Source organism: Erpetoichthys calabaricus, chromosome 8 (assembly GCF_900747795.2).
Source record: "Erpetoichthys calabaricus chromosome 8, fErpCal1.3, whole genome shotgun sequence".
NCBI lineage: Eukaryota > Metazoa > Chordata > Cladistia > Polypteriformes > Polypteridae > Erpetoichthys > Erpetoichthys calabaricus.
In genome coordinates this window covers 113,699,335-113,771,423 of record NC_041401.2, presented here as the reverse complement: position 1 = coordinate 113,771,423, position 72,089 = coordinate 113,699,335, and the positions used below count along the sequence as shown (strand labels likewise).

Sequence of the window (72,089 nt, the reverse complement as noted above, 5' to 3'; positions counted from 1 at the left end):
TATTTGCGGCCTAACATGCCTTCCATCTATCCCCCGAAAAAAGCCTTTTACCTCTCAGGCCTTAAAATAAATAAGTTTATCAGGTTTTCCATTCAACACAATGGTCACAACAGGCATACTGTAAAAGAAAACTGCAATATACTGTGCGCTTTCTGGGACTTCCACCTCATGCTGAGATAGTGTCTGCCAACCATGGGATAAACCAGCCAGCAAAGCAAGCAATAATTTAGAAAGAAAAAAAATGGAACAGCAAGCAGAACATTGTCAGGCCTCAACTGCCATCAATTTCTGCTTCATTTCCTGAAGGTCTGATTATCAGTTGATTCGTGTGCCTGGGACTCCTCTGTATCACATTTCTCTGGATTTAGCAGCATATCTGATCAAATGGTCTGCTGCCATTTGTATAAACGCTATCTTACCAGATTTACTGTGAGGAATTTGAGGAATCTAGTTTTTCTATTAAGTTCATATAAATGATAACAGCAATAGTTTAGTATTAATTAGCATTTGCTTGTATTGACCTAATTCTATCAATTATAAAAATATTGGCAAATATGAAAGTGCTGTGAAATTATTGAAAATGTTATTTTTCTGAAGTGTTAAACAGCATGGAGTATTTTGTTGTCTCAGCTACAACTGCATTCCATATAACGTCCACTACCTCTGGGCGCCATGCAGCTCTGAGCACTGTGCCTAATAAATAAGCTGATGACCGATTTTGAAATGCACAGTTAATTTAAAGATAAGGTCCCATTCTATTATAGCTAAGATGAGACTCCTGCAACAGCCATTAAGACAGCCCCGCGTTAGCAGATTTGGCCGGAAAATGGATGTGTGGACGGATGGTTGGACTTGCCTGTCAGCTACCCATTGTCCTTTTTTTTGCAGTTTATGGTCATTGCTTTTTCACTTGTTCGCTCAAAAGTGCTGTACTGTCTTTTGAATAAAAAAATAAATAAAAGAGGTGGCATGATGGTGCAGTAGTTCAAGTCCTGGTATAAAATCACCATCCTGGGCACTCTCTGTGAGGCATGTTGGGAGTTAGAATGTTTTCTCGTTTCTCTGTGGGGTTTCTTCCCACACCCCAGAGATGCAGGATGATTTGACACTTTAAATGGTCCCTGGATTGTTGAGTGTAGATGTTTGCTCGAATAGGCCCTGGAATGGACTGACGCCCTCTCCAGGGTGGATTCCTAACTTGATCTGAGATAAGTATTGTCTTTCTTTGACTATAACATGAATAAGTGGATTTAGTGACGGTTGGATAATAATGATGAATTTAAAAAACTCTAGCAAAATAAGTGAAGCCTTATCTTGCACATGTAATTGGAGAGGAAAAATGAAACATATAAATGAGAGAACGAAAATCATAAGTCTGCTGCAATAGCTGCCACACCTTCCTCACCACATTTCTTCATGCGTGACAGCTCACTGAATGGCAGCTTGAAATTTGTCACAGCCTAGCGCTGTCACCTCTCTGGGATGCTCACATTTCTGCAGGATGCAGTGAAATCCCCACCTTTATAATACCATTACTGTATCATGATGTTTATAACAAATGGTGCTTTTCTTTTGTAGCAAGTAGCATAGATTCAAGTCTAATCTAGCAGGGGTTATAGATCAGCAACCAAACAAAATAGCAAAAATAAAGATAAAGTCACATGACAGACGAAACCTAAAACTAAATCTCTAGCCAATGAGTATATCCTTTGTTTTACAAAGTACATACCAGTGGTTCCCAACTTCTTCTTTGACATGCACCCTTAGAAAAATTTTTGCTTTATGATTTATACAAAATGTGCCAGCCAGAGATATGGGCAAAGTGCAAGCAGCAGGTGTTGCATCCAATTCAGTCCCCCTTGTCTCCCCACCCCAAGTCAAAAATGTCAACCAAGCCTCGATATCAATGATGTTTCACAGTCAGGGTGTGATCGAAATCAATACTACACCTTGTCCTAGACTACGGATTACTGCAATGACCAAATTCCATCCTCTTAAAAAAAGTTATTAGCCTTTATGAATGCTTTGCCTGCTGTGAGGAAACAGCAAGAGTGTGCATTTCTGCAGCTCATTCACATGTGACAATTGCACGTGTAATGCTTGATTCTTTTCATAACACGGAATAGGAATACAAAATAATAAATGACTTACAAATGACAGCACGCTGCAAGATACTGATTGCATCACGATAAACTCGGACAATGCACCTCACTCAAGTTTGCTGAATCACGACACAGCCTTCCTCTTTGTCTCAGCCATGCCATCTTACATCCCCTGTGGGGACGCAAGATGGGGAGCCCCTCATGCAAACAATGGCTCAGCATGCAGCTACTGTACATGGGTATACGAGTTGAGACCCAAAAAAAAACTTTGTTATACAACTAAGGAGATGCAGATTTCAGTACTCAAAACACCCGAATCAACAAATCTGGCTAACAACACCTGTCAATGCACAGACGAATCTGTACAACATCCACATTCTGACTATACATCGAAATGATTGACTTAAGTGAGTTAAGAGTGGACTGGAAATGTAAACGTGCCATGGCAGAATATAGCAGCAGCATTTTAATACATTGTACTGTATATCCATAAACCAGAATTCTTATCTAAACCCCTGTTTGCTGTTGTTATTCCATATAGTGATGCAATAGTCAAAATGACAGAAAGATATTGCAGGAAACTGAGACACTTCTTAAATGTATACAGTCCCGTAGCTTTGGTGATCTACGTGTGTGTCTCCACCACTGTCACAGTGTTTATTACAACATGTACATTAATCATTAAGCTTCAATCACCTTGTGCTACTGAGCTCCAGAAGAGACAAAAGCAATTTTCAACTTTTTATTTCCTTTCAGTGTCAAGCCTTTCATTCATTATTTAGTGCAAGGACTGAAGGACTGTGTAGCCTTTGCATGCTGGGTTTCACCGCTGTTCAATACAATTTCTTTAATGGGTTGTCCACAGACGTGAATTCTTGCTTGACAATCATATCTGGCCCTGTGAAACTAGGTAGCAGTCAGTGCAAGATAGGAAATAACTGTTGAAGCCAATGCTACCACAATAGATGCCAACCCACTGCAATCCTAAAACTGTTTTCAATGAATGAATGCATATATAATACATTGTGAAACAGGACATCTTTTTGTACCACATTTCTTTTCCAACTAAGTCAAAATGAGCTGTAAATATCAAACTAAATTGTAATATTAACAAACCAACAGAGTAATGAATTATAATATGGAAACTATATAAATAAATCCTTTAAAAACAGAAGGTTAAACATTTACTTGTTCTTGAATTAGTGAAAATACATAATCACAGCTCAAATTTTAATCTCACTCACCTACCAAATTGCCTTCCCAGCCATCAATCGCATCTGAAGAAAATTGTCCATTACAGCACTAGTCTATCCACTAGTATTTTCAAAGGAGTTTACCAATCATCATCTGGCTTTGCCTTAGTCTCCTGTCGGACCCTCCCTCTGTGATTTTGTCAGGCCAATGCACACTGACCTAGTCATTCTGTGTCTAGACCTCATCTTCTCCTGTGTACCCAATCCTGCCCTCTCATTGAGTGATCGAGGTTACAGGATTATGGGGGCTTTGTGTCATTACTAGGAGATGAGAGCAGCTAGTAGCCTTCTTTTTTATTTTGTTTTAGGAAAGCAGAACTTACAATGGCATAGTACTAAATCAAACAAATAATAATAACATAGCAGATACAACAATTATCTTCAAAATTAGTCCAGAAACAAAGACGATATAATAATAGAAACAGAAATGAAAAATAAGATTAAGAAAAAGAAAGCAATTAATAGCAAATGAGAGTCAATCACTGGCCTTACTTTCTTATTCTAAAATTATATCAATGAATTCCTATCATGTTTTAAAAATGTTTTGGATATCTCTTCTAAGGGAGAATTTGATTTTTTCCAATTTGAGATAATAAACCATTTATCACCCACTGAGTTTAGAGGGTGGATTAGCAGCTACTAGTCTTATTTGACTATGGAATTGAATTAGTAGTGACAGACTGCTTGTGAATCTGGAATCATGGCTGGTAAACGCACAGATTAATAAACCAATCAGGTGCAAACAATAACAAGTGAATGTCCCAAGAATGCAGCTAAGTGATAAATATGACACTTTAAAGTTCAATGGCTATGAAGAAGTAAAGCTATATCCTGTGCAAACGTACTGCCCTCTTTTCTGTCACTCCACTAATTTATAGCTTTTCTCTCACTGGTTGCCATAGATCTTCTGCATTATTTTTGTGTTCCTCATATGGTCTCAAAAGCTTATTTTCAATATACAAATAAAACAAAAAAATTACCAATGACTGCCAGTGAACATCTGCAAGTCCTGGAAGCAGGTACTCCTCTTAAATCACAAAAATGTGTGGGTCAGTGGATGAGTTTGACCTGAAATGAGTTTGATTTCTTTGAGTGTAACTGCATAATGAAGTAAGCGGGTTCAGAATGTAGACAGTGTGAATTACATTTGCACATTCTAGAATATTCTGTGCAGTATATAATCAGATCTATTGCTCAATAATGTGTGCCTGAAGTATGGACTAAAATGAGACAGTAACTTCAAGATCCAGTTCAGATTAGATGCACATACTGTAAATCAGTGAAGTTCTTACTGGTATATCTCCAACAGACTTGTATCAGTAAAGTAATAAAAAAATCAATTCTTACAACATCATATATTAAATACAGCATCAGACAATATACTGTATATAAGAACATTCATCAGGTACACTTGTGCAGGTGTCAGTTGAGTAGTTTCATGACCTGATGATAAAACTGTCTCTGAATTTAGTGCTGTGAATGCTAAATGTCTGGTACTAACTATCAGAATAGAGGGTTTAGAAAAGTGACTGTGTTAGATGGCTGAGGTCTTTTTAAGGCACTGTGTTACAGTATGTATCTCCTGGAAAGAGCAGAGCTGTATAACTGGAAAATTCTGTGACACTTTTATCACCTTCTCTAGTGATTTGTGGGTCCTAAACTGAACAGTTTCCATACCAGGATTCCATACTGCAAATGAATATGGGCTGCACTGTGCAACTAAAGAAACTGATGAGCATTGATGGAGACATTAGGGCTTTCTGTAAACATCTGAGGAAATAAAGCGGTTGGTGGGTCTTCTTTACCATAGCCAAGAGGTGTTATGTACACATCAAGTCATGACTGATGGTCATGCCAAGAAGTTTAAAGCTGCTGAACTTCTCCACAGCATTCACTTTGATGAGAGTGTGGCCTGCCTCCTGCCTTAGCACTCCAGGACCAGTTGGTCTTGCTGACATTACATGAGAGATGGCTGTCCAAGCACCACTGTCTAATAAGGCACATCATTTCTTTGTAAGCCATTTTATAATTGGTGGTGATCAGTCCAATCACGGTTGTGTTATCAGAAAATGTCATTTATGGAGCTGTGTTGGTTCACAAAGCCATAGGTGATCAAGGAGTATAGTGGGGGCTCAGAACACTACCCTGCAGGGTGCCTAACCTGAGGATTAGTATATAGAAAGTGTATTATTTAGGTGTTTGAGCATGGTATAAAGTGCAAGAGATATGGCATCCTCTGTGGATTTGTTGTGATGGTATACAAAGCCATCTGCAGTACTTTGTGTTCTATGTGTTAAAGTACCAAAGTTAAAGTATCTCTTCACAGTGAGAATGAGTGGCACAGGTCAATTATCATTGAGATGTTTCTGGATGAGTAAAGATTTGTTGTAAAATCTCTTTGCCCTGCATCTCTTTTAGGTTTCCACTCAATTTCCTGAGTAGTTGTGGTTTTCTACATCCTTATGGCAACTTCTTCCAAGAAATTACAAAAGTAATGTAAAGGACAGACGACCTCCAACAAATTATCACTCTAGTAATTTTAACAACTCCCCTATACTAAAAATATAGATTTTTCCAATTTATCAAATACAGAGGAATCAATATTTTCACATCCATGGCTTCCTAATCCATACAGAATGAGACATCCTCCCACATTCTTTCCAGTTACTTTCAAGTGACTTGTGGAGCTGTAAGTGTGCTTTTAATGGTCCTTAGGCTTGTCTTCCTGCAGCTGCATTTCTTCATGTGTAGGTATCTTCTGGTTACAGTGCTAAATATCCTAATGCTGTCTGGTGGAGCAGGCCATAAAGTACATTTGGGATAAAAAACAGAGCCCACAATAAAAGGCTGCCAAAAAGCAGGCAGAGACCTGCAGTCATTTGCAGGAGGAGAGATGTGGGACAGCAACTTCTGGAAGAAAGTGTTCAAGCTACCATCATTTTAAGGGAGAATCCCAATACTCTTGACATTTGCAGTTTCTAAATATAAGTCTATTCAAGCAATATCATTTGATCTTTGGCTAAAATGCAGAATATGTACAATTTAACTTCTATGACGATAACTGGAATCCCAGAGTTGACCAATCAATCCTCCAAATTTTTTAACCCAAGTTATTAATGACAAAATTAACAAGTTTAACTAATAAGCTGCACTCTATTATATAAGGTCAAGGGTTCAAACTACCTTATTAAATGATCCTGTTAGAGTCACTCATTTAAATTAAAATATAACTAAGTTTTGTACAATTTGCTAGATAAAATCCACCATATAAGATGCTATATGTTTAGTTTAGGAAGTAAACTTTGTCTCACCTCCTAATACTAATCTTAACACGTCCTTGCATTTGTTAAAATGTGATCTTTGTAAGAAGCCAAAGATGTTTAGAAAATAATAAATAAGACTTGTAGCTAAGGTAGCAAATAGTTGGAGTTGTTCAAAGCTGAGAAACAAAGTCACTAAATATTATCTGAGAAATTCTGCTTGGACTGCAGCTGATTTCCTCCTCTTAGGGAGTTGTATAATTCTTGAAGGTACAGGTGCACCCTCTGCTGGAGAGTTGATGGAACTGCTTCCTTATCGGTTCAGGTTTTAAAAGAAGAAGAAAACCCCATCAAATTCTTGATTTCTAGGTGTTTCAATTAATCATATTACTAAATAGCCATAATTAAAATGCATGAATTTCCACACTAAAAAAAGAGAAGTACTGCATTAATGCCAAGCAATATAATTTCCATAAAATGTGTCATCCTTATTGATTCTGATTCATGGGAAATGAGAATGTAGATGAGTTCACTTTTGTTAAATATATTCATTATTAATTTGCACACAGAAAGCACTTACCCTGGTGAATCTAGAATCTTTCAAGCTGTACATATTTAGGATAATTCAAGATACCAAAAGTAATCAAAAATGAAATTACAACCAGGCTGGGAAAAAGACTTCTTTGTAAGAATTACAGTGCTACGAAGGCTTTTGTCCATTGGACTCATGTTTGCTAAGAATTGAAAGACAGACGTGAAGGGGATTGTATTTTACAGGACTGTTGTAGAAGGGGCTTGTCATGGGAAGGGTAAGGTGAGGTATATGTTGGGAATGGCAAGAAAGAGGCACTTTTTACATTGTGTTACCATGTGCACTTCAGGCAGAAGACACTCCCTACTTCGCACATCACCACTTCTGGCTTCACACCCCACTCAAAAGGGCAGAAAGCAACCAAGCTGAAGAAGGACTTCCTCAGATCCAGCGACTTATTAGGATTATGACCATGAAGTTGACCCTTCTTCACAGTTGGCTGTTTCGATTTGAGACCCACTACAGATGAAGTTGAAGGAAGTCTTATTACGAAATCCTCTGATTCATGTAGTACCTTTGGCAGTGATGTAATTATTTTACAGTCTTCAAATTTATAGAGAATTCAATGTCTAAAGTATTTAGCGCCAATGATATTTTCATCAACAAAATAAAGTAGACATCTTCGCAGACAACATGCTTTTTTAAATGCAAAATTGCAACAAAGTTTAAACATTTTACAGTTATTCATTCAGGCAGAAAAACTGTATGACATGGCACATGTTGTCTTACAGTGTAGATTATATTACATTTAATAGATTAGAAAATTATTAATTGCATCTCAACGGAACAAAAAGCACAGTTTTAAGTTGAGCAACACTTTAATCTTTTTTGGGTGCAAAGTACTAATAGCTATTAATCCATATGCTATAATATTGTTAACTGCTAGGACTCTCATTATGTTTTCTCTTGAAAGATTCATTTTCAGGAATTATGTTCAGTGAGGCTCCTGACAATGAAGAACTTTCAGCATTTTTTCATCTCATCTTTTACTTGTCCGACAGCCACATGGATCCATAAGAATGCCAGGGAAAGGGAATACACTAGCAGCTCATACAGCAGCACCTTTGTCCTGTTGCTTTAGGTACGTTAACCATAAAAGAATAGAAAAAAGTCACCTCTCTGGACAAGAATGGAAGAGGAAAGCAATTATGTAAGCACGCATAAGACTGACTGAAGAAATATTATCTGTATATCATTACTGTAAAGAACCGACATTATCAACGTGCATGTAAAAGGTGTTTGAACTAATTCATTACATGGAAAGGTGCAGCTCCCCTAAGTGATATAAAAGCAGCTTGGGTTTAGAAAGGGAATTGCAGTTGATCTGCGGGCAGAAGAAGATCAGAGACACTAGATATGCAACAAGGACTGCGCTGTGGTGTTCAGTCTCTACAATGCATGAAGAGGCTGATTGTGCTGCGAATAGCAATGGCAGGGCAAGGAAAAGAGTTAGTTAGTGGTATACCATCCAACAGACTGAGCATGCGTTATGGCTTATCTGCACCCGAAAAGCCACTTTAGCTTCTGTGTATCTTCATAATGGAATGAAAATCTTGACGATGAATATTACCTTTGGTATTCCAGTTTTACAAAAAATTAGTTATTTTCCAAGCTATTTATATTATTTTAACGAATTAGCTAATATCAATAGCCAAATGGGGAACTTTTTTCTCCTTTCTAGGAACAATAGTGATAAAGTTTTTTTTACTAGCATTGCTCATTTTGTATTTATTTTTATTTTTCTTCTGGCAATTATTGGATACTACTATATTGGGTATGCCTTTAAAAATTTTATTTTTAAGAAAATTGTATAGAGTTAGTCACAGACCTTCCAGCACTAACACACATCAATCAATGACATTTTTACATCACTTGAATTGGACTCTGCTGTCTGTAAAGCTATTGAGCCACATCAGGTCTATTTAGGCTACATTTTTATTTACATGACACTGTACAGTACTTTTAAAAAAGCAGAAATCTACTAACATATGTAAATGCATTCAGTTATTGCTGTTATTTTTGAAAATGACTCATTGTTAGAAAAAATATTAATAAACAAAAATGTGATAACTGACTCTTGGATGTAGTAAAATCAAAAGCATTTAAAAGTAAAAATGTGAAATGCTCCAACTTTCACATCAGTTAACTAAGTCCGCAAACACATCTGAATTTATTGCCATGTGTACATTTTCTAACTTGATTATAGTGTAGGAGAGTTGAAATTCAATTTGTTTCTAAGAGATTAAAAACATGACCTTATTACTTTTAGCAATAGGTTTAGTGAAAAGTAAAGCAAAATGACAGCTTTTATTGCCTAACTAAAAAAGATTACAATATGCAAGCTTTTGAGACAACTCAGGCCCCTTCTTCGGGGAGAATGTAATACAGAAACTGGATTTCTCTGTGTTTATATAGACACTAGGACAGATACGGTATTGGAAAACCTTTAAGTGAGACATCTTAGATATAAAATATTAATAGACCTCTCCAGGCTAAGATTCATTTGGCAAGAGAGGAGAACAATGTATAGTCAAGATCTTTTAATAAGATAAAAGTCCAACAAAGTCTTTTGAAGTTTCTGGTGAATTTTTTAATACAATGTGGAGCTGTAAACAGGTTGTCTGTGTCAGTCCGAGAGATGCAAACAATCCTCATATCTGGCCATAAAACTCTAGTCTCTATTCAAACCATGTTGTAATGTATTCAATTTTACCATGAGTTTGATTTCCCATTTTTTTTTCTCTTGCTGTGTTTTGAAGTTGCTCATAAGCACTGTGATCCCTCTCACAGTGTCCATGGCTGTTGAAGTGGGCTGCTACAGGAACATCTGTGTTGCCATGTTTAATGTGGAACCTGTGTAAATTTATTCTTTGGCAGAGTATTTGTCCACTTTCTCCCACATAGAGTGCAGTGTCAGGACATTCCATGCAGAGAATTTGGTAGACCATATTAACTTAGAGTTGTAATTCTCAGTACGTCCATGAATTGTGTTGCATATTTATGTTCAGGGCTGTAGTCTGTCCTGACTCTCGATGATAAACGGGACTTTGTCTGCTAGTACAGCAGATGTGAGATGCACATGTGGGGTCCGCTTTCGGACTGGCTCTGCATTTCTCCTAGCTCTATCCAGTCTGCTATCCACATTGGGGCAATGCTGGGCAAAAATATGATCTTTTATTGTAGTTTGCGCTGTTAGCTAAAATGTAGAGTTTCATAAGAAGTTCAATAGCCGTCTGTCACAATCTGGTCTGGGAACATCTTTTCCGTCTTTTTCCTTTCATTCTGGGATGATGCATAGCATGGGCTTTGCCATTCTGTAGAGAGCACAACACGTTTTGGTTGAATTCTTAGTATGCTTTTTGTGTGTGTGCCTTTTGTTGGTATTGTATCATGGTTACTATTCTGATTAGACCTTCAAGTAGGAATTTCATTGTACTATTAACAAATGGCAGTAACCATGGACTTGAACTTTACATTATTTTTACAAAAACAAGCTGTATTACCTAAGACAGGTTGAAATATAAATAATCAACGAAGACCTTGGCTTTAATGTTTTCAGGGGAGCATTCAATGCATATTTCTCTGTTATATGCCATTTGGTATGGAATTTGTAAAAGCAGTGTTAATGTTTGTGAGCCACCATCTGTTGGAATGGTATTTGCAATGCATTTTATTGCTAAAAAACTTTGTACTGTGCCATTTGTTTGAATGACAGAGACATAACAACCAGACAGGCACTCAGGCAAACACACCGACTGTAAGAGCCATTTGGCAGTTACTTAAGTTATATAAATCCATCCATCCATCCATCCATTATCCAACCCACTATATACTAACTACAGGGTCACAGGGGTCTGCTTGAGCCAATCCCAGCCAACACAAGGCGCAAGGCAGGAAACAAACCCCAGGCACACACACACTTACACACCAAGCACACACGAGGGACAATTTAGAATCACCAATGCACCTAACCTGCATGTCTTTGGACTGTGGGAGGAAACCGGAGCGCCCGGAGGAAACCCACGCAGACACGAGGAGAACATGCAAACTCCACGCAGGGAGGACCCGGGAAGCAAACCCGGGTCTCCTAACTGCGAGGCAAGTTATATAAATGTTTTATTAAATATTACTGCATAATCTATGGGAGGTTCCTATAACCACCATAAGTTGAATTGAATTGGTATATTCTAGCTATTTCTAGCCTCTCTGACTAAACATTATTCTCAGTTAGTGATCAGCCTTGCCATGTGTAAGGCGTAGAGGGCACATGGTTTTAAACCGTGCTTTGCGTGCCTTACGTGCGAGTTTTGTGTGCCAAGTAACATGAAAGACAACGCACTTAATTGTATGTGCTGCGCTGTACGTTTAAAGCGTACAGAAGAAGAAGTAAAGAATCTTTAAGTAAAGAAATAAAAGTTTTACAAGAAAAGCAAAGTTTAGAGAAGATACATTTTTTCTAATTTTTTGCCTTTTATTCTATGTGTGTAACAACTTTTTCTTTATTCTTGTGTGGATTGTCTGCTTTGAATTTTCACTAAATATTTTAAAACAAACCTTTGGACCAAGAGATTTATTTCAGCACGCATTTTACCTGTGCTTGAACTCACCTTACACTCCTGCGGCTACACAGACACTTATCCATTTATTAAGGTGGATTGCTTTGTCAGCGCATTAAAGAAGCTCTATTTTTTTTGCTTCCACCTCATATTTTCACTCTCTTATCAGCATTGAAATGGGGTGCAGTCTGGTTAATAAAATTTTGTGGAATGCACCAGTGTATTACAGAAGAGTTTGTGTTCTGGCCCTAGAGTATGTCACAACCAGGCCTTTCTTGAAATTTGCACCAAATTTTGAATGCCCTTACAACACATGGCATTATATACTAATTTATGTTAAAGCAATCTGCATTCATGCTAATCAGCACACACATAAAGATCATTGTCCCAAGAGTGGATTAGCATGCATATGTGAATCTGAAGCTATATCTCAGTATCAACACACAGATGGTCATGGATGTAAACTGCACTGTGGGAACCATCATATTACCTTGAAGATACATGGGGTTAAAATGGTGATTGACAGCGAAATGTCACACATGTATGAGTGAGCTCGGCATTCACCAAGCCCCTGGAACTTTCCCATTACACTTTTCAAGGAGGCAGGCAGACACACCCAGGGCATTGTATAAGTAGAGTGTCATGGAAGATAGGGGGGGGGGGGATCAAAGAGATAGGCATGGCATGCAACTCTGGAAGACGATCTGGGAACTACTGGATCGTCACTAGTTTCATTAACTGTTACTTTACGAAGCGCTTCCTGTGGCATTCACAGTGGGAAAATAATTCTTCTGAAACTACGTCTGTGGGTCATTCATTGTAAATAAATGTGCCCAATATTGGGCTTTACTCTCATTCCACGGGTGTACCTCGATCTTTCTGTCTTGGTGTTTGTTATAGTATTGATCTTGATGTTGATTTGAAGTGGCAGCAATTATCTGCAGCTTCGCTCAATATCAATAGCTTTATCATGTTTCCCTTCCTCTTCTTCTTCTTCTGCTCCTACAACTATTAAAAGTTCAAGATTCAAATTCCTGTGCTCGCTGAGAGAAGAAAGTAGTGTCCACAGCACGGGTCCATACCTGAGTCAGTCACACTGCTGCATTCGCTTCCCTCATGTGGTGCCTGTGGAAGCTTACTAACATCTCCACCAAAACCAAGATTTGCATCTTCTGGACCCTAATCCTGCAAATCCTCCAATTTGGACGCTACTCAAATCAGTCCTGACCAAACAGGAGGTCTTACAAATGCGTTGCCTAAACCAGATTCTATGATTCTCACTTCACGACCACCTTCAAAATGAAGACATTTAATGCAGATGTCAACAGCAGCGAATGATCAAGGAGCAGATTCACAAATAATGATTGCGAAGGTTCCGCCACTTTTGTAGAATGAATAACAGCTGGCTACCACACAAATACCTCTGGCAAAAGCGACCCACACAGTGGAATGGCACAAAAGAAAATGTGGATCAAACATGGACCATGGACCACCAGGCAAGGAAACAGCTTGTAAATGAAATCCAGCAATCATTTGCACCCACAGCAGCGTGCAGGCTTAGAAAACGACCTAAACCTATCGCCAGCTAGGAATCAACGAGGAAGAAGAAAAAGACTACTACTTTTATAATTATTATTATAAACTTTGTTGTGAAGCCGGAGTGTTGGTATCAGAAAATTACTTTAAATTATGGTCTTTGCTTTCAAATACCCGCATTTATTGTGTATGGTTCTGTTTCTGCATCGCTCTGACAATGTACAGCACAATTAAACTTCTCTGTTATTCCATTATGACAAGTTCTTGAGCACTGAGCAATGTGTTACTTTAACACTGATTTCTATTCTATCTAATGTGGCAGGCGGCCAGATCTCTTGTCCTGCTGGGACACCTAGAGTGTGGAAGGACCTGGGGAGAGAGTATTTTTGGGACAGTTTCTCCCCCTGGGTCGAGAGAGGACAGCCCCCTTGGTTTCCAGCAGGGCCATGGGTCATGAGCATGGGAGCTCAAACCTGTTGGAATCCGTGGCCATTGCCAAGGGGCACATGGCCCTTTCCAGGGCCTTATTTTGGCCAAGCTCGTTGGGCACTTGGAGTTCTTCTGGATGCCCGATAAAAAGAGCCAGTTCCCACCATTCAGGGGCCAGAGTCGGGAGGAACAGGACAAAGCCTGAGAAGGAGTGGGGGCAGAAGGACTGTCAGCAAGGAAAGCCTGAACTGTCTATTGGGTGTCTGGTGATTGGTGCACTGTGATGTGGAGAGCAGGGTGAAATGCTCCCCAGTTGTAAATAAACAGGTGTTGTGTGGCAAAATCTGTCTCCTGCCTGTCTGTGTCCGGGTTAGGGAGGCTGTACGCACCCTGGTGGCTTAATAATCACATTATTTTGTATTCGCCTTTGAGTTTTTGCCATTTTTCATTGATTTTTAATATATTTCATTTCTCTCTGTTCAATTAGGTGGTAATTTGTTTGTCCTTTAAGTATCTGTGATGTTTTCCAGAATGCTGTAAAAGTTGCAAGCCTAGAATCATGTGATTAGCAGGTAATCCTTACTAGTGGGCTTAACTCCAAATGAGGTTTATTCCCCTTGGTGAAGCTTCCAGGTGTCTGGATGAACCAACTTGTAAAGGTACAACACATACAGTAATAACACAATACAACTGATTAATTTATAGCATATGGTTATAACAAAAAGACTTGTAATTTTATAAACAACAATTTACATGACAATTAAATATTTTTTGGTAAATTCAATGTTTTCATTACTGTTGTGGAGTGAGCAATCATAATTTTGGGATTTCAGGGAGGCTGCAATCTGTAGTGACCTGTAAACCTTGTTTGAATTCAATTTATTTTATTAATTTATCTTTTTTATATTATCTAAGTGTATAACTCATATTATTAGGGTAGAATGACCAGACTATCTATATTGTCAAGGCAACTGGAGATGCTACCTTTGACAAGATAAAGTGTTTTGCACATACTTTTGTGAGTAAAGCTTTTAGCCAACCAATTATATACTGTGTGGACTGCTTATTTTTAGACTGCAATGAAAGTTGTTTAGGGATGTCTGGAAGCCACCCCTTAGTGTAGGGCCTATGTTATGGTTTAGGCAAGGTCTGTTCTCTTACATTATGTTTATTTTCCTTTTTGTTGTTCATTATTGTCACTTTTGAAGTTTCATTTTCATGTGCTTGTTGAGTTAATATAATGTTTGTAAATATTGTTCAAAGTAAATATATTTTAAATCAAGTGTATTGAATGTTGCTGCATTGATTGAGTTTTGTGGGTGGAATCCCAAGAGAGCCCACCTTGATGTCACTGCTGAGTAATTGGTCTTCACCTTTATATTCAGGTATAGGAGTTGGTTCCAGAAGAGCATCAATGAGATTTGTTGGAGTATTAATCTTGCAAGTATTTGTTTTTCAAATACACCACTCATTCTTGATGGACAGTATTTTGTATTTGGGTCATTTTAAGGTATTTTTGTACTTTTAAAGTCAATGACTCATTTTGGGCTTGTGCAGGCCTGAAGCCTGGCCTCTTTAGTTTAGCATCTGGCTACCTGAAGTGAGACCAATTTTGGGATAGACTGGTGAGGTTCTGGTTTCAACTTGTTGTGTATTTTGTGGAGTGCCCTCCGTTTTTGCCATTTTATGCTGCAATTCTATTAAACAACCTTTGTTATTATTTACTACTCGTATTTCATTTGTATTTTACTGCTGCTACTATTCTATTCTTAAAAAATACTACTTTGCTTTTAAATTGTTTATATTTTGTCTGTACATCTTGAGTGACTAGTGTAATAATGTAATTGCATGGCACCCAGTATGGGGAGGTGACGCTATCTTTCTAACAGGGTTAGTGGGCTGAGGGGAGTTGCTCCCAGTAGAAGACAGCACTGTGGGAATAATGCAGCTTTGTTTGGTAGGTGGCATTTCCTAAGGCTTATCAGCCTTCATGTGTCTGGGTTATTCTTGAGGACCAAGGTGTTTCAGCATTTAGGTCTACACATCTGAATCTTTGTAAAAGAGTGTATTAAAGACGTCATTGGATGGCAGTTCAGTCTGCAGGATAGAGGTAGAAGGGTTTAGTCAGCATCAAATTTGGCAGCTTGCTTCTTAATTTAAATTCTGAGTGAGCTCAGCCATAGATTCAATACACAGTTGGCTAGTATTTGTTAATAAAAGATAATCTCACAAGACAAGAAAGGACAGTTGGATTATACTCTCCATAATCTGCTACCAGACAATGTAAACTTTTAGAAGATTATATTTGGAGGGAAAAATTATTAGAAATGTCAAGAAAACGTTTAACTGAAAAAAAGTTTGACATAAAGCATTTTAATGTTATATAGCATAACATGGAGAAAATTGAAATTCTCCTAATGGTTGGAAGCCCTGCAAATAGCATTAATATTCATGAAACTATAAATTAAGAGCCTTTAAATTACTTTAGTCATTCTATTAATTTTCATATATACTGTGGCAGATGGCTGGGAGGTGGTTTTAGTGGTAAAGATTGATTACTTTATGAATATATGGTAGTTTCTTACTTTTGAAAGGTCAATACCTGTATGAAAGCATCCAAAGCAATATGGGGAACCAAACTTGTGTTTATTTTAAAATACTAAATAGTTTATTTGGGGATTTTAATCTCAAAATTGCAGAAGTTCACCATTACTAAACTTAGAAAAGTTTAGTAAAAATAAAAAATGCTGCGGCTGTCTTATTTAAGTAGAAAATGTCACCCATGACAATGGCATGGTCTGGTGATGCTTTTTGCCGTATGATACATGATATGTGAAATGTAAACAAAATGAATAATAAACATTACATGCAAATAAATGTAAACAGATAAAAACAACTGGAAATACCACTTAAACTGAGCTGCAACTCTTGTTTAGTTTTTTCACTGTTTGGCATTAAACAAAAACAACCCATGCACATTGGTCATTGGTCACTGGTCTATTGGAAAAACAGAAGCCATTGATCAGGAACATACAGCTGAGTTTGATTGTTATTCAAATTGTCACACAAATGCGTGTTAGAGGGTCACCTTCCATGCTCAGCTAAGGGATACTGTATAATGCCTCACTGAAACAAGAGGGGGCGCTGCCACTAACTTTGTCACTTGTTTCTAACTTCACAGCTCCGCGGAGATACCCAGTGGGGGCAGCTGGCTCTGCCCTTTCTGGCCTATAAAGCCGAGCACCCCTAGAAGGAGGTGTCTTATTTCGAGTCGAGCCAGACTAGAGGACGGAGCCCCATGAATTAAGAGAGAGCTGCAGTCTATGTTTCAGTTCTTCAGTGCCAACATGGGTTTGTTTTGTGTGGTTTTTGTTAAAAGAATTAAACCTGTTGGTATCCCAACATTACTTTTGAACCCAAGTTTTACTACCGTTCAACCACATAACATATTAGCAAATGAAAACACAGATTCTCCTGTTTTTTTAGTCAGAGACATAACCACAGCCTAAAATCAGCACTGTGATTCAGGAAATTTGGACTAGCAGTCCAGAGCTAAAGGTCCAAAGGTTTTCTTTTGCAATGTAAGATAGTGGGTATCTACTCTTTTTTACCTTGCCTTCTGCTATATATTTGCACATATTTTTCTCCCTTTGACTTTCACAGAAGATAACTATTAATTGCAAATGTAAAAGCTATCACAGAAAAATGTGTAAGCTTTAGTAGTAAATATAAAGCACATTTTACAAATGTGACTTTAGAGAAATATCATATTTATAAAACATCATTTTGCTAAGATTTGTTTTTTGAGCATTATTTTTTACAAAATTTAGAAACAACAGAAGTACATCTCTACTTATGATGTTGGCTTCTATGAAAACCCACATTGTTTTATTTCTTGATGTTCCTGAAGAAGATAAAGTGTTAAGTGAAATGATGCAATAATATTGTATTGATAAATGTTCTAAGTTACAAATTGTAAGGAAAAGTATTCAGTCCAACTCTATAATACAATGAAACAGATTCATCCTGCCATCCATTTTCTTGTCCCTCTTTTTCAAAACCAGGGTCACAGGGAGCCACAGCCAATCTCAGGAACACTTGGTTCAAGGCAGAAGCCATTTTATTGCAGGGTACATTCATACTTAATCAAAACAGGTTGAGATATTCCAACCTTCCAACTTTAATGCCTTGGTTTGTGGGAGGAAACATGAGAAAACCCATGAAGATATGGGGATGATATGCAGACTGCTCCCAGACAGTAGATGTGCTGCCATTTGAACCCTGGCATCTGGAGTTGTGAGGTGGCAGAGGCACTAACCACTCTAAACCAAATTTAGCTGGTGAAAGAACGGGTGGATAATTAAAATAATATATAACTACTGATCAGTGACATGTACTCAGTGTAATAAAGGCTCCTTTCCCCATGTATGCTTAGAAGTCTCAAAAATTGCAGCTATGAATGGTCTATGGTGATGGATTTAAAATACTGAAACAAAAAATGAAGTGTACTTGCTATAATATTTCCACTGGATATGATCATAAAGGACTCATATTGGATCACAAAATAACTATGGGAGAAGTTTAGTTTTTGTTGTATTGAAGTTGTTCAAAAATGACATCACACTATTAGTAATATTTGTGTGCAAATCAGGTTTGACTTTATTAGACAGTCTTCTGCAATGCTGACATGTTGACCTCACAGAAGTTGCAGAATCCAAAGTTCAGTTTTTCATAGTTCAGTGTGAAGAAGTTTCTTTGCAGCCTTCATATTTTGTTTTACTAGAAAGCAAAACAGAAAATACAAATAAATTGCAAGAAACTTAGATATAAAAATCAAAATCCAAGAAACTGGAGTTTGTCAGCGGGGAATGCAAATATAACAAAGTAGATACATTTTAGTGAATTACCGATATATCATCTTGGAAACTGTATAAGAACAGAGTGATCACTAGATAAATCAATAAAAATGAACCTGTTACAAACTTTTTAAAAGTAAAGAATTATGATTTCATCAATGTAAGCAATTATTAATATAGCAAAGGCAATTTTACCTCAGAATTTATAGTACTGGCAACACTTATAAGTCATACTGATACAGTAGTTATTGGAGCTAGCTCACAAGTCAGGGTTCGAGTGTTCTGGTGTGGAAAATCCTGAAGTTTTCAACAGCAAACTGTTTATATTAAATTTGAATCATTTTGCTCAAACGCACCACGATGAACTGAATTTACAGAACTTTAACTACAGGCATTGCAAGCATCCCTTTGTACTAGTAATTTATTCATTGTTACAGTCAAGTTTCTTTTCCAATTAGTTTATGACCTGAGAATGGGAAAAAGCACACACCACAGAACCTGTTTTAATTAACTTATAACCTGCAATGTATGATGTGGGACTAGGAATTAGCAAATTAGTTTACAGATTGGGAAAGGAAGGAGTGTGGATGTACTTAAAATATCAAACAGTTGTTCATCATCAGAACAGATAGCCAATCAAAAGTGTGCAATGTCACATGTTCCAAAACACCATGTGTTCATTTTAACTTAAATATGGCTCATCTGATAGACCACAGGAGGTAGAAAAAATGACAGAAGGGTGCAGTGAGAGAACAAGAGACATGAGCTCATCTGATTTAGATGTCAGAAAATGTAACTATGAACAACGGCAATCGCTATACCACTACCTACCCCTTGACACTTCTAATTTTCAGTAGGATTTTCTAAGAGTGTTTATATCTAGACTTTGCTATTTATTTTATTTTCTATTAGATTTTTTCTATTTGGTATTGTTATATATAAATACTATGCAGTTTTTAATATCTTCTATACTTTGTGTTTTATGATTTTATGAGTGATTGAAATAATAAATGGGCATCAAATGTGAGTTAGATGGCTATTGAGGTTGCTCCTCAATAATTAGAACAACTGAGGTAAAAGCAGGACATAGTTTGGTTGGTAAGTAGCACATAACCAAAAGAGCTGTGCTTTTTTGTGTGTTGCAAGGACAACCACATGTCTGTTAGAGCTGGCGAAAGTGAATCCATATGCAGAGAATCTTAGAGACATTGTCTGGCTAGGATCTCTATATCTGTGTGCGAGTAGCTGTGTGCTACGTGGGATATTGTGAAGTGATTTGCAGTTGGCACCACTTAAGACATGTGTATGTGTGCGTGCGTGTGCGTGCATGCGTGTGTGTGTGTGTTAATCTTCAAGGCCAACAGTAGATGAACCCAATAAAAGGTCCAAATTTCATGATAATACACAAGTCACAAGCCAACAAATATTTATATTATATGGATTTTTCATATCCTCTCCCTAATTTTGATAACTTTAGGGCATGGGTGTCGAACTCCAGTCCTGGAGGTCTGCAGTGGCTGCAGGTGTTCATCATAACCATCTTTTTCATTAGTGACCTTTTTTTGCTTCTAATTAATTTACAGTATTTTGAATTAGTCTTAATTAACTTGACTCAGGCCCCTTAGTTATTTCTTTTTCCTTAATTAGCAGCCAAACAGTAATGAGACACAAAACAAGCTGCCACATGACCTTCTTACCTGTGCCCATCACATATTATCTAAAAATAAAGAAAGGTGATGGTCTCGGTAAGGGTGATTTCTCAGGTCACTGAAACATTTTGACAGTGCTCTTAGGAAAAACAGAAAAATCAACAGTTTTGTCAGAATGAGAGCAGCAACAAGCCATAGAATTAAATAATGGGTTTAATTAGCAGCAATAATCAGCTTTTCATTAAGAGATTGGTTGGAGTGAAATTGGTTTAGCTGGTCATCTGTTAGCTCATTTCACATTTCATTTCATTTCAGCTGCCATTTAATGAAGAAAGGAAGAAATTCTGGGGACTAAATTCTCACAATCAGGGCTATTACAATGAAGGGAAAAGAAGTTAATTAGCAGTGAAAACTGGTCACTGATTAGGAAAAGGGTTAGAATGAAAACCTGCAAGCACTGCGGCCCTCCAGGCCCAGAGTTCAACACCCCTGCTTTAGGGGTTTTGTTACAAAGAAATCCTGATTCTGTAACTATTTTTTAGTATTTGTTTTGTTATAATGAAATTGTGTTTTTCAAGTTATATTTTTAGGAATGCACGATTCCATTTGTTTATTCATGGGTAATATCATTTTGTGGAATATCTTTGTACTTTTGCTACCTATCCTTACAATGGTATAATGGCTGGGGTCACACCAGGTCCCTAGTCATTAAAGATACTTGGTATTTTAACTAAAGACTCGGTGTGTTTGTTTTCAGTGTTAGAATATTTAGGACTGCAAATTTTTGGCAAGTTTGGTTGTTTTGTTGTTTACTTTCTGATCTTCCAGTTTTGACATTTGATTGCCTTGATATCTTCTGGTCCATTTTTTTTATTCTTCTCAAGTTCTCTGTCATTCAGCCCTCATCAGAACACAGTGTCCATATGGATTTGATTAGGACACTCTGTACTCATGTGTTACAACCCAGCCACTCTACCCAGATAGCACTTCTCATACGGCGATGACCCTTTTGATGTTATACTTAATGACATTAGAAACTTTGCGACAGAAGTAAAGTTTCAAAAGTAATTAAAAATCAACTTTTACGTATTCTTGTTTTTATTTTGTAAATAAACGAATGGAAAAAATGATGAAGTTTTTCTGTTGCTTATGCTGGTGGCGGGGTTATAACACACGAGTACCAGACACTCTGTACCAACATTCTGGCCCTTATATTTCCCAATATGCAGAACATTTTAAAATCGTCTAAAATATTAGTTTAGTATTTTGGACGTATACATTGACCACATGCACTGAGTATATGTACTTGTAATATTTGAAACAGTTTCTAAAATCAACAGTAAAAAACAAAAATAAGCTTTGATTTCTAGTTTTAATTAGTAACATTATTATCTAATCTTGGGTAGCACTAATACAAAATCAATGCAGATTATATCAATATATTGATACTTACATAAGTATATGTCTTCTGGTTCATATGCATATAGTCTGTTGTTATATCTTCCAGCAATATCTGCCCTAACAATATAAGAAGGATCTAGAAAAAATAAACACTGTATATAAATATTTGAGAAGATTTAGACTATATACATATAAAATTAAAATCTTTTTAACGATTATTAAGGGACTTCCTTAACTACATACATGCTACGACTGTGTTGCTGTACTGAAATAATCTTTGCGAATCACAAATAAAAGGAAAGCTTTTTTTGTTCATACTTTAAGGATAAAAAACACATCAACCATTAAAATGAAAGAAAACTGAATATGTTGCCTGCTGTGTAGCCAAGGCTTCAAAAATCTTCAAAGAAAACATACATTTACAGCTTGGTAGGTTTTTAAGGGTCACCTTCAGTTCTGCACATACCTGTACTGAGGGTGGTGTGTGACAGCATGGTAGTCATCATATATAAGACTGCCTTATGGTTCGCTTAGCATTTGCTTTTAATTATTTCAAGGTTTGCCAGTGCATAAAGATACGCGTTTTCAGCAATTCAAACCTTTGTCTGGTTTAGTATTTTTTTTAACTTCTGCCTGTTTAAACATTCATGACTTGCTTTGCCCTGTACATTTTGTTTCATTCACCTTTTTTGTATAAATGACCCTTCCCATCTGACCACTCTTTTGGATCACCCTTTAAATAAAACAGAAAACGTCTCATTCTTTCTGCATCTAAAGAGTTACTTGTATGCAACTAGTATATAACAGTGGTGCCTGTAAAATTTATAAATAAGCCTACAAACATAATTTTTCCAAAATACATATACTGCATTAATATGTTAATTTTTCCCCTTCAGCAAAAATACATTTGGAAATTCTGTTTAGTGAAAGAACTTATTCAATTAAGTTATAGTGTTATGAATTTACCCAGAAGAAAAGGTCAAAACCAAGAAAAAGACACTCAGAAACTCAAAAAGGCAACTGCTGTCTTTTATTGCCTTCCCAGGTGATTTCTACACCTGAGAGGACCGATTCTTGTGATAAGACCAACAAGGAGCATGAAGTATTGGGTTAAAATGACTAATTTTAAACAAAACAAAAGTAGAGATATTAAAGGAACAAGGGAAAATAAAAAACAAAACAAAAAGTAAATATAAAAAGAGACAGGGCACTGCTGTAGTCTTGACAGCATCACAAATACTGTATGGCACAGATCAATGCCGTTCCATATTTTGTGAATTTTTACTTGGTCCAGTGTGAGCACATGCCGGCGACAGATCACACATGTGACACTGCATTGATAGGCTGCTTCATTTCTGGATGTCAAAGTAACCCGACCCTGAACATGGAAACATGTAGTATATTGAAAATAAACTGAATAAATAATGAATTAAAATGGCTTCTTTCTGTATATATTACCAAATTACAGTAGCTTCTACTATTCTGTTTTCAAATTAATATGATACTTGCACTGTCAGTTTAACTGCAAATAATTAATATGCATGCTTGGATTATTGAGCTTTTGCTTTATGGTCTTTATCTAGTCTAAAAATGTATTATGCTTACCAATGAAGATAATCCTAGGAACATAATAACCATCTGGGGCCAGGTTCTTGTCTGATGTTTCATGCTGCAGATACACATAAACCGGAGAGTTTACAATTATAAATATAGTCAAGGACATTTGAAAGAATTCTTAATTTCCCTTCCAGATTCAAACTCAGAAATTACTTCCTTAGGTGTTTTAGCACCATTTACAATCAGGTCCAATTTTCAGAATTTTGTGTCTGTACACCACCACAATGGATATGAAATGAAGCTGTCATTATGTGATTGAAGTGTAGAGTTTCAACTTTAGTTTAAGGGGTTTACCCAAAATATCCTATGTGCCATTTAGGAATGAAAGCTATTTTTCCGCATAACCCACCCCTCCCATTTTTAGGAGCTCAAAAGTATTTGAACATTAACTGAGAAGCTGTTCCATAGTCAGGTGTGAGTAGTTCCCTCATTATTTCATTAATTATTAAGCAGGTAAAAGGTCTGGAATTCATTCCAAGTGTGGAATTTGCATTTGGAAGCTGTTGCTGTGAACTCTTAATATGAAGTCATAAAGAGCTGCCCATGCAAGTAAAAACAGTCCATCATTAGGCCGAGAAAACAAAACAAATCCTTTAAAGAAATAGCAGAAACACCAGGAATGGTCAAATCAACCATTTGGTACGTTCTTAAAAACAGGGAACACACTGGTGAACTCAGCAACAACAGAAGGCCTGGAAACCCACAGACACCTTTATGTGATTATGAATAATGAATCATTTACAGGTACATTTAAATTGTCTTGAACTATTTTAAAGATAGCTTTGAATAAAGTGCAGCTCTTGAAAAGATTCAAAGATTGTTTGAACAAATTAAAGATTTCTTGAAATCAGTCAGTCATTTTCTAACTGAACAGGGTCACAGCGGGTGCTGGAGCCTATCCCAGGTAGCATAGGGCGCAAGGTAGGAACAAACTCTGGACAGGATGCCAGTCTATAGCAGGACAAAAACAAACACACACACCAACCACACACTAGAGGCTAATTTAGGATCAACAATTCACCTAACCTGCATGTCTTTGGACTGTGGGAGGAAATCGGAGCACCCAGAGGAAACCGAAATAGAACATGCAAACTCCATGCAGGAAAGACCTGAAATGTGAACCCTGGTTTCCTTTCTGCAAGGTATTTCTTCAATATTAATATTCTAAAATGACTTAAATATGCTTTTAAGTGAGTTGCAATTATCTTTAAATCTCTTCCTGGTTATTTAAAGATAAATCATGTCAGTGACCAAGTACATCTTAAGCATCACGTCACTCAACTTGTACTAAGCCTAAAATTTTATTAGTTTTTAAATTAAATCTGGAAACTTTGTCTGTGGAAAATGATGAAACTATTAGGAATACTGAGCCTTTCTCATAAAATGTACACTCTGTGCACTACAGCATTATTATGTAATTGTTGTAATCTCAAGGACTAAGACTTCAGATTTGTATGCATGATAACTTCATGTGCCACATACCTGAGCTTTTCTGATTTTTGTTCAGGTTCTGGGGGGATTCTGAAGACTGTAGAGTATCTACTAATATACCTAATTGAGTGTCATCTGCATGCTAGTATCTTTGTTACAGTTTTTCCTAAATTATTTACATAAAAATAGAAACAGTGGCTCCAGTACTAACCCCTTTAGAACTTCCACTTTGACACCAACTAATTCTTCAAACAGGTGATTTGACTATACCACGTTCACAGCAAACTGATCAGCCTCTTCTGGCCACACAGTTCACCTAAACAGGATGTGCATGAGACTGCATTTATGGGAAGAAGGTGCAAACTCCACATACACTGTGGCCAGGCCAGGGATTTGAACCCTGGATACTGTGTAGTAGTAGTAGAAGCAGTCGTGCTACACAGTGTGCTACTTTGCCACCTAAATTGCACTACTTCAAGTCACAATAGCACTGATAGACAGAGGCATAGCAACAGGACAGGAGAGGTGGGCAATTGCCTGGAACCCCAAACTGGGAGGGGGTTCCCCCCAAAGGTGTCTGTTTACATAGGTACTCATTGCAACCACAAATCTTAATGCATCGCATTGACATATTAGAATGACACAGTCTGAAACCCCAACATCTGTTGTAAGTGTTTGCGATGAACATTACTTTTTTAGTGACATTAAATGCAATCAGAGGCAATTTCAAAAATTTTGAAGAGGATTTACTTGTCTGGATTGAATCAGTTTAGACCACAGGTTCTTAAACTATGGGATGGATCGTGTGTTGTTTGGAGATTCTCAATAGTACATAATGGGAAAGGGTTGCAGAGTGTCTTGCGATGGTTTGCCATGGACAGGTTAAGCAGACAGAATTGATAAACTACAATCTGCATTGCTGGTGCTCCAAGGGGACAAACTGTACCCAACAGGGATGATGATTGGTGGCGATTCATCAAATCCCACAATTAGAAATTTTGTAAATTACAGTAATACTGTTAAAAGTCAATTTATGTTTTTAAATCTTTTTTGTAAATATTTTACAACATGCTCTGTGTAGTTATGTTTTAATTCTAAGCACACCTTGCATTTATTTGCATTTTATGTACTTTGTCAACTATTTAGATTTTTAAAATGTATCCTATTAATGCTGTTTTTTTGTTTTCTATACACATTGTGTCATCAGCAATCATCCAGCATCCCGTCCAGAGAGAAAGGTAACTCCTTGCCAAGATGGGAGGCCAGAGTGGAAGGACAACAATGGACTGGCATCCCGACAAGGTCGAGAACTGATCCCTTGCCAGGGAGGGAGGCCAGAAGGATTAAGAGATCGGGGCAGTTAGCCTTCCCGCAGCCTTTACGTCCCCGATATGCTAGAGAAATGAAAAGGGGGTTGTGTAGTGATACAACAGGTAGAGTTACCATCTCACAGCCCCTGAGCTGAGATGGCTTCTGTATGGACTGGGCAAATTCTTTTAAGATTACCATTGAGGACCTTGGATTCCCCCCTCACCCTAATAACAAGATATGCAGGTTATGAAAATTAGAATAGTGGCACTACAAGTCCTGTAACAGACTGGCTTCCTGTTCTAAAAAGCTTGTGATTATTGCATTGGATTGGTAGACATACTAAAAGATTTAGCATGATGAAATCTTCTGCTGCCATCTTCTGTATGTGTTGATCAGCTGCAAAGGCTTTTTTCAGTGCTGTGATAAAAAGGGAACAAAAAGAGAACTAATATTAATTTAAAAAAATACATTTATAATTTTTTACATTTGCAAGTACTTAAAATACAGAGTTGTTACTATACTATTCTATATTGTTATGATAGGTGGTTAAATCTATACTGAATGTATATATTTTAAACATTACTTAATAATGTTTGTATTCATTATTTCTACTTTACAAAACCTATATGTTTTTTATCCTACTAATCATTTTTACCAAGTCAATATTAAAAATATAAGCTTGTATTAAAATATTTCAAAAATTGCACTTGCTAAATCATAAGCTATATTTAAATGAGCTAGGCAAATATGTGTAAACAGTTAAAGAGCCACTGACAAGTTATGTTTATAACCAACTTTTTTCTTTTTTAAAAGGACCAAAATAGCATTTCCATCTGTCTATCCATTTTTTATCTTTCTTATCTTATCTTAAATTTATAGTCAGCCACAACATTAGAAACACCGACAGGTGAAGTGAATAACATTGATTATCTCATTACAATGGCACCTTTCAAGGGGTGGGATATATTAGACAGCTAGTGAACAGTCAGTTCTTGAAGGTGATGTGAATGAAGCAGGAAAAATGGACAAACGTAAGGATCTGAGTGATTTTGACAAGGGCCAAATTGTGATGGCTAAATGACAGGGTCAGAGCATCTCCAAAACAGCAGGTCTTCTGGGGTGTTCCTGGTATGCAGTGTTTAGTACCTATCAAAAGTGTGGTGCAAGGAAGGATAACTGGTGAACCAGTGACAGAGTCAAGGGCACCCAAGGCTCATTGATGTGTGTGGTAATTGAAGGCTAGCTCATCAGAAGAGCTACTATAGCACAAATTGCTGAAAAACTTAATGTTGGCCATGAGAAAAAGGTGTCAGAGCACGAAAAGCATCACAGCTTACTGTGCATAGGGCTGCGTTGCCACAGACAGTTCAGAGTGGCTGTGCTGGCAACTGTTCAATGCCAAAAGCACATACAATGGACACATGAGCATCAGATCTGGACCGTGGAGATATGCTGTAGATGAAGGTGGCCTTGCCTAATGAATTACCTTTTCATTTAGATCATGCGAATGGCCGTGTATGTGTGCATCATTTACCTGGGGAAGAATTGGCAGCAGGATGCACTATGGGAAGAAAGCAAGTCGGCGGAGGCAGTGTGATGTTCTGGGCAATGTTCTGTTTGGAAACCTTGGGTCCTGGCTTTCATGTGGATGTTGCTTTGTCACATACCGCCTACCTAAAGATTGTTGCAGACCACAAAACCCCTTCATGACGATGGTATTCCCTATGGCAGTGTCTTCTTTCAGCAGGATACTATGCCCTGCCAAACTGAAAACATTTTTCAGGAATCATATGAGGAACATGACAAACAGTTCAAAGTGTTGCCATGGCCTCCAAATTCCCCAGATTTCAATCTGGTCAAGTATCTGTGGAATGTACTGGAAAAATAAGTTTGATCCACGGAGGCCCCACCTCTTAACGTGTAGGACTTAACATCTTGGTGCCAGATATCACAGGACCCCTATGGAGGTTTGTGGAACCCATGCCTCCATGGGCCAGAGCTATTTTGGCAGCACAAGAGGACCTACACAATATTAAACAGGTGTTTTCTTTTATTTGGGCTGACTAGTGTAAGTGATATTCATCAACTTCCCTCAAGTTTTACCTGGTGTTAGAGTGTGCATGAGTGTGTTTTGCTTTGTTCTGATTACCCATTCAGTGTTGTCCTCTGAATGGATCATCTCTGGCTCTGTATAAACTTTTAATAGAAAATCAATTCCATTTTTGCCCTGGACTCATTTTTTTTAATATATAGATGTTGATAAATTACAGGTTGTTGTAGTCCGATAGGATGATTGAGCCTAAATGTACCATCAGTCTGATACCCTTGAATGTGGTCAGTATTTCCCTTTGGTTTGTCTTACATGGACACAGATGACAAATGGCGTTTCTATATCAAGGGCCAGTGGGACTCAACCCCACCAGATGCTGGACAAAGTAAGTATTAAGCTTCCCTCACAATTTAGCTTATTAATAAAATGTTTATAATAACCCCTAGTTTTGTCTTCCTAAACATTTTTTCAATTTTCTATTATAATGATTAACTTAATTACCTCTTGAAGCATGTACAATTAACTTTGTGCCAGGTGTTGTAAACCTGTTTCCAGGTGAGGGGCTGGATCAGTTGGCCCTGCAGTGTTCTCTATAACGTTGTGTGTTTGTATGTGCACATGTGCAGCCTGATTGTTTCAGATTAATGGTGGGGCTTGAGGAACATTGCCCGTGTTAAAATGGTAACTGGCTGTTGACAATTTTTTTTATTAATAGATTCGTATTTGCACTTCTAGTTCAAGCATTTCCCAGTTAAGGAATACAACACACTCTAGGTGTATGAAAGGTCCAGTACCTTTTAGTTCCTTAAAGTTAGCCGAAAGAAAGAAAGAAAGAAAGAAAGAAAGAAAGAAAGAAAGAAAGAAAGAAAGAAAGAAAGAAAGAAAGAATGTATTGTTCAAAACACATTAAAATCATATTATTGCCACTGAGAAGGACCATGCTAAATCTGAAAAAAAACCAAGAAAGCTTGTATGTGCTCCTTTCACTTTGCACAACTGAAGCCGGCATTATAATACTCTTGTTTCAAAGTGGAGTGGAAAGAACAGCCATGAACTGTATATAGAAAATCATTTTTTAATTGATTGTTGCCATCTCCCCAACTTATTAATTCCTGACAACCCAGTAGTTAGTGCTGCTACCAAGTATACAGAGAGTGCAGTTTGAGTCATGATATGTGTGTGTGTTGTCTGCGTATTCTTTCCATATTATTATGCTTGTCTTTTTTCCCCCTCAAAATAGTTTGATTGTAAACTTGGGGTGTTGCCTTTTAAATTTAGGGAGTTCACAACTAATAGATTTTCCAGAGCAGTGTGTTGTTGTGAGGCTTCCACTTTTTTTTTGCATTTAAATCTACTGGTCTGTATTTTATCAGATTATGGTAATAACAGAAGTGTATCACAATGACCCGACGCCGGTTGAAACGGACCAGACACCAGCATCCCATTGTTTGATTGATTATTTGTGATGTGAAAGGTGAATGAACTTTCAAGTTTACCCAATCATTAACAAAACAGAGACAGATATCACTAGTTAGGTAGGTTGATGTTTACATTAGATAAATTTGCACACATATAAGAAAATGCTGTTATGCCTCCATCAGAATTTTAATGACAAAAATGGCACAGCAGAAGACTAGTATCAGTGTGGAGAAATGAGAGTCGCTAGTGGTATTAGAAATGTGGCAAGTGCAAAATTAGGATGTAAGAATATAGTCAGGCCAGTAAAGATCGATATAGTATCATGAAAAAATAAAATGATGTTTTGAAGTAGAACTAAGTTAACAAGAGGAATACAAGATAGCAGAAACTAGAGAAAAGACATTTTGAAGCAATTCTGCTGACTAAACAGGTTGTTCTTTTTACTTGCGTGTAATCAGGGCTGGCCTTGGTGTTGCTGAAGGACAGTGCAGATTTAGATTTTGTAATTGTAATTTAAAGTGTTATCAGCTTCATACGGTTTAAAATGTGATGGATTTAAAATAACACATTATATTGTCTATTGGATTTCCCATCTCTCTGATCAAAATAGTGTTAGCAAAACATTTTTTAGAGCTTTTCACTAGTCTAGTGGATTTTGCTAGCGTCAAGTTCATTGTTGTTATGCCCATTTTAATCTATGCTTTATTCAGCATTACCTTATAAAATCTGTCTAAGCATGTTTGCTACAGGGTAGTATAGAGCTGCCATGTGATCAAGAGAGTCAGAGCTCAGAGTAGTACTGAGTAGGTGTGCAGTGCTTACGACTAGGAATATGAATACTGAGGAAGAAAATACGCTGGATTGTATTTCTCTCTTCATTTCACTGTCTGTTTATTGTTGAAACCTTCTGTCCTCTGTTTGGACTATTTGGATGCATGTCCACTGTTTACATGGGAAAACCTGAATTAATCCATGTGTCTTCCTGAAACCTCCATACTAGCAGTCTTCTACCTTTCAAAGCATGCAAACAGTATATTATCCATTTACTTTATAATAGCCTGTTTAAATTATATCTAAAGTGGCTGCTAAACAATTCAGGTACTTATTCTACTTTACGAAAGATGCCGATGAAAGAACAGAAGAAGCGGGGCACTCAGGAAGCAGCAAGTGCATCAACATCTTAACAAACAAATGCTAAACGTACAGAGAAAGACGATGAAAACTAGGAATGCTCAAGTCAAGTGTATTCACTACATGTTATCGTGCAGTGCGCCATTACTGGTATAATATAAAAACAATTTAGACATTGGCAATCCTATTTAGTAAAAACATTATATGAAGCTGGATGGATCATCAGTATTAGGTTTGTTCAAGGAAGTGTCACAGACGGCCGGGGTCCTTGTCCGGCCGGGACGCCTCTTCACTGTATGGACTGGGGAGCAAGCCTGGTCAGAACAGTACCTCCCCCGGGATGCTAGATGGCAGCCCCCCTGGGTGGCAGTGGTGCCTCAGATTCCCACAGGGCTCCATGGGAAATGGAGTTCTCTACAACCATGTAGGGATCCAGGGGTGCCGCCAGGGGGTGCTGCAGTGGTTCCTGAGCCTGTGTGGGCAGTTCTTCCGCCACACCCGGAAGTGCAGCCAGAAATAGGTCATCAAACACCTGGAGAACTTCTGGGTGTGCTATAAAAGGAGCCAGCAGCCACCACTCCGAGAGCCAGAGTCTGGAGGAGAGAGACTAAGCATGCTGGAGAGGAGTGGAGGAAGAAAAAAAAGAAAAGTATTGTTGTATTTTGGTGCTCATGTTTTTGGGACTGGGTTGTGCCTGTGGGAACAGGGATGGCATTGCCTACAGGCGAAGAAAAAGAAATAAAACATGTATTTGTTTTATCAGTATGCCTCCCATGTCTGTCTGTGCCAGGTCAGGCGCTGGTATAGCGCCTTTGTCACAAAGTCATTTCACTAAATTGTAAAATGATCATAGTGCACAGGGTACAATACCGTGTCCGTGAGAGCCCTAACTACAAAGAGGACTATTTCATTTATGTTAGGTAGAATGCCCAGAGGGGACTGGGCGGTCTCGTGGCCTGAAACCCCTACAGATTTTATTTTTTTCTCCAGCCTTCTGGAGTTTTTTTTTGTTTTTTCTGTCCACCCTGGCCATCGGACCTTACTCCTTTTCTATGTTAACTAATGTTGTCTTATTTTAATTTCTTGCTTTGTCTTTTATTTTTCTTTTCTTCATTATGTAAAGCGCTTTGAGCTACTTTTTGTATGAAAATGTGCTATATAAATAAATGTTGTTGTTGTTGTTGTTGTTACTGTAATTTCCAATGTTGTTGCTATTGATCACATTAAAGTCAAATAGATGTCCGTCATTTCAGCATTTCCTCACATACCCCCTATATACTACCCTGAATGGGGTAGTAGTCCTTAACCTTTATCTCTCTTTTTTGTATTTGGACCGCTTTTACTCTTTAGCTCTCTGTTCTTCCTTGGCATTTGATCAAAAGATATACTACATTTAGGACCAGCCTTACTGTTGGCAGTGCCCCTTCTCACTCTTCCCTAAAGTGGAGTGTCAGGTTTATAATTGGCAAAAAAAGAAAAATACATTATTATTTTGTAAAAGATAAGTTAAATAAATAATTTAACATTATTAATATTAAATCATGTATTTTAAAATATGATGGGTTTAAAATACTTCATTTTATTCTCTGTTCTCTCTGATTGATCCCCAAGCTACATTCATTTCTTTGGGTAAGCCATGTTCTACTGTACTTATCTTTAATTTTACTTAACAGCCCACAACGTCGGTCACGAAATGCCTTTTGAGTCAGATAACCCTCACACAACCCTAATCTTAACCATAGTGTAACCAGGCACGTGATTAGCATTTTGTGACTGACATTCTACCCATTTCATGATGTTGGGATGTTACATGACTGACCTCATAGGTACTGTGGGCTGCAATTACACTATGCTGTAGTAAAAGGAAAAGTGTCTTTGTGTCTGACTGCCTGTCCATCTGGTTGCTATGTCTCTGTCATTCCAAAACGTAGCATATCACAAACATTTGAAGTAATAAAATGATTCCATTTGTTATTCCAATAGATGGCACATTACAAACATTATCACTGCTTTTATGAATCTCATACCAAATGGCATATAACTGACACGTGCACTGCATTGTCCACAGGAAACATTAACTTTGAGGTCTACATTGATTTCTTAGATTTTAATTCATTAGAGACATGTAGCACATCTAGTATACTGGAGACAAAACTTCTTGTTTCAATGCATACTAAATAGTTAGGCATTAAATGAACACTTGTCACAGGGAAAAAGTAATATTCTGTATACAGTGTAATTTTTTAAAAAAAGGTAGTGTAAGAAACTTAACACAACTGGTAATTTAAGCAAACATCTCTTTACTTTTCTTATTTTATGCAACACTTTCAACTTAACTACATTTTATTTGTCTTGCATTTATCTGAGTAAACTAAAAGGAAACAAAAACAAATGAGTGATCACTTAATAAGAAAGAAATAACTAACTTACATTTCCATGTATTACAATACATGGTTGGAAATGACATTGGTACAAGTCAGTGTTACCAAATTAAATTGTGTGTTATAAATGTAAAATGCAACCAATTTTGTAATAGGAACTGTGGTTTGTTCCAGTTCTTCTGTCTCAAATCATGGACTTAGTTAAATAACTGAGCTTTCAGTGCAGTCCCAGCCAATGCAGTTCCAGTTAATGCTGGGGTGCAATTCCCAGGAATCTGAAGAAATAGAAGCGCTGACTGAATTCTGATCACAAGCCTTTCAAACATCATTCTCCCTCTTTCTCTTCCTCTCCTTTTCCCTCTACATGCCTCCCATTTGATGGCATCTAAGGGCAGGTTAGGTGAGACAGGTTGTGGGTGCCCACTTTTTAATACTGTCTCTGAGCTCAGAGCCCCAATATAGGAACTACTTATGCCACCCTAAAGCCGGTTCTGCATGGAGTTTCATTTTGGTAATAGTGGGGAAATTGTATAGCTGAGGAGCTTGCCTAATGCAAGTCAATTTGCAAAGCTGGATTTCAATTTCTATTTATTTCTTCTATCTACTGAATATTTATTTAGGTATTAATATATTTTAAAAGAATAAAGCCCTTAATTATGTGCATATTTACTTTTGTCCAATGTATTTCTTTTAATAATGCTATGAAGAGACATTTTGTAATGTAATGCACAGACAGACATTCTCCTAATTTCATCTACAGAGTCAAAGTCAAAGCATCCTTTTTATTTGTTAGAGTGAAGAAATGCCCTCGAATTTTCCAATTCCCAGGTTGTTCATTAATTTCTAAATAGCCTAAAATGTCAGTTACCTTGGCTGTATTGACAGTCTTCTAGGTGGTGAATCACCATCAGAGGCTTCTGACTGAAAGAAAGTAACAGTTAGCATGTTTTTTACTTAGTACAAATAAGCCTACTGTTAAGATTTAGTGCACTGCAAATTCTTTTTTGTTACTGTTAAATTATCAACATATGCTACCTGAGATCATCCATGTACTTTATGTTGTGAGGGATGGCCGGCCATTTACCCCGGCCAATACCCCCAGTGCCGCTAGATGGAGCCCTCCCTGTAGCATGGAAGTGCCCCGAAGACCAGCAGGGAATTATGGACAATGGAGTTTTCCTTTACAGCCCTGCTGGATATCACAGAGGCCAACAGATGACACTGCAGGGAGGCCAAGGGAGTTGTTTGTGCCCTATAACCCGGAAGTTCGTCGTAGGCAAGTTCCGGGTTGAAGAAAAGGACTTTTTATCTGACCCGGAAGTGATAAGAAATCACATGGACTGTAGGGAATGATGGGAAACACTTCCGGGTCAGGGAATATAAAAGGACGATGGGAAATCCCAGACGTTGAGCTGAGCTGGGTGGAAGGGTGGCAACGCGTCTGGGAATGTGGAGGATTGTTTAATTATTGATTTATTATTGAGTATTGTGGAGAAGAGGGTGCTTTGTGCACTTTATTATTATAATAAATATTATTGTTGGATTTTTATCTGGTGTCTGACATCTGTTCTGAGGGTTAAAGGGGTCACGGAGACTGGGATTTCCCATCGTCCTTTTATATTCCCTGACCCGGAAGTGTTTCCCATCAAGTTGTAGACACCAGTCCACCTAACACACAGGTCTTAAAGTGGGAAGAAAATCAATATACCCAGAAACAAACTCTTCTGACACAAAGACAGCATGGCAAATACATATACATAGGGACTGAATTAGGATTCTCAGTCTCCTGAAGCAGTGAAGCAGTAACACTAACCACTGTACGACTGCATCATCACACCATTTGTGCATCTTTTGTTTTTGGTTTAAGAATTGCTGTGAAATTATGCATACCTTGAAAGGCACTACACTTAAAAAAAAATAATGTTGCATTTACGTAGTACTGACAGCTGTGGTTGCCAGAATTTTACCATAAAATAGAAGGTGGCAATATTTTTAGTTCTATGGTATAACTTTGTAGTAAATAATTGTTTTGTCTTTACAACGCATTCCAGTAGAAGTGAACATTTAATCATAACCTGAAATCCGGGCACTTTAATAAATATGCCAATCAATAAACCCTTAGAAAATACTGTCAGGATCAAACACCAGTATACAGTTTGCATCAATAAAGTAACAACAACCAATAGCAAACGTGTACCGTTTAATTACACACATTGAAAAGAATTCAATGTTTAAGGAAGTTTTGTCACATTGTCTGGTGGAGAAGTAAAGTTTGCTTTTGTGGTGTATGGTGTCCTATGTGTGTGCCAGCTTATCAAATACAACCCACCATCAATCAGATTCCATAACCTCAAAAAAACCTTCAGCACTCAGGGAAGAATAAGTCTGCTGATTTTGTTTAAGTTTTTTTCCCTAATGTTCAAAAGTATGAGGTTCACCAGGAACAATGTGGTATAAGGGGGCATTTCCTTATGCAAATATCATAACTTTGGTGTTACTGAAACAGTGCTTCACTGTTTAATATTTTACAGTTGTTTACCTTCGCTATGTAACAGTTTTACACTTTAAAATTAACACCGATTTTTCAGTGAAACTGTAATGTATCAGTAAACGGTATGTAGCCTATTTTGAAGGAAGAAAAATATTGATTTTACAGAACTTGGCTGTAAAAAATAATGAAATGTATTGTTTAAGATATACAGGTAATTTTCAGTCGAACATAAGGTAAGTTTCCTTTTTTTCAGAAAAGGTATTTTACTTTCACAGTATTTTTACTGTTAAATTTACTGGCATTTTTTACAGTGTACATAAAACGATAAATATTGTTTTCTTGACTTAAGTTTGATTGTATCATATCTTCCTGTTGATATTATGACCAATATTTTTTCATCCATCCATCCATTTTCCAACCCGCTGAATCCAAACACAGGGTCACGGGGGTCTGCTGGAGCCAATCCCAGCCAACACAGGGCACAAGGCAGGGAACCAATCCCGGGCAGGGTGCCAACCCACCGCAGGACACACACAAGCACACCCACACACCAAGCACACACTAGGGCCAATTTAGAATCACCAATCCACCTAACCTGCATGTCTTTGGACTGTGGGAGGAAACCGGAGTGCCCGGAGGAAACCCACGCAGACACGGGGAGAACATGCAAACTCCATGCAGGGTGGACCCGGGAAGCGAACCCGGGTCTCCTAACTGCGAGGCAACAGCGCTACCACTGCGCCACCGTGCCGCCCCCAATATTTTTTTTCCCCATAAAAAAGAGAGTGTTACTAGCAGTTTGCATTTATTGTGTGGGCCAGTGTTTCTCAACCTTTAAGTATTTGCGACCCGAGTTTCCCCATAAAAAAGAGAGTGTTACTAGCAGTTTGCATTTATTGTGTGGGCCAGTGTTTCTCAACCTTTAAGTATTTGCGACCCGAGTTTTCATAACAGTTTTAATCGCACCCCCCTAATGTTTTTTAGAAAGGAGCCCACTAATACCAATTTGTTCTTTTTTAACTAATGATATATCATAGATGCATATTTTATTATACCTACTTAACTTTTATCGACATTTATCTAACTCTATATTTATTTTTCTAGAATCAGAATGTAGTTTAAGTTAATTTGTTTTGGTTTCAATAGATGTATTTTTCATATTTTCGATTCTTGTTTTCTTTTTTTCACATCTTCGCGCCCCCCTTTTTGTTACTTCTCTCCCCCCTAGGGGGGCCCACCCCACAGTTTGAGAACCACTGGTTTGGGCGATGGAGGCTACTAGGTGGTTAATAATTACAGGGCAAGAAAGAGTTAATTTTATATTAAGCAATATTAAGAAATTATAGTCAGTGAAACAAAACATTAATACCAACAGTGCTAAACAAAGTAATTTACTTGCATTATTTTAGACTGAGAAAGTGTTTCTTTCATTTAAAGAAAACAAAACTATTCAATTCATGCAGGCCCTCAATGATGAGTAGCCTTAATTCTTTGCCAAAACCAACTATTCATCTATCCATTTTTTATAGGTACTCTCACTTTAAATACGAAAAGCCCCTACTTTCCTCATCATGCTTGTATTTCTATCTGAAGTTCCAAGTGGACTGATTTTCTTTAGATTTGTTACACTTAACGTTTTAAAGTCACTTTGTGTGAAAAGTTAGGCTTTCGTTGAGATATGTGAAACAAAGCTGTATTTATTTTTGAAATTTGAAAAACTCATTTAAAAAGATTTTGTGAAATTGCAAAATGATCCACCTTAATAAAAAGATTATTGTCTGTCTGTGTGTTCATCGGGCTGCTATGTCTCTGTCATTCCAAAACATGACGCATCACAAACATTTTTAGTAATAAAATGCATTGCATTTGTCATTCCAACAGATGGCACATCACAAACATTAACACTGCGTTTACAAATCCCATACCCAATGGCATATAATAGAGACATATGCATTGCATGGTGCGCTGCAAACATTCACACTTAGGTCTATGTTCATTATTTAGATTTCAACTCATCTTAGACACAGCTAACATTTTGTGCAACCTCAATTTCTGATTTACTATTTCAAATTTACCTTGAGAGAGGTTATTTTATCATTTATACTTTCCTCTTGTATACATCCAATAAGTGCTTCAGAAGGTAAAACAGAACCCCAAACAAGTTACGGAAATATCAGAAGTCTTGCATGCGGTAGGCAACACAGAGTCACACCAGCAGCTTACACACACCCCTTAGCACCAACTTGCTTTCGTTCTGTTTGAAGCTGTATCAGGTAAGTTGAATGATCTTTGTAATATTAAGATTAAAAAAGCAGGCAAGAAAAGCAAAAAAGTCACTTATCTTGAAATAAATAGGAGAGAAATGGAGCTCCCTCATTGTAAGCCATTATGCATACAATGAATAAACATATACTCAGTATTTATGTTACACAAAACACAAATCTGAACTTCAGATTATAATGATTCAATATTTCTCTAACACTATAATTTATAGGTCAAGCAACATAATGATCTGTGTCCACCATGATGAACACCATTGGAGTCACTCATTTTAACTTGTGACTTCAACATAGATGATATTTCTCCATTGGTTACTGCTTTCAAAAATTTTAAGAAATATGAACAATAAATTAACCATAGACCCATCACAACCAACACCTAACAATATTACAAATGTGCAATTTGTTCATTATTTGAATTAGAATCTGGCATCCATAAAACTGATTTCATTCATAAAAGGCCTGTTTGGACAAATGTTTTGCAAACATAACATTGGAAAATGGGATTAAAAAGAATTTTATTCACTCTTTTAAAACATGTAATTACATTTTGTTATTAGTGTTATTTTGGAATTTGACTCAATGTTGCAAATATACTGTATTTACCAAACACAAATGTGATAACTATCTCTTTGATTAAATAATTAAACAAAAAATGCTCCAACTTTCAACATAGTTAAGTCCCTGAACACAGCAGAATATTATGACATGTCAGTTGTAGACTTTGCTTTCATAATTTTAGTCAGTAGAAGGCAGTCGTGGTGTGCTCCCATGAACCAGTTTAACACCCCAAGCAACTCATGACTCATCCCTGACTAAATCAAGTAGGTCTGAGTTTATTTGAAGTTGTGGTGGCAGGTTCTGTATGCGTGAGAACTGATAATCAATGAGCACTCAGCGAAGAGTGCAATGCATCCAGAAGGAAACGGAGGAAGTATATGTTTTCGACCTTGTAAACAAAAGAGGGACTTGTATATTTTTTACATATTTTAATTAGATCTGGTTATTCTATTGTCATCCATAATGTATAAATATTTTAACTGGAAAACATTTTTCTGATAAGAGTAAAGGTTTGTACTGCACTTTAGTGGTTACATTTTGCTTAACAAAACCTGGCTGATTTTGTATTTAGTAAACTTTCATTTATTATAAAGTAGCTGTCAACCATGTAATAGTGAAACAGGACTGTGAGGAGTGCCCTTCCCGACTCCCCACTCCTGATGTCACACTACTCTGTCTTGGATTAGCGTGAATATATCGCTTCTGCAAGCGAACTATGACTCTTAGCTCGATAAGGGAAGTCGCAAAATTAACCAGAATGTTCAAACAAATAATAGAAAAAAATCCTGATTTAAATCCATTAAGTAGTTCTCTCGTTCGCCAGCTAAGCAGAGGTAAGGCGCACGAGTGAGGAGGGCCCCGTCCCCCCCTTCCCCCCACCCGCTGTGTCTCTCTCGGATTCGCGCATCGGTGTCACAGCCGAACTTTGATACTTAGCGTGATGAGAGAGGTCGCAAAATCAACTGGGAAATTGAAGCAAATTATAGGAAAAAACCTGATCTAAATCCGTTAAGTAGTTCTCTTGTGAAAAGCACAAGACAGACAAACAGACTGACGTTGGATTTTATATATATAGAGATTATCATAGTATTAATTAATGATAATAATCCAAGTAAGTGCAGTATATCTTTGTTTTTCTTGATTAATCTGTGGAAAGCACATTGAATTGCATGTAAATGTGTGATAAGTTGCTATATAAATAAAGTTATTATTATTATTATTATTATTATTATTATTGTCTGTCTGATGTCTCATGCACCACAATAGAATTGAAGAAAAGAATAAAGGGCAGAGATTATAATTGAACTTGCCATACCTGGAAAACATTCATATAGCACCAGCACATCAGACAGCACGTTATTGAATATCAGAAAGAGGGGCAAGCATGTGATACTTTGAAATGTGAAACTGTTTTGGAAAGTCATTATTGAGTTGTGTAGTTTGTCATCCCCTGTGATTAATAGTTATGCAGTCAGGCGACAAAGTTGACATCTCCTCCAACTAGAAGTCATGTCATGTAATGCCGCTTATCTTGTTTAACTTGCCTAGTCCAATACAGATTACATATGAACACCTCTCTTTGTGCGCTATCAGTCTTCTAATCCAGGCAGAGAGGACTGCCATATTTTTCTTGTGATTATTTTTTTTGCTCTCTCAGATCACATAGGTTTGCACATGATGAAAATCAAGTAATTTAATTCTTCTTTATTGATTCAGCTTGCTGCAGGATATAGAAACCTATTGTTAATTAGTTTGCCTGCTACATACGTTTATCTCATTTCACTTCTTTTCTGACCAGCATCAAATGGCTATAGTACATATAGCTGATTGGATATAATATTATCTTTTTATTGCTGACCACTACTGGATGACATGAGATAATTTCTTTAAATACTTTAAACCAGAAGGAGTGATTGACTGGGCTAGTGGAGTCCAAACCAGGGTTGGCTCCTGTTACAGTATTGTTAGATTTGAAACCATCTGGTACTCATTGTAATAAATCAACAGATAAATAGAATAACTTGAGAACATAATCATGCATATTCTATAAGAAGTATTGGATATCTTTGCATGGTTCCTAAGTTTTTTGCCTGGAATTTCAATTTTGTTTTCATGCTTCATCATGTTAAAAAGAACTACAGCACTATTAATATTTTGAAATATTCATTTATAAAATATGACGCTAGAAATTATCTTTCTACACACATATTACAAGTGTTCCTTTATTTTATTTGACCCATGCATCCATTCATCTTTAGGTTCAGAATATTGGATCGTAAGGATCCTGAGTTTGTTCCAGCTGCACTAGCCAGTTCCTGTAAAGTGCCTACGGTTGCCTGGCTAGGATATTGCTCCCAGCAACACTCAGCTAGATTAGTGGATGGATGAATACACTGTATGTTTATTCATAACTGTATATATAACTGAATCTCATGAATCCAAGTCCAGAGAGTAGGAAGTTAGAAACAGCTCTGGACTGGTGCCCATTTCAAAGAACATTCATGCACACAGCCATGCCTGCCAATTTAGAATTGACAACTAAACTAACAGGCACATTTGAGGTGTGAGAAGAAACAGTATTACCTAGAGAAAATCCCACACATATGGGGGACATCGTGCAAGCACAGGACAGCACTACTGAGAATCAAACACCATCTTCTAGGATGGAGAGGGAACAGTGCTAATCACTGCGTCACATTGCCAGCCCATCATAATATTTTTCAAAAATGAAATTATTCAGTGCACCAAAAGAGAAGTTAATTAATTAAGTATTCTGTCTATGATCCAAACTGAATCACAAGTTGTTCTGAAAAGTGTTTTTAATTATGATGGTGAAATCTTTGAATTGCTAAAGCTGATGATTATAGGGCGTTTTCCAGTTTATTCTTTTTTCTAATTTAATTGCTGTGCAGAATGGCAGAACACCCACCCAACTCTGACGTTTTTTGGTGAGCAGTTGTAAAAGGGTGTGAACTCTGATTCATGATAGATTAATAATATAAGAGAAACTGGTTTAAGTGACTCAGGTGACTTTTGGATGAGTAGAAAATTGTTCAGTATATTTAGATTGTTCAGAAAGCATTGTCTGTGAAAGGCAAAATGCAGGCATAGTAGTGAATAGTAGTCATATTTGAAAACTTGGAAAAATGCTTTACACTCCTTATAACCATTATAAATTAACAGAAATAGTGAACATTATTAATAGTATTATATTATTCAAGTATTCTTGTATAATAATTGTGAGCTTGCAATTTAGAAGGTTAAACAGACAATATTCACAAATGCTTAATTTTGTAAGGCTACAGGAGATTTACAATGTTGCACTGAAAAGATACAAAGATGAATGCTAATAAGAATTTTTACATATGTTATAATCTTTTATTATATTCTGCTAATATTCTTTGTTTCTCTTCATGAAAATAAAAAAAAAATCCATAAATAGTCATTTCTGCTAGTCTGAGCATTGAGTTTTATGAAAAAGGTAAGCCAACATAATATAGTTATGTGAAAAAGTCAGTCAGTCAGTCAGTCAGTCATTGTCCAACCCGCTATATCCTAACACAGAGTTACAGGGGGTCTGCTGGAGCCAATCTCAGTCAGCACAGGGCACAAGGCAAGAACAAACCCCGGGCAGGGCACCAGCCCACCGCAGGACACACAAACAGACACACACCCACACACCAAGCACACACTAGGGACAATTTAGGATTGTCAATGCACGTAACCTGCATGTCTTTGGACCGTGGGAAGAAACTGGAGCACCCGGAGGAAACCCACGCAGACACAGAAAGAACATACAAACTCCACGCAGGGAGGACATGGGAAACAAGCCCAGGTCTCCTTACTGCGAGGCAATGTGAAAAAGTACAAATGTTTTTTACTTTTTGAAAGTAGGTGGACATAACAAGGTTTGATCTTCATTTAAGTAGTGTCTTCAGATAAAGATGATGAAATTGAAAGGAAACAATGAAAATATGACTTTGTAGTGATTCATTCAATGAAAAATGAACAGATATACCATTTCTGTCTGTTGAAAAAGTAAGTACAACCTTGGCATTGCATCCTTTGGCAGAAACAACCTCAGAGAGGCAAGTCCCAAAAACTGTCTGCCAGTTTCTGACATCAACTGGGAGGACGTTAACCCACTCCTTCATGCAGAATTCTTTCAGCTGCGTGATATTTGAGGCGTGTCTTGCATTCACAATCCATTTCAAATCCTCCCACAGCATCTCAATGGGATTCAGATCTGGGCTTTGATTTGACCATTCCAAGATCGTCCATTTCTTTCTTTTCAGCCATTCCTTGGTGGATTTATTAGTATGTATATATGGTCATTGTCATGTCAAAAGGTCAATTTTCGGTTGAGCTTCAATTTTCTGACAAATGGTCTCACATTATCCTTACGCACCCTCCAGTTAAATGAAGAATTCATAGTGGAGTTTAGGCTGGTAAGCTGCCCAAGTCATAATGCAGCAAAGCAATCCCAAACCATAGCATGATTTACTATTGGTATCAGCTTCTTCTGGCCAAATAATGTCTTTGATTTTTACCAAAAATGTCTTATGGTGCTATGGTCAAATAACTGTATCTTTTCCTCTTCTGTCCAGAACACATTGTTCCAGGTGTGCTGGTCTTTGTCTAAGTGTTCATGGGCAAATGTTAGTATTGCCCTGCTGTTCTTAGCATACCTCCCATGTACTGTAGATCTCATTTGTGCAGTCTGTTTCTAATGACAGACTCCGGCACGTTGACATCAACAGTGGTAAGAGTGACCTGTGGGTCCCATGATGAAATTCTGTGGTTCTTCTTTCTGCATCTTGCGTTCTTCTCTTGGGCTGAACTTACAGTGGTGGCTTGGTCTAAGCTAGTTGGCAATTGTTTGAAATCTTCTTCACTTGTAGATGATCTTAAACACATTAAAATGGTTGAATTCCTATTGTTTAGGGACCTTTTAAAATACCTCAGCGGACTCATACACTTTTGTAACTTTCCGAAGGCCTCTAAATGCTCAATTGATCAAAGCATGGTAATAACACACACTTCAACAATTAACAGTAAACCAAAGTAAATTTGAGAGAGTGAAATAAGACAGGTTCCTCCAAAATCCAATCAAGTGATGGTCTAAATATTTGCACCAGATTTGGTACACTTGATTCTAATTTTACGTATTTGAGGCACTGATAAATGAAGGTGTGTACTTCCTTTTTCCATATGCAACATTTGCATTTATATCTATTTAAATTATATAATGGACTACAAAATATAAATATGATGTTTGTTATATCACCTTTAGTTATAGATACTGTTTAAATCAAGATCAAATCTTCATCATCTTTTCTTCAAATCTTAATATCAACAAATCTTAAAAATGAAAACAAAAATCACTCCCACATAATCAAGTTAGTTTTGTTTCCAACGTATAGCAATGCATTTAAACAGTAAGAGATTCCACTCAGGGAAAGTGAGATTTAGTAGGTTGGGAGCTTGAGCTAATTACAGTGTGTTTGCCGCACCCACCACATGATGAACCACCCATATTGGGACTCGAGTGCAGCCGTGCAATGGGTGACACCTCAGCACCTCAGCACCACACTGGAACAGTGTGAAATTTAGTAGAACTCTGTATATTTCCCTTTTGATGGGTTCCAGTCTATTAAGTCTATTACTGGTACTTACTGTATTTTTTATGAAACCATTCTCATCAACTATTGTGAGGTATAACCTCAGTACTCTATATGTACATTTCAACAAAGATTGTAAATATATATCATTAATAAGAGTATAGAAATATTAAGTCATTTACTCCAAGCAGGCCAAAAAAAACACAGAAGAAATTGTAATCTGCAGTCTCAGGGTTTCTGTGTCAGACAACAGCCCTTGTTCCACTAAGCCACACTGCCAGCCAACTCTGCACACTGATGCCCAACAGAAATCATTTCTTATGGATAAACAGATTCCCTTAATAGTTCATTTACAGATAGAATTATATATTTTAAAAGAAAAGCATCATAAAAAGATAATTTAATATTATAAGGACTATCAACATTACTTGGCTTTTTACCTTGCCATTGCTTTATATAGACCTTCTTCTAAGGTTTGAACCCAAATGATGCCATCTCCCCATCCTGAAAAAAATATTTAGAAGAATGTTTTGTAAATTTGCTTACATTTTTACTTGTAATGAAACAAATTTATCTCTTGTCATTCAAGGTTAACCATTGTTAGTTGCACTTTAGTTTAAGTATCCATTATAAACCAGCTGTTTACAGTCTATAAACATTGTATTAACTATGCTGTAAACAAAACAAAAATTAACATTTAATGATATTGCAGTTGGTTTTCATAGTTTTATACCATGTTAATAAAGACTTGTAATGCTGAATGTTCTAATAAACTGATTAATAAAATATACACCTTGTTTCATTTCTCCAGTTTTACATGTAAGGACAACAAAAAAACATCTAGCCCCTACTGAATCATAAAATTAGATAATATTAAACAACACATTTATTCAAACAAACATTAAGCCAAAAATGCAGAAGCTATATGTGAAAAAAATTACATATTGCAATAGTTGCTTGAATAGTTACAGTATTAACAGACTCAGTGCAGTATATGTGTAAGCATGTAACAATTCAAAATAAAGCATTTACATTTAATAAAGCACTTCAGTATGTAACAGACTTACATGTCACAATGCTGTAGCTAGTAAGTGCTTACAATAATATATTTTATTTTTTCTTTAATTGATTACCATTTGTTATAACCATTTAATTTATAAATAAATTATTAAATGTAATAATCATATACCAGCTATAGAATCCATTTTGCACCACACACTGTAAGATGTAAAGCAAGTTGCTGCAATAGATAAGATGCCAGTCTATCACTAGGCTCATAAACTGAAGCAGATTTTTAGACTCTAATCAACATCAATGTATTTTCTTTGTTATTTTGTAGGAAACCAATGAAAACATGAAGAAAAATGATTAATTCTCAAAACAAGCTAACTCAGCCAGAAAATGAACCCAAAGATCCAGTTGCTGTGAGGTGTTGGTCCTCCATATTTTCAATCAAATGTTAGGATGCACACTACTGTGTATTAATCAGTATAAATCAGGGTGTGAAGTGGAGTTCCCGCACTTATCCATTTCTAGCTGTTGTGTACTGTCAGTTATTGGTGCATACTGTTAGTTATTGGTGCACACTATTTTTGAGCACACTGGCACTCGTCATGCATATCCAAACCCAAATACTTATCGATTGAACTGTATTATATAATGATGCTTGAAATATCATGGGGAATGCCACCATCACCTGCCACTCTTCAGCCTAAACATCAGCCAAAAACAGAGAGTACCAGCACTTATGTGCATCCTCTTCAAATACTATATAAATTGATGCCATGTCCTAGAAAGCATGCATGCAAAGAAGGTTACACCATTCCCAATCAATGGTCCTTTGGGTCTCTGATCTTCAGCAGCATTAGGATTACAGACAGAGAGCTGCTGTTAATTGCTAATTAGAGATTCTGCATCAAAGAAACATGTTATCAGTGCACCTATAAGCATTTTCAGGACCATGAGGATCAAGACTGGTTTACTTCACTATATGTCATAAAGAAAACCTCATATATTGGGTCATTACATACACAGTAATTAATATAAATATAAATGAATAATATATAAATTAATAATTCATTAAACTGAGATAAGTTAGCCTACCTCTGGATAGTGTCTGAGGTTGATTTGTTGCATTTGCAGAAAGAGTCACATTAAGACCAGCAACCATTACCACCATACCAAAGATGACAGCTGAGCCCATTATTAGGTTTAAGTTGTGGTTTGTCCTCTGGGAGAAATATTTCTGAACAGCAGGTTCTCTGTAAAAATAAAAATGGGAATGTGATAAGGTCATGCTGCATATCCTTTGAAATAAAAGTGTTGCTTAATATAAATTTAGGTTTTATATATATATATATTACAGGTAAAGCCCAAATATTGGGTAAACCTAGCATTACCCGGGTAAAGCCTGCATTATCCAGCAGACCTGGGTAAAGCTGGAATAAAATATGAGTTTCTAGCTTTACCTGGATAATCTTTGTGGACAATGAAAGCTTTACCCAGGTAATTCTAGGTTTATTCAATTTCTGGCTTTAACCATAATGTATATATATATTAATACACTACCGGTCAAACATTTTAGAAAACCTCAGTTTTTCCAGTTTTTCTTCAAATTGAATCAGTTGAAATGCAATGAGTGACGAAAAATGGTGAAAAGTTAAATTGTAAATGGTTAGAGGTTTAAAAGTGAAGTTTAGGTTAGCAAAAACTGAAAAAAACGAAATTTCAGAATATTACAAATGGGTCTTGTTCAGGGAATAACTAATAGATTACAACTTACAAATGAGCACTTATGTTTTAATCGTTGTGCTTTTAAAAGCATAATTCTGTATGAGAAAGTATTCTGTAGTTAATACTACACCAAGTATTTTGTACATATGGTACCTTGATGAGTGTTCTCCCTCTTCCAATTAAATCTCATTAATTTAATTAAGACTGATACAGTATATTATGTGAGCACTGCCTGAATCATTTAAAATGTAGGGCAATGCCACATTACTGCCAGGAAAAGGTCCTACCAATTAAAGCTGTCTGCCAACTTTGTACAGTCTGAGTGAATTTTCATGTACTTGCTTGTGGATCTTTGGTGGGCAGCAGTATGCAGTTTTGTCACAAATTATACTTAAATTTTGACTGAGCTACTTTTTTTTTCTTAATATGCCAGGGAAGCTTTGGCCATCCATTTAGCAATTTTCAACCAGAGTCAGGCAGGTTTTTACCATAACATGAGAGAGAGGAAAGTCCATCCATCCATCCATTTTCCAACCCGCTGAATCCGACCACAGGCTCACGGGGGTCTGCTGGAGCCAATCCCAGCCAACACAGGGCACAAGGCAGGGAACCAATCCCGGGCAGGGTGCCAACCCACCGCAGGACACACACAAACACCAAGCACACACTAGGGCCAATTTAGAATCGCCAATCCACCTAATCTGCATGTCTTTGGACTGTGGGAGGAAACCCACGCAGACACGGGGAGAACATGCAAACTCCACGCAGGGAGGACCCGGGAAGCGAACCCAGGTCCCCAGATCTCCCAACTGTGAGGCAGCAGCGCTACCCACCATGCCACCGTGCCGCCCAGAGAGAGGAAAGTCCCAATGAAAATTTACACATGGAAACAAATACATTTGCAATGAAAAGCAACCTTCTTTGCTTGTGGGAACATAGGAACTGCTAGCAAGCAGCTGATGCTGATCTTGGAAATGGTGTTGAAAAAGTAAAATGTCCACAGGTATCAGAGAAAGAGGGAGAGAAGCACCATGGAAGGAAATTAAAGGGATTTTTGAGGACACCAGACAGCAGACAATAAGTATATGATTGAAGTGCCTGACACTCTCATTAATGAAAATGTGAGGCCATAGAGAACTGGTGTAAACCACAAGATTGCCATGAGGATAAATGGCAGTACAAGATCTCTACCTAGAAAAGATGGAATAAAATTAATTCTTTACGAGAAAGGCCATGACGAGCAAATGGGAGGCAGCATGTGATCCTGACTGGGATGGTTCAGACTACATTGCCCATTTAGGACTACATGCCTGTAACCTGCCGTAAAGATCTGTTATTTGCCATACAGAGCTCAGTGGTGCCAGCATGTTAGGAGGCAGTAGACACATATATATTGCCTGGTGCTCCTGCAGCCAAAGATACCCTTAATCCAAGAGCTGATATTTTACCTGCTCACAAGTAACCCTGGGAGTGTGTTAAACAGCCACAAAGTGTATGTTTGGTGAAGGTTCACTGGCAGAAGAAAGGAGTTCTGCATGAAAGAAACAGAGTGGCATGAAGTCAGAGGGAAATTAGTTATGAGTATTAGGAAGCAGGAATGTGGGCACGCCACTCCAATGGACATACACTATTTCTCTGTAATAGTTAGTGCTTCTGCAGCATGTGTAAATAAATGTGGTGGATTGCTGACAACATTTTAAAAAAAATTAAGGATGAAAGAACTTTAATTCACAGATCGGGAGACTGTTATAAAAAAATTTCCAAGTCATATGAGACCCTGGTCATGCAGCAGTTAGTGTTTCTGCCTCACAGTTCCTGTGTTCTGGGTTCAAATTCCAGCCCAGGTAATTCTCCCTGTGTCTTTTCTCTGGGTACTTCGGTTTTCATTCCAGATCTCAAAGACATGCACAATGCCAGATTAAACTGCTATGGTGCACAATAAGTGAGTATCAGTGTTTGTGTAAGAATACCTCTTAATGTACTGGCGCTTTGTTCTTTGCCAGTTTAACAGTGCTGCTGGAATATTCATGGGTCACCAGCAACCCTGAGCAGGTTAGCAGATGCATAGATATAAATTCATGTAGAGCACTATCTTCTTATATAGTATGCTACCATGACTGTTCATTTGTCTGTCCAGAATATTAAGTCACCTGTAGCTCGCAAACCGTTTGAACTATTGACCTGGAATTTGGTGTACATATACTACGTGACGTCTACTATCCGCTTTCAGGGTGATGATTGACCTCCAAAGTTATTCCTCTTTTTATTTTTATTTTTATTTATTGTAGAATCAACTCTCGGCAGCAGCCAGCAGGGTGGCCGTGCGGTGCATGCATATGGGCGCCGCTCTCATTCACTACTACCTTCACCATCACTTCCCCTACTTCTTCATATCTTAAATCATTGTTGAGGCAGACTGAAGACTTAAGTGCCAGCTTAAGTGAAAAATTAAAGAAAACACACTAAGTAATAGCAACACAAACACTGACTTAATCAATTTTAACGTAAAAAGATGCAGACGAAGGAAGAGAAGAAGGGGGCCGCTAGGGTGGAGAAAAGAAGAGCTGCTCAGGAAGCAGCAAGCTCATCAACCTCTGAGCAAACGAAAGCTAAAGGTACAGAGAAAGAGTATAAAAACTATGAATGCTCAAGTCAAGTGTATTCACTACACATTATCGTGCAGTGCACCGTTACTGATCATGGTAATAATTAAATCATGGAAAAAACATCTTATGATTAGAACTTGCCTTTTAATTAAGTAGAAAATGTTGAGGGATGCCACTATTGCCCTTTTCCCACTAGAACACTAATCCAGTTTGTAGTCCACCTTGTGAACTCAGTTACTATGTAAAGTCTTTAAGTCAGTTAAAAATGATTCTGGAGGAGAAATCATAACTGCAAAGTCTCAGGTATGGTTCAATAGGTAAAGCCGATGCTTGTGCAGTTGGGCATGACGACATTGAGCTATTGTATTTTCTTTTATCAATTTTATAGATGTGGGAGTCTAACTGTGCCAGGTCAGTTGTTTTCAGTGACATGTACATCTTTTGAACCTCCTGTTACAACAAATGATTGATAAGTTAGTATTTTTTTTCCAATGGCAGGTGTTGCCAAACACCCAACTTGCTAATGGTGACATGACTTTCCTTCTAACAATCCATCAAACTAACATGTAAATACACACAGGCAGTACTGAGGCCAGGATTTGAAACCAGGAAATGTGAGTTGTGAAGCAGCAGCACTAACTTATGCTCCACTGTTCTGCCACTTTTTACCATCATAATTAAAAATTATTACAGTATATATAGGTTTTTGCAAGTCACTGACTGCACAAGGCAAAATAAATAAACAGGCATTATTTCTAAACTCATGTTATCCATACCAGTTTTAATGGGGAAACATAGTCTACCAAGGCAGCATTGATCGCAAGGCCAATCGGCCTAACATACACATTCTGGGGAGGTGGAATGAAGACACAGCACCCAAAACCATATGCTGTCGAAGAATATAGAAACTCCTTTAAGGCCATGCACTGAACCTGGGTGCCAGCAATTGACAGAAAGAAATGTCTAAACCACCTTAGGGCCCAAAAATGAATATATAACACATTTCATATAATACCTCATAAACAACAGAAATTGTTTTTGTCTGTCATTGGCAACAATAATTGAGAAGCTACTAATGATGTGATTATATTTAGGATGACTGTGAGCACTTCAGTGCAACATTTGAGCAGAATAAGCACATCCAAATGTTGCACAAACAATGCAAGGGTGAATCATTTGAGAGAGAACATTACAATTGTCTTCAAATATTTTTGTTAGGGTGTAACACATTTTGATGGGATACTTAAAGATATATATCTGTGTGACTAGCAGAACTGAGAAGTTTTTAAATGTATCCTTTCAACTTTATAATTAATAAAGTGAATATGTGAAATAGTATGGGTCTGGGCTGTTTCCTATCATTAGATAAAATTAGATTAGATTAGATTAGATTAGATTAGATTAGATTAGATTAGATTAGATTAGACTGAACTTTGTTTGGCTTCAGGGGGGGAATTTGGCTTTTTACAGAAGCATAGATAGATAGATTGATAGAATATGTTGAATATATAGATAGATACACACACACACTGGTCTGAGCACGCGCCAGAATGACAAAAAGGAAGAAAACTAAAATGAAAGAAAATATCTTCACTTGACAGTCACAATCACAGCAAGGCATTATGCAGGCATATTGCTGTTAGTATAAAGGAGCGCCAGTAGCATTTCTTGACACACATCTGGTGAATAATTTCTTGGCTGAAAGTGCTTGGTGTTAGTGTGTCCTAGAGAGCATGTGCAGCATTTTTCATAATGGCACTCAGTTTTGTTTTAATTCTCTCCTTTGCTACTACCTATAGGGGGTCCAGAGAGCATCCTATAACTGAGCTTCTTCTTTTAATTAACTGGTTAATTCGGTGGGCCTCTCTTGAAGTGATGTTAACAGCCCAGCACATCAAAGCGTAGAAAATCGCACTGCCCATCACAGAGTTATGAAGATGTAAAGTATGTCACTACCCAAAATAAACGAATGCAGTCTCCTAAGAAAAAAGAGCCTGCTCTACCCTTTCTTACATAGTTACTCTGTGTTCCAAGACCAGTCCAATCTGTCACTAATAAGTATTTGTAGGAGTGGGCCATCTCTACATCTACTCCCTGTATAGTGACTGGACACAGAGGCTCTTTGGCGCAGTGAAATTTAATTGCCAGGTTCCTAGGTGTTTCTGAAGTTAAGTTGCAGACAATTCCCCATCTGACTCCTATACTCTGTCTCATCCCCTTTATCAATACACCCCATAAGTGTAGAATCATCTGAGAATATTTGAAAGTGACATTACCTGGTATTATATTTATAGTCTGAGGTTTACAGAGTGAACAAAAAAGGAGACAGGACTGTTCCTTGTGGTTCTCCAGTGTTGCTCACATCCATATCTGAAACAGTCCTTGAGTCTCACAAACTGCAGTCTACCCAACAGATACTTCATTATCCAGGACACCATAGGCTCACTCACCTGCATATCTCTGAGTTTACCCCTTAACAGGGATGGCTGGATGGCACTGGAGAAATAAATAAAAACCTCAAAATTCCTCAAAGTGCTGCTGGCTTTGTCCAGGTGGGAATAAGCCTTGTGGAGCAGACAAATAACCTAATAGCACTTAAGAACATATTTTCATCTCATATTGCTTTACTTCAATATCACTGCATCTTTCACCCATCCATACATTCATCCATTTATTTTTTTTCTAACATATCGAGTTAATGCCCACCAGGAGCCTGTGCCTATTGCAGCAGTGCTAAGCATAAGGTGGAACTTAACCTGGAAGAGAAACAAACTCAACTTATTTTAAGAATGTTTCTTACATATAAATTTGGTATTCTGTCAGTGTACAATATAAAGGAGAAAAAATCATCAATTAAGAGTCCCAATCTAAGCTGAACTAATACAATTCTTGTAGCTTCATAAGAATATACAATACATTTCTTTACATCCTGGTAAATGACAAAGAGACCATTCACTATCATGCAGAATTTTTGAACTATTTAGAAGTTTCATGTTTGCCACAACATAACTTTAAATCAAACATTAACGTCCCTCAAATATAAATCAATTTAATCTCGCAATTACCTGAAATCAAGATTAATAATTTAAAATTTACATAATTGTGTTATTAGGTAACTCAATAAATTCAAAAGTGCTGGTGAAAATGTTTTTATTTCCTACATACTTAACACCATTACTTTTCCTTTCAAGTTTAAAAAGCTTGGCAGTGAACATAGTTTTACAATAAAGCTCATATAGTGTGGTGGATTAATAAAGTATCTATCTATCTATCTATCTATCTATCTATCTATCTATCTATCTATCTATCTATCTATCTATCTATCTATCTATCTATCTATCTATCTATCTATCTATCTATCTATCGGTTAAGACTTTGGACTTCAGACCCTGGAGTTGTGGGTTGCAATCCTACAACTGACACTGTGTGATCATAAGCAAGTCACTTGACCTCCCTATGCTCCAATTGCAAAACCAAAAGAAATGTAACTAATTCCATCATAAATGTTGTAAGACATCTTGCATAAAAGCACCAGCCCCATAACAAATGTAAATAAGTGCATTGCTTGAGAAAATGATATCACAATTTCATAGTTTATCAATTCATCATTTTTCTTATTTCAGTTCTTGATCAGGAAGCCAGGGTGTATCCTCATCACTCTGAAAGCAATTTAGGAACCAACCTTGTATGTGTTACAAAATGCACAGAATCACATACATTAATGCCAGACCACTTTATAGTTGTCAATCAAATCTGAGTGCCTATCTATGGGATGCGGGAAGTAAACAAGGCACCTAGAGAAAAATCCACACAGATTCAAGGAGTCTGCATAGTCTAAATCCAATCTTTTTGCACTGCATTGACATAGCAATTTGAACTACAGTGCCATACTACTACTGTATTAGTACTTTAGTGAGATTCATGAACTATGGTTTTATTTATGTTTACCTTCCATTGATTAATAGAAACATGAATTTTTCTGGTTATTTCTGCTAGATTAATATAAATAATTTAATCTAAATAAAGATTGCTGTAATTACTTGTAATAAAGGAATAAAGGGTATATAAAATATACCTATATATACATTAATAAAACACTAAGAAAGGTTATCCACCTATATATAAATGGTAGTGTAAAATATGTCTTACCAGTTACAGTATCTGATCCCAAGAACAGATTAACTTTCTTCCATTTATTTTACTCTTACTGAAAGATCTAACTCAGGTCTCACATATTTATAGCCAGAATTTAAATGACACTTGTAAAACAGGATATCCTTGTTCTTTTGAGGGATTATGCAAACAGATGCCTGTCCCTGGGATTTCAAATTACCCTCACATAGTTGTACTCTTACTGATAGGCCACACCTTCAATCAGCCTGTCAACACTGTTCAACAAAAAATTAAGAAAGAAATCTCTTCTGAGATTGAGAAGATCGTTCCTCCCCCAAACTATGCGACTCTTCAATTCCACCCGGGGGGTAAACGTTAACATTATATAAAGTTACTGTCTGTTTTTACCTGCATTACTATCAATCTTTAATTTAATATTGTTTTTTGTATCAGTAAGGTGCTGCTGGAGTATGTGAATTTCCTCTTGGGATTAATAAAGTATCTATCTATCTATCTATCTATCTATCTATCTATCTATCTATCTATCTATCTATCTATCTATCTATCTATCTATCTATCATCTTCTTAAGTATTAAAGAAAAAAAATATATAGAGAGAGATTTGTGTCTCTGTTGTCCATGATTCTTCAAAATCCATCCATCCATCCATTTTCAAACCCGCTGAATCCGAACACAGGGTCACGGGGGTCTGCTGGAGCCAATCCCAGCCAACACAGGGCACAAGGCAGGAAACAATCCTGGGCAGGGTGCCAACCCACCTCAGGACACACACAAACACACCCATACACCAAGCACACACTAGGGCCAATTTAGAATCCCCAATCCACCTAACCTGCATGTCTTTGGACTGTGGGAGGAAACCGGAGCGCCCGGAGGAAACCCACGCAGACACGGGGAGAACATGCAAACTCCACGCAGGGAGGACCCGGGAAGCGAACCCAGGTCCCCAGATCACCCAACTGCGAGGCAGCAGCGCTACCCACTGCGCCACCGTGCCGCCCATTCTTCAAAATTCCTTAGACATTCATCTGGAGGGTTGTATTAAGCTAAAAATCCTAATTTTAAAAACTATTTCATTCTTGTAAAGGGTGAAGGCAAACAAAACATATTTTCACTGCATTTATTTTAGAGATTCTGGTCTAATTTCTAAGTCCTAAGACTTTCTGCTACGCTGTCTGGCATCCCTGTGTGAGAGTAAGCTGTCCTGCCTAAGGCCCAGCAAGTTCTTGCTTTGCACCTGTTGAATCAAAGACTGTATTTAATTGCCCATTACTCTATACTAGAAGATGAAATCAGAAATGCAATGGATAGTTGATTGGGTATATGGATTGACATTAAATCATTTATTTTGGATCAGGAAGATAATCTTACTGGATTGAAGTGACACTTGAATAAATGTTTGCAAGTCCAGCTGTTTGGCCACACAGTGTACTATAGTAAATGTGACCTGATATATTCCATATCCCAATACTATTGCTTGGATAATTCAGAATGTAGATTCCACCCCTTGAAAGTGCTAGTGTAATCCATTAAAATAAAAATAAATCTTTATTCGTTTTGGAATAGAGGCACCAGATGTAATAAAAATACTGAAATTTCCAAGTGGCACGTGTAATTAATAACAGGTTAAAGTTTCAAATTAACCATTCTATTAATGAGCTTTTGTTATGCACTCTTCTTTCTAAATGCACAGTAAATTAGATGTTGTAATTTAGATGCAAGTTAATCTTTTAGTGGTGAAGGGGTCTGTAAAGCTTAGATAGATTAAAAGAGTTAAATTACAAAGCCATCATTTTATGTTTGACTAAAGTATTAACCTAACTGGCACACCTTACAATTTAATTTAAGAACTAATCAGCTACATGTGGAAATGGCAGGAGTGACAGCATTACACTAGATTTATTTCACTTGTTGTAAATCCACCCATAATACTTGTACAACCAGTGATTCTGCATGTTCAAAAAATTACCATCAAAGAAACCTTAAGGGCGAATGACTTTAGTAAAGTTAGAAATGGAGGTTTAAAACGTTCCTGTAAATATACTCCGTAGTTTTACTCTGTTTTTAAATATATAGTAGTATTTTGTACAGAACTACTATACCATGATTAATACTTACTTCATTCTACAATCCATTTCACAGCCTATTTAATCTATTTATTTCAAGGTCACAGACAAATTGTTAGGTTTAATTTTATTGTAGATATATTACTGTACTCTAATTCAATACTTTCATAATTTGGTGAGGATTTTGGGGTATAAGGAATAAAGCAGAAAACCACCGTAAACTGTAAAGTTTTTTTGTTTCACCAGTGGATTTGTTCTGTATTATACATGTAAATGTGTCTCTAAATGGACTGCATGCTCATTTCCATTAAATGTCCCAAATCACATATTATAAAGGTGATTGCATAGTATGACCAAATCCTATGTCATTTTATAGGATCCACTAAATTTGAGTAAAATTTTGAACTTGGTGAGCAGTCATTGCAAAACCTGTAATCATAAGTAAAAGTTGACTGAACCCATCGATTACCAATCTGCACGTGATACAACAGGTATCACATCTGGAAAACTGCAGTCTTGGAAATTTTTGTCTTTCAGCACAGAGAGAATGGAAGTGGGTTGTTTAGGATGTGCATCTTTTTAAAAGTTTTGGAACATCAAAAAAAAACAGATTTGGGGAGAATTAGGTTGGGATCCTTCTGAGACACACCCAGTGGTGAACCTACATTTTTTGGACCCTGAAGCTTGAATTGTTATGGGGGCCCTTCACAACTGGCAAGGGGATCTGGGTAGCCACTGTTATATTCTTCAATTGGCTTGATCCATGATGGATCACCACAAAATGTTTTAAATTTATCTGAAACATGTAGAGGTTAAAAAAAAAACCTTCTCATATAGTAGACACCCACAAATTTTTAAGCAATGTGGACTGAAGTTGCTCCTGGGGCCCCTCTGGGTATATGGGCCCTGAAGCATAAACTTCATTATGTAATACTAGAACTGCACCTGTACACACCTGCTTCACAACTGAGAGAGAGGTGTGTCCTTTCAACTTGTACAGAGTCATCTTGAAAGAATAATTAAGTTATTTTAGCATTTCACAAGCAATGGCAAGTGAGGTTTCCTACAGAGGAATTTAGAGAGGATGTACGGTAAGAGGGTGGCACGGTGGCGCAGTGGTAGTGCTGCTGCCTCTCAACAAGGAGACCAGGGTTCGCTTCCCGGGTCCTCCCCGTGTGGAGTTTGTATTTTCTCCCCGTGTCTGCTTGGGTTTCCTCCAGGTGCTCTGGTTTCCTCCCACAGTCTAAAGACATGCAGGTTAGGTGCATTGGTGATCCTAAATTGTCCCGCGTGTGTGCCCTGCGGTGGGCTGCCGCCCTGCCCGGGGTTTGTTTCCTGCCTTGCACCCTGTGTTTGCTGGGATTGGCTCCAGCAGACCCCGTGACCCTGTGTTAGGATATAGCAGGCTTGATAATGGATGGATGGATGTACAGTAAGAGAGGCTTGTGTGTAGAGTAGTAGTGTGCAGTAGGGTGAATTGAAAAAACATATCATTAAGAGAGTTTTATTTTTTTAATGCTTTGACTTTGTTTTTTAACATTTTTTTTTTCTTTTACAGTCATGTGACAGAACAAGAACAGGGTTAGTGTGAAAACTGAATTTCTTTAAAAACCTGAACAATTAATTTTGTGTAAAAATAATTAAAAAAATGATTCACAGGCAAACTCTGATATAGAGTGTGTGTATGTACTGTATAGATAAACAGACATAAATTTGAAGTACTTAATAAAGGAATGTTTTAAAACAGTGTGTGTGTGTGCTCATCCTTTGATGGGATGATACCCTGTCCAGGGATTGCTTCTGCCTTGCACCTGTTCCTTGCTGGGATAGGCTCCATGTTTCCAGTGTCCATGTCTCGTATAAGCAAGTGTAGGAGATGGAATGATGGATGGATATTTTAAAATACACATCTTAAATTGTTTTTAAAAGTTACTATAGAATCTGAACACTGTAATCCGTCACCTTGATAGCTGTTTCTGCTGAAGTGCATACAGTAATTATGAAGTTTAAGCAGATGATATTCCATTTGTGCTAAAATCTCAAATGTCATTTGGTGGTTGTTGTTTAGAAAACTGAAAATAGCAACTAGATTAGCATGTATGAGAAATGCACAATATTGTGAGACAGGAAATTATGATGTTCTTTCTTTTAATTAAATGACTAAATTTAATATGTTGAGTATGTTGCTTTCTTTATAGCCGGGATTTTTTAAGCTGCAATTGCATTTTTCAGCAATCTCCACCCTACCCCATAATAAAGACTTATTGTTCAAAAAATGAAAACAGGACATTCACTTGTTCATTATAACCTGACAGATAACTTCTGAAATGTGATAGAATCTGTATTTGTGTCAGATTTAAACATTATTTAATTAGAAACTGCTGCTAAGATAGGACAAAAAAATTCAAATTGTTATTGTCTGTTACAGCATATCTCATGTACAAGTAATGCCAGGGCAGTTTTTTCACCTCTAAGGCGTTCATGTCAACTGTACATGTCTAAAGGTTCATGTTGATAACACAAAGAAATAAATCGTTACAGCATTTGGCACCATGGTTCCCCTCCCCTATCCAAAATCTCTCCAAATGGCTATCCAGGTTCAGAAAAATGCTATTACACATAAAATAGTGAGTCATATAAAAAACACTGAACCTCATCCCCTAGTATCCCTGTACACCACCTACACATTTACATGAAACTATTTACATTGTTTATTCTTTCTTCATATAGTGTATTTTTTTCATTACACACACTGTCAGCTGGGTCTCCTTATGTCCTTATATGGACATCTACGTATCGTTTGAGATGTCACAGTCGCTGCCATCCAATGGTATAAAGTTTGCGAGTGTGCAACCTATTGATTCAGAGCTAATAACCTGGAAATGTGATTTGGTATTTGCCAAAGGTGGCTTTGTGACTTCTCTTATTTGGAAGATACTGTATCTCATGATTTATGCATCGTACAATAATGTGCTTAGACTTGTTTTGATCAATAGAACCTACTATAAGTACTGGTGTATCACTTGTAGATATTTGCTGTTCTTTTATGAAGTGCAAGAGCACAATAAAAATCAGAACAAATGTGTAACACTGTTTCTGGTTTTTAGCATATAGTTGGTGTTTGCTTGGTCAGTGGGAGGGTTCATCACATTGGTTGAAATCTACTGGTTGGGACTTTTTGACTGATACATAACACTTGGGTATTCCTTACACAGAATAATTACAATTTTTTTCAAATATTTTTGTGGCAATTTATGAAACACCACATGTATTTCATACCCAAATAAATATTGTAACAATTTGATCACTAGGAGTGTGAAGTCAACACCTGTTGCTTGCAAATGAGGTATTGTTTGTGACAGAGTGTGGCGTAATTCACCTGTATGATATGGTTAAAGATTTTTAAATGATCACTTAGCCTGGTACCGTGCCAATCAGGGTGTCTATGTAACAATGTGGAAACATAGGAGATACTCAGCTACTAGGATTTACACTTTGAAAAGAATTGGCAGTAAATTTTCTTTGTTATTCTTTCCAGCTTTGTGTTTTTTCATAGTCCTTCAAATACTTAATTAAAAAATATATTAGTTTTGATTTGAGACACCCTTACACTCAGGGCTGGATTAAGAGCTTTGGGGGCCCGTAGAACATTTCAAATTTGGGGGCCCTTTTGGTCTGCATCATCTGAAGTTTAGATTCTGAACAGTTCAAACCGGACTAAATAATTATTTTACTCTCGATTATAATAAGAGTCTTATAATATTTATTTGAATTTTATGTGTTGGGCCCCTAAAGTTTTGTTGTGTAAGAAATTTACAGTTTAAAAACATAAAGATAATATTTTTAAAGACCAGTTTTTCAATGCTACACTTTTTCATTAAATAGTGGGTCCACCATTTGGGGGCCCCCGAAATTGCGGGGCCCATAGCATATGCTACATGTGCCTATTGGTTAATCCGGCACTGCTTACACTTATTCCAACTATACAGGATACACTCCAATTACAGGGTTTAGGAATAACATTTTTCATTTTTTTCAGCTTCCAGCAAAATCCCATTACCTCAAATTTCAGGAACATTGACTTATGATGCACTTGAACACATTATCAGTGATTTGACCTGGGGTCATTGGGTGTTTCAGGTTTTTTAACATTAGTTATGGTCAATCATGTTGTGCCTAATATTAAAGTAGCATGGACTTGCCCATGGAGTTGTCCTACGAATCCAAGACCAACCCAAGGACCTCTTTGCTGCCACAATGGAACTCATGATAGCACTCTATCTCCTCATGCTATGCTAATTGACTGGATGCATTGAAAGGGATTGCCTGGGGAAGCTCCTGAAGCCCAACTATATAGCCATGCACTTTGACCAGCAGCCCTGACAGTTCTTCCTATTTGACTAACTTCCTCTGATGGGTCTCCTATAGATGTTTCATACACCACACCATCAACTCCAGGAGGATTATATGCTTTATTGACTATGAAACCAAGATGTTGTCAGGTCTCATAATAGTTTCGTCAACATGCTGTGGAAATGTTGGTTGTTTTCCCATGTTAGTCATGAGCTCTCAGTTGCACTTGATCCCCCCCCCCATATTCTGATGTCAGAATTACAATGGTTTCTTTAGCACTTGCTCTTGGCTGCCTTCTACCACTCACAAAGGTGCATGAGTTGGTTGTAAGGTTGTGCCCCTTTGTTGCAGCTGACTCCTGAGAAGGTTCCATCGGTGATGGACTTGTGTTGCCAGCTATATTGGCCCTATTCAAAAGTTTTTTGGCAGCAGCTCAAGATGTATTCTTACTTTTCACTCCTAGAGCACAACAGACAGTTGGTGTTCTCAACACTATCCCAGGACGTTTGGTGGACTGGACAAGACATTATACACCACTTGGACCAGGAACTTGATTGAGTGTAGCTCTCCTTACCAGAGGCTATCCAACATCACTCTACTGTCCTTTACCGGTGCCCAATTTAGCCAAGATTACGGCTGCTTAAATGCCCTCTGCTTTGGTGGACGTCTCCTCATCTATGGCTGCTCTCACTTGTTCTTTGGTCAGCATATATCCATCCTTCCCATTGGCAGTATCATACTAAGGGTTTGGAAAGTATCCCAAGCTAGCTTTACCCCAGGTCACCACTCCTGCCAGAATACTTTGGTTCAGCTGAGACTGCTGAATGGCCTTGTCTGCTCTTCACTTTGTCCCTGTTTAGACAATGACTCCTGTCTGGGTCACTCTTGGGTCACTGGAGTCCTTTTCCTTTTCTAACCTGTATTATTTTCAACTCCCCACCCAAGGTCTTGACTTTAACGGGAGTTGTAGCTTGGTATTTTCCCATAAAGTAAGATGCTGTTTATACTTATGGGTGGCCCCAGCTACCCTACTGGCTGAGAAAGCTTCCGACTTTCTGCTCCATGTATTTGACAGCAAAGATTAGAACTTCATACACCAGCAATGACCAAAGAATACTTTGTAGGATGTTATTCTAGTATATCCATACCTTGAATGTGCCAAGCAGATTGGACTCTTCTACTTAAAATCTTTCAGTGCTACTTTTATTTGTTTCTTATGTGTTCCATTTATGTATTATATTACATTAAGGAGAAGTTTGCATTTGGTTCATTTGCTGTTTCCTGTTTGTGCTATTTTACTTTTGAGGCTTTGAAGTATTGCTGTCTTTACTGGATAATTGCTGGAAAAATATTTTGCTTTTTGTTATAGAATTCATTGCAGTTTTTTCTGGGTTTCTTTGATTAAGTTTCCGATGATTTTTTTTCTAATTACAATTTTCTGGTCCTACATACAGTACATTAAAATTCACTTACACCAACAATGACATATTGTAATATTGTTAGTTTCCATGCATGTTTTTGTATATTTTGGGATTTTTGGACCTGTAGATCCTCTTTCCATTGTTAATTTTGATTTTGATTTTGTTCTGAAAAGATCATTTTTTGTCTAACATCTTGGTTTTACTATTTGTGCAATGTTATTGGAAGCATCACTTGACCTCATTTATCACATTAATGATGTTGCAAGTGGTGATGCTATACATATGTGACAGTTTCAGTATTCACTATCCCTTGTTGAAAAAAAAAAAACACACTTACTTCACCATACTTAGCTTATTTCCAAGTAGGCTCTAGTGCTAGGCTGATTCTTTTCTTTCCTGACACTGGCTTACATCCTTGACTTTTGACTTTTGTCTTATCCCTTGGCTTGCATATTTTTGGTCCATTTTGACATCCTGGATATGACTTTCTTTTTCAGCCCAGACTACTTCTTGTTCCCATTTACCATCTCCTGACCTTTTGATACTCACAATAATTTTTGGGCTCTTCTTTCTTCACCAGTAGCAAAATTCAATGAGACATTGATGAGTGATGTAAGGTGTTAAGCTTTTTCTTTATAGCAGCCAGTAATGTCACTTGTGTGTTCACTTTGTAAAGGAGTTATACAACTGAAGTTTTGGATTTGATCCAAGGTAAGGGGCAAGCCAAATGCAGATGTCATTTTGAATGCAAGCATTTCCTTTCATATAACAAAAATGCAAAATTCCTTTATCCAGCCTGCTGCATAGTAGAACAATTTAGTTTTCCTTTTTTTGATTCTTGTTAATAAGTGGTTGTGTACAAGGGGATGCATGGTTATCTCCTTCTATTGAATGTGAAGAGTCAGAGTGCATTGTGTATGTTTGTATATGCACATCTGATACTCACATCTATCTGGTAATACAGCCCTACTTCAGTCATACCTGCCATTACCACTGTATGGCAAGGACTACTGTAGAAACAAGAAAATGGCTAGATAAGCGGCCTGTATCCATTGTCTCCAGGCTTATTTTTCTTTTTCAATTATACAATGACAGGCATAAATTGTTTTCATCACTGAAATAAATGTTCATTATGTTACCCCTTGGTTAACCTTCTTTAGCAGAAACAGATTGGCTGAAAAAATTCAAAAAGTGGAATGGGCATTAGTCAATAAAAATCAATTAAAACCATTATGAATGAACATTGTCATATTCACCACTGAGGATTTTGACTTGACCAAGTGAGTCTCTGTTCCAAGATCTAGATAAAGAAATATAATGCAATGTAGTGGTTAAAGTTGGGAAGTGATATGCATGTGGTGCTGTATGTGTTTGATATCCTGATTAATCACAAAGCCCCTTGCTGGATTTACAAGGAGAGCTACTGTAATTGAACAATACATGTAGTGCTTTTTTTGTTTATGAGACATTTATAGATACTGTTCTTGACAGTTACCTACATTTCTTTACTTCCTTGGTTTTCCTCAAAACCTGTTTTCTTAGTTACTGCTGTTCTTCCTTTTCCCAGCCACTTTTAACTGCAGCAAATTTTTGCAAATGACCATAGCAAGTGTTGTTTGGAATTGTTTGTATTTTTCATGGGCGGCATGGTGGAGCAGTGGGTAGCGCTACTGCCTCGCAGTTAGGGTTCGCTTCCCGGGTTGTCCCTGAGCAGAGTTTGCATGTTCTCCCCATGTCTGCGTGGGTTTCCTCCCAAAGACATGCAGGTTAGGTGGATTGGCAATTCTAAATTGGCCCTAGTATGTGCTTGGTGTTTGTGTGTGTCCTGCGGTGGCTTGGCACCCTGCCCAGGATTGGTTCCTACCTTGTGCCCTGTGTTGGCTGGGATTGGCTCCAGCAGACCTCTGTGACCCTGTGTTCGGATTCAGCGGGTTGGAAAATGGATGGATGGATGTGTTGCCTAAATTCTTACTGGGGATTTAAATAAAAACGGCTATTATGTATCAGTCTGGGATCACTCCAGTCAGACAGTGGGTTACACTTTTACAATGTCTTCCGTTGGATTAATCATGTCACCAGCTTTGATGCCTATCTGATGCCATGATTGGATGAGTTTCTCGAACAACTCAGAAAGGCACACTTCTTGACTACTCTTGACATGACAAAAGGGTGTTGGCAAATTTATTTAATGGCAGCCACTAAGGAAAAACAGCATTTAGCACCCCTAGTGGACATTGGCCATACTGTATCCTTCCTTTTGGTTTGCACAGAGCACAAGCCACTTTCCAATGTTTGGTGTATAAAGTCACAAAGCCCAACCATTGGTTTGTACCTCAATTTTCCAAAAGAGCTCTGTCCTTGACAAACCCAACAAAAAACTGCACCCCAAATACGCTGGCATGGGATGAAAAAGTGGAGGCTGCTTTTCATGACTTAGATAGATAGATAGATAGATAGATAGATAGATAGATAGATAGATAGATAGATAGATAGATAGATAGATAGATAGATAGATAGATAGATAGATAGATAGATAGATAGATAGATAGATAGATAGATAGATAGATAGATAGATACTTTATTAATCCCAAGGGGAAATTCACAAAGACTTGAAACAGACCCTGATGTAACTGCACCAGTATGGATTTCCACTGATTTTTCTGCAACTTTTATTCTTCAGATTAGTGCTTCAGATACTAGCCTGGAAGCTGTGCTAAGCCAAACATTGCTGGCGCTGACCATCCTATGATGTACCTGAGCTGGAAACTGTTTGACCAAGAGATTGGTATGTGGTAGTTGAAAGGGAAGCTCTGGTGATCAAGTGGGCAATTCTCTACCTAAGGTACTACCTTCTGGGCCATGAATTTACCCTTGTCACTGACCATGCACCATTATAGTGGATAGCCACACAAAGAATCCAACACACATGTCACTAGATGGTCCTTAGAATTGTAGCTGTACAAATTTATGGTGTGTGACCACAAGGCAGCACCACTGTGCCCCAAACTCAAGACACAGTAACACAACACATGTTGATGTGATAAAATAAAGGATATTTATTCTCACCAGGCACTTCTTTTCTCCAGTAATCACGCACAAAAACAATACACAATCATACACAATTTTTTCTCCTCTCTACCTGTGCTGGGTGTTGCCCACTGCCTCTCCGCTGTGAGGCAGCAGACTCCTTGTATGTCTTACTCGGGAATGCTTCTGGTATCACACTGTGCCCTTGAGAAAGCACTTCTGGGCCACAAAAAAGTAGGAAGGTTCTTCTGCAAGTCCCAAGCACCCCTACCAGTGTCCCATCTGGGTTACCATATGAGGATCACTGCCATCTAGTGTATGGGGGATAGAACCAATCCCAAACCTCATTTCTTCTCTGTTCACCCCTTAAAACGTACCAGCCAGGTTCAAATTTATCTCCTTGTTACATTGACCAATCTTCCTGTGTTGTCACTTTGGCCTCCCGTCCAGGTAATGGAACATTGTTGGGGCTCCCTTCATGCCAATGTCAATGTTCTCTCTTGTTTCTGTGACGTCTTGGTTCTGGCTGCCTGAACTGACAGGTCTTGGCTGAGATGGGGGTTGGGGAGGGAACATGTCACACACTCATAAATGGGAGACATCTTCAGGGCTTATCTGTTATTCGCAAGTTGTGAGAGGATGCTGTTGTACATATTTTCTTGCCATTCTTGTCTACAAGAACAGAAGACTGATGACCTGAAGAACTTTGGCATCACTTCCACTTCCATCTATGGACCTGCCTCTTCCTCCCAGAACTATTTAAAAGGGAACCACCACCAGTCAGATATAGACACACATATGAAGAAGACATTACTCTGCAATCATAATGATCTCTTGCAGTTGCTCTATCTTTTGTTTTGCCAAACCACTCTGCCAATTATACGATGCCTTAACTCTTTGCATTTGATTTTTTTGACTTTCTTATAATATATATACTGTATTGTCAGGGGACAAATGAACCGATTAGTCTTCAGGAATGTTTAGTGGGGCAAACTGGGTCAACCTATTTAATTTTAGAGTCCAAAAAACAAGACTTAACCAGGCTCTTGGAAGCACAACAGGAAAAAGGTCTGATAAGTGCCAGTAATGCCAACGGGGCCTCTCTAATGAAAAGGCTCTATCAAGAAGGTTGTGGGACATCCGTAATATAAATAATCCAGTTTCCTTATGCAACCATTCCTTCTGGGGACGTCTGAATTTATATGACGGGGCTTCTCTGGATGCTGTGGGCATATCTCAATTGCCCTCACTGGGTGTCTTCTTGGAACTACAGAAGGAAAAATGAGATAATACTGTTATCAACAGCACCCCATCTCACCCTGAAGTGTTATCATGAGCATCAGCAAAGTCCAAAAGGTGATCCTCAGGCACCCATGTGTGACATATTTATATTTATATATAGTCAGTCACACATGTGTGTTTGGGAAACAACTTATGGGCTTAGATGATGACAATATTTCCTGGACCACCTGAGGGCACTAAGCAATAATGGTATCTCTTCTTCTTTCCCCTCTGCAGAAAGGAAGATTGATATGCCACCATATATGACGTCATTTCCAGGGTCAACCCATTTGTATACAGTCTCTTCCTTCCAGAAACCATCATAAATGGAACCATCGCCATCTTGTGGCAGACTAGACTGATCCAACGAGACCAGTCTCGCTATAGTGCTTACCACATTTTTTTTTCTGCCTTTTATAATATACAGGGTTTGCCTCTGGGTGCCCCAGACCCTTTATGAGTATCTCTATGTTTTCTTACAACATCTATATACAGTATATAAAAGTCAATGTGTGTATGTAAGTATGTTCCAGCATCACGTCCGAACGGCTGGAGCGATTTTCATGAAACTTGGTACACATGTTTCTCAATGGTCGACTAAAAATACTGTAGGGTGAAATCAATCCTAACCCACCCCCTTCTGGGTAGGGTGGGGGGGGGGGGGGGGGTGATCTTACAGTCTTGTATGCATGTTATCATTCAGTTAACACTTGGAATGACCACCAGAGGGCGAACTGGAGGTGACTGCCAGCATTCTTTATGTTTGAGCACCACTACCTGCCTGTTCCTTTTGAAATTAAATAGAGTTCTGCGAGTGCAAGTGTGTGTGTCTGTCTAGTCCAGAAGTGAGATGTAGAGTTGGGGTGAGGGCTGCAGCTCCGAGGATATGCAAGCTAGGCCAGCACACCGGAAAAAGGAAACCTCCTAAGAAAGACAGTCGCTGAGCTGCTAATGCAAAAATGATGCAAGCATGTCAGCAGCACAAATCCTTATAGCAGAGAGAGGCCAGAGTAGTTCTGACGATTTCAATACTTTCTAGGATCCGCTTACACAGTTAATATATAGCAGGTGACTGCCAGCATTCTTTATGTTTAAGCAGCACCGCGCCCCTATTGCTTTTCTAATTAAATAGAGTTGGCCGGTTCCGAGCGTCTTAGGCTTAACTTAAGCGTAACAGGCTTAGTTGATGACAATATTAACCCGGTACACATGGGTGTGCTATAACAGTATCTCTTCCTCTTTTCCCTCTGTAGAGAGAAAGATTGACGGGCCAATATCCATGATGTCATTTCCGGGTTCTGGCCATTTATACATGCCTCTTCCTCCAAGAAACCATCATAGCTGAAGATACCGCCATTTAGGAGTAGACTCATTTTCCACACGGATATAGTATATGAAATAGAACTTTACCACACATTTTCTTTTGTGCCTTTTGTGCCCATTTCAGTTCAAGGGTTTGCCTTTGGGTGCCCCAGACACTTTAGGAGAATCTTGTGTGTTTTCTCTTATAATATATAGATTTTTTCAAGTCCCACACTCCTCTCAACCATATTCAACCATGCACATGGTCCAATCACCTCTTATTTGTGTGAATGCTTTTGTCAGACACACTTCCTGCGCTCTCAGCTCTTATAAATTTTTATGTTTTCCTCATTTTAAGCTCCTTTATGAAAAGTCTTCCGTTTCATCCTTTAAAGAAGCTTTTCTGGACAGTATTGTTATACATACAATCTATTTGTTTCAATTGTAATAGTTCATTTCTGGACAATAATTCTATACGTTATAGATGACACGTCAATGACTAAGCGAAGAAGAAAAGGCAGCATGTCGAAAAGAGGTCCAAAAGCGTTGGAGAGAAAAGAATTCAAAAAAGAACAATAATGATCTAAGTGCGAATTCGGAAAAAAGGAAAGTAATAATCAGTCCAGACCAAGCGGGGACGGAAATAAAAGACAAAGAGTAGAAGGCAAAGTACAGTAGAATGTCGTAAAGAGGTTCAAAAACATTGGTGCAATACACATACAGAGCAGGTTAAAGATTATGAAAGTAGTAAAATTCGAAAGGCACGAAAAACTGATAGTAAAGATCGCATTAGCGCTAACAAATGGAAATTATTATTCAGTGAAATAACGGAACAGCGAAAAGAGATTGAATATATGGACATAGGTGATATGACAGAAGTATGTAGATATTGTTCAGCTTTAAAGTTTAAGTCGGAAACTTGTAGATCATCTAATTTCTGTTGCCATCAGGGAAAAATAGTGCTTCTTCCCAATGAAGAGGCGTATCCACGAGAATTAAAAGTTTTTTGTTTGGCGTGTGTTTTTACTGAAGTGGTACAGTAAAAGTGTAAGTTTAAAAAGTATTTGCGTGTTAATTTCAAAGTCAAATAGAACGAAAATGTATAACTCAATGAATACCTCTAATGCAACATGAAACATAAATTTCTTTCAATTTATTACGTTTTACTATTTTTTATTATGGTTAATTACTTGCTCTAATGTAAAATAGTTAGTTCTACTATGCATATGTAACAGTTCCCATGAAAATAACAATTGCTTTAAATTGTACATCCAGTTACCCATACATGGGGGTTGGCGAGCGAAGCGAGCAGGGGGAAGAGCCCCCGAGTATATATATATATATATATATATATATATATATATATATATATATATATATATATATATATATTATATTCCTTGAACTGTAATATGCAATACACTTGTTAAAACTTTCCAAAAGCATTTTTATGACACTCAAGTTAAACATTTTGTCTTCATTGTGGTCTACCTGAAACATCCCATAATGGTAACTCTTTGTATTGGGGAAGAGGTGCTACTCACAGGGGATCACAGCTGGTGAAGAGAATGAATGATGCATCTCTATGAATCTACAATTTTTTGAGCAGCCTTTACAACTTGCTGAGTATGGTTGAGGGAATTGTGATGAAGTAGATGGTTGACAGCTTTCCTTGCTGCTTTTCTTTGATTGACTGCAGTAAACACCAAAGCAAAACAATCTAATATTGACCAGTTACAGTATGTTGGCCTCATATAGTATGTAATCAAAAGGAATTACACCTTCAACATCATAATCATGTATATAATCTTACCAGCAGAGCTTAGCTCTTGAATTTTTGTAGTGTTGGAGAAGTGATTTATCTATATTTCATCAACACTTATGAAACACTTCTTAAATTTCTCCCTGTCCAAATATATTACTTCAAGATTCCCTTTAGAGCATTGGATGTGGCAATGGTTCCTTTCAGGAGTCAACATTCTGGGCTTTTAACAATAATAAACATTGTTAGTGTTTAAGTATTGATGAAGAATGGAGTCAAAGGACCCATAACCAATCCCCACAGGGTTTGCAATTCTGCATTGCTGTATATCAGTTTCTATTCTCTCTATATCACTGTTTATTCTCTCCTCTGTGTCTGCATTTTTTTCTTTTTTACACTATACTTCACAACTTCCTACTACTTCCCTTTGAGAAATATATGCCAAAGAAGATCTAGTGCTATCTTTATACGGTGCCTTTCTCTTCCATTCTGTATTTGTATTGCAAATTTACTTGAATAACAACAAAAATACAGTGAATTTTATCTTAAACATATAATTATGTTAGCAACAACACTGAAGGAAATTAAATGGCTGAGAAAAAATCTTTATGTAAATGAAACTGTACAATTTTAATAAGTGCTTGTGTAGCGTTCCCTAGAGCAGTAAACTGAGAAATCAAGGACTGATGGTAAAGATGTTGTATTATTTTGGATACCCTCATCAACAATCCTTGAGCAACATAATTAACTTTATTAATTTTATATAACTTAAACGACTTAATAATTAAATTGTGTTACAGTTGTCAAACTACTGTCTCTAGGCAAATACTGACTCAAAACTGAAGGGTGATTAGAGCGGAAACAAAAAAGCAGCCTAGTTGTCAGTCGTTGCTGTGCAACTAAGCTTCTGTAACAACACGTCAGTGGACGCGCAGGCGCGTGACAGACAAGCCGTGCATTCTGGGATCGCTCAGGCTGCCCAGAGCCCGGATTACTTTTGGTTATCTAAATACGATCTTAAATGTGGTTATTCTTGGATGTCCGAAAGACAAGGCAGTTCGTGTATACGCGATTCGAGTTTCTGTTATGCTAGGTTTCACAGCGAACTTACCAAACAGCCTTTCTAAGAAACTTCCGGAACTTAAAAAAAACACAGAGGAGAGCGAGGCGATGGTCAGTTAGAGAAGTTCAATAAAGTGAGATTAAGATCAAACAGATTGTCCCTAAATTGCTAGGTGCCCAGTTTTGATATTTTAAACTGTACATGTTTTTGAAGATACGGTCGTTTGCTATATACTTTTCCTACTAAGATTTGCAGACAGCTCTTTTAAGCTTCCTATTATGCGAATCCATACATTTTTGTAGCCAGATAAAATTCTAGACGCTAACTTTGCTTTAAAATCTTTGTAATATTTATCAAGGAAAAACGTTGTAAAAGGTAAATGTCGCATTCTTAAAGGGGTATTATTAGCAAAGTACTTCATTGTTATTTTTGAAGTGTATGAATATGTCCCTTTTGTTTACTTTACTAAACAACGGCATATATCGTAATATGTTATGGTCTGTTTCATCTAGGAAGCATGAATCCGGCAGTGGGAAGAAAATCCACAATTCCTGAATGATCTCACTGTGGGAGTCCTCTTCTGCTCGCTCTCGTTTCATCAAGGAAACATAGTGATTACAGTTTTGACGCGGTGGCGCGCGCGTCAGTTCCTACAGCTTCTTGGAGCGCGGGCGGGCGCGCGCTCGCGACCTGCCGGGCCATCGTGGAGGACGCCCCGCCTTTCAGTATACCCTGGTATTCTGGTGTCGGAGCGGCCAGACGGCGTGCCGCACACGCGTAGAATTTCTGCGAACGGTCTTGGTGAACCCCACTTGCCTCGGTCATGAACAGTTCGGTAACCAAGAAGACTCAAGACTCCCTTGGGAAAGTCATTAAAAAACCACCTCTTACAGAAAAGCTGCTCAGCAAGCCGCCTTTCCGATACCTACACGATATTTTTACCGAGGTGAGAAAATAATGCAAACTGAGGTCATTTTCCTTTTATTATGTAATATCCATGTAGCATATATGTATAACTATGTCATATCAAGGTGTATTTATAGTATTTTAATGTGACCTGAATGCAGGGGCAAGCCTAACTCCTTTAGCCTAACTAAGAGATTTAAGATAGTACGCTTGTTAAGCACAGTTCAGTTTAGAGTTCATGACGATTTTGTATATGAAATGTTAACTGTATGGAGGTGGTATTAGACCGTTATGCTTCTGGAAAGAGATGGGTTTTTGTTTCCTTCTTGTGTATACCCGGTGCTCGGTCATTGTGGCGTCTCTATGGTTGCTAGGCGCCACTGGGCGCTCCAGTACACTGTACTAAAGGCCTAGCTGCTTATTGCAGTTCATTTAGACTTTAGAAAAAATATATTTCTCGTTGGACTGTGCTCAATTTAAATATGTATATTATTGCCTAAAATGTGGCATAGTGTATGATTTTATTAATAAGAGAGGCGTTCGTATAGTAGAGCTTCTCCTTAGATTCCCGGTTCAGAGTTTGGCTTGGAAATAACCACGGTTTCCTTTAACCGTTTTCTTGTACTAAAGATGTACTAAATTCAGCTTGCAAAAATGAGATGTAGAGAGGTCTTTTTATTAGTCAGGATTAACCCAAATAGGGTCCCTTTGTTATTTGATTACTATTGTCTCTAATTTTAGTGTTTGAAATGTAACGTCAAGTGCTGAAATCTTATTTTGGTTGTACTGTTGTAGTTTAACTCATGTTCCTCATCACCTAACACGTTTATATAATCAAGTCTGTCACATAAACTAGGAAACATTTTAACATGCATTGTCGCTGGTAACTGAAACTGCTTAAGAAAAGATTCATTAGGGTGATGGGGAACAACAGAAAATGTACTACAGTATATAATAGTTGTTTTTTTTTTCTTAAGAAAATAATTACAATTTGTAACTTTTCTAAAAGAATTAAAAAGCTTGCTTTAGACTATTTTTGATCATAGGTTTATACTGATCAACTGGTGGCAAATCATGTGGGAGCAGTCAGTGGCTTAGTGTGGTGCCCAGTATTGGTCTGTTGCAGGGAAGCTTTCCACCTTCATTCATTAGTGCCAATCCCATATTGTTACAATATTAGATATTATTAGGGATGAACATTTTTGTCAAATGTTATTTTATGATGCCATTATGTTGTATTCAGATATTAATTACATTCCTGAAAATGTACACTTGCTTCTAGGGTGCGTTTAGAATTGTTTGCTAGTGGCACGAGAATGACACGGTTTCCTGATGTGCAGGACTGACTGATTCCATCTATTCCTATAAACGTGGATGCCTTCTTCCCTACTCATCATGTTACTATACTGGTGTTACTTTATTTCCAACCAGCAGCACTTGATGGTTGCTTCTGCATTGAAGCTTGTGTCTAGAAGCATACTCACTTACTTATTTCTTTACTGTTTATACT

General features: G+C 37.6%; 2 protein-coding genes across 2 annotated transcripts in view; one reads left to right on the top strand and one right to left on the bottom strand.

The window, feature by feature from the left end:
- Positions 1-18,358: 18,358 nt before the first annotated feature.
- Positions 18,359-53,512, bottom strand: agr1 (anterior gradient 1). The gene is made up of 8 exons (XM_028807307.2): positions 53,415-53,512; positions 46,030-46,187; positions 44,367-44,430; positions 33,843-33,895; positions 26,334-26,410; positions 23,240-23,303; positions 21,687-21,770; positions 18,359-18,507 (listed from the first exon to the last, which is right to left on the bottom strand). Exons 2-8 carry the CDS (start codon positions 46,127-46,129, stop codon positions 18,458-18,460), a joined length of 492 nt encoding a protein of 163 aa, XP_028663140.1. The 5' UTR covers positions 46,130-46,187; positions 53,415-53,512; the 3' UTR covers positions 18,359-18,457.
- A 16,057-nt stretch (positions 53,513-69,569) lies between these two features.
- The window catches only part of traf3ip1 (TNF receptor-associated factor 3 interacting protein 1), a 119,308-nt gene continuing 116,788 nt past the window's right edge, over positions 69,570-72,089 (top strand). Inside the window, exons 1-2 of the mRNA XM_028807304.2 lie at positions 69,570-70,048; positions 70,186-70,619. Of these exons, the coding sequence (XP_028663137.1) occupies positions 70,497-70,619 (123 nt within the window). The 5' untranslated portion in view covers positions 69,570-70,048; positions 70,186-70,496. The remainder of the gene's footprint in view (positions 70,049-70,185; positions 70,620-72,089) is intronic.

What these genes read in the sequence shown, in the direction of transcription:
- agr1 (XM_028807307.2), bottom strand. Translation starts at nt 46,129, where the DNA reads ATGGGCTCAGCTGTCATCTTTGGTATGGTGGTAATGGTTGCTGGTCTT. An exon ending in TCATCATGCTAAATCTTTTA is followed by an intron (nt 23,304 to 26,333) that starts GTATGTCTACCA and finishes GTGTATCTGCAG; the next exon opens with CATGAAACATCAGACAAGAA. An exon ending in TCCTAGGATTATCTTCATTG is followed by an intron (nt 21,771 to 23,239) that starts GTAAGCATAATA and finishes TATTTTTTCTAG; the next exon opens with ATCCTTCTTATATTGTTAGG.